Genomic DNA, 72089 nt, shown 5'->3' on the forward strand with positions numbered 1-72089 from the left:
AAATCCCTGAAGTGGATGGGTCATAATCTTTAAAATGTGTTTCTTCTCACTTTTTCTTATTCTCTAGGTAGTAATAGAAAGAATATGGGTTTGGGAATTCGCCAGTCAGTCTTTCAAAGTCTCATATCACCAGTGGACACAATACCTACTTATCAGGGGTTTATGACATTAAATGGGATAAAATATACAAAATGCCTCGCTATACTCAGTTCTCAATAGATGTTTCCTTTCCCACTCCCTTCACCCAGTATCTACTTACTCTTCCTTTCTTCTCTTTTTATCCTGCTTTCTTTTTGAATCAAGAGTCAACTTCATATACACTCATCCAAAGGAGAGCTGCCAAAATAAAATGAAAATTGGAGCAGATGGCCAAGTTGCTTTGACATTCATCCTCAAACCCTACTTTTACTTATGGAAAGTAAGACTCAGGTTAAAGCAGCAAATGGTGCCATTTAAGACTACCTTAATTCTTTGGCTTCCCTTGAGTTGAGGAGACCAGGTTTTACTCCCCAACCTGTCCAGCCTGAATTACTTGTAAGAGTGACCAGTTTCTTCTATTGCCAAAAGTAGTAAGATCTCAGAAGTTTGGTGGCTCAGAGAGGGGAAGTCAATGTGTAGCTGATTTAATCTGATAGGATACTTAAATCTCAGTGCCTGCAGAGAAACTTTATTTTGTTGAAATATGAGTGTATTTGGCTCACAACACATTTTTATGTATTTAATATAGCTTAGTGTAGTGAAAAAGAGAAAAAAAAAAACATTATGTTGGGATCTTTTCAAAGAAACCAATTCTTAAAATGTGTTCCCCATTTTATGACAGGAAATGGGAGAGCAGTACATAAACTTTTGTAAGGAAGGGAGACTTCTGGAAAAATTAGGTTCCTGGAGATCTTTACATGTGGATGAAATAGGATTGTAAATAAAACCAGCAAACTGCAGGCAGACAAGGTGATTTGTGGCCCAGGTTAGCAGAGCAGAACCCTGATTACACCTGCAAAATGTTATCAGTGAACTGAAACAGATTAAACAGACCATCTATCACTTAGTAGCAGTTTTCTGTGTTTATAATCTATTCCTACATGTTATTTATCCCTGATTTAATACTATAATAAATTCTTGTTTGGAGTTTTCAAAAGCATTGTTTTCTGTTTAAAGAAACAGTTGTTCAGGCTCAGGCGTGGGCCCTTGGTATCCCTGTTACATCCAGCTGAGTTTACCAACCCGTAACCCAGTATTTCCAAAGCCTGGCACTCTCTCTTACCTAGAAGCTCAGCTCAGGAAGGAGCTAAATCTCCAAAACGTGTAAGCGACTGCCCTGCTTCCTGAGGACTTGACTCCACCCCCGCTGGAATAAGCCAGTGGTGTAGAAAAGTGACACACACCTTCTATCAAAATGGATGACCTGGAGAACTGTATTCGGCAGCAACCCATCCGACTCAACTAAATGGGCCCAACCAAGAGAGCAGAAATCACTGAACAAACCTGGGTGGCTTGTTCACTGAGCTTGGGTGGGGTCTCACCATAGGTTTTGGACCAAGTATGCTCTAAGTTCTCTAAATGCTGGACAAGTGCAAACTCATCAGGCAGCTTATTTGCCATGTCTAATTCACAGCATAAACCAGACCAGGGGCAGGGAGCAGCTGCCACAGATACTTCACTCCGGAAATGACTTCAATTTCCTTCAGGTAGTGTTTGAGCTGGAGCAATGTAAAACCCACATTTCCTATACTATTGCAATAGTATCTTTATTTTTTGCACGTGCAATGAATAATTCTGCATTTTTTAAAGAACCAGCATGTTTCCAGACAAATCTATGATACACCTTACTACAAAGTCTGTGCAAGTAATTTTTAAAAAGCAAAGCATGTCAGGTATCTTGTTGGAGATCAACAGGCAGGAGTGGGGACCGTGACAAATTGCATAGCAGATTGGGTGGCATGTTCTTAGAATAAACAGGGTAGCTGCCACTCAGCTCCCACTTACTGTTGTCAGGTGGAAATTTAGGGGCTAAAGGGTAAGTGAAAATCTGGATTTTTGTCATTTTTCTTTTTCGTAAACACTACTTAGTTTAAATAAACAATGTATTCCTGAGGTTCCATAATTTGCAACCTAGAGTTTAGCCAACAATTCTGATATTGCAGAGACTCCTGATGTTGGGGAGCAATTGAGGTCCCAGACCAGTCACTGTCATGGTGACCAAAGGAGGACAGGTTATAAAAGGAAGATTATGAGTTCAGCTTGGGACCACGCGGTTTGGGAGAGGAAATTAGGGAGCTGTGGACATTTTCCTGGGAGCACACTAATCCTCAGGAGGAGGAGGAGGGGTGGAGGCTGAGAATTAATCGCCCAAGAAGTTGGAGGAAATCCAAAGGTGGGGATGATCACAAACACCAGGAGGGAAGAGAGGGTGGTCAGGTGAGTGAAATCCTACACGGAGATAAAATTCCTTGTTTGGTATCTTAGTTTGGGCTGCTGCAACAAAAATACCACAGTCTGGGCAGCTTAAACAATAGAAATGTATTTCTCACAGTTCTGGAGATTCGAAAGCCTGAGATGGAAGTGCCAACCAAGAGAACCTTCTTCCGGATTACATCTTCATGTGCCAGAGAGAAAGAGGAAGCGAACTGTCCCATGTTTCTGCTTCTAAGGGCACTAATTCCGTGAGGGCTCCTGCTGCCGCCCCCACCTGCTGGTGTTCACACCCTGCGCGATCCCTCTCACACCGTGCCAGGGCTGGTCTGCATGACCAACAGCATGTGATGAGAGCAGTGATGAGTCACACCTAAGTTTGGAGTATAGAAGATTGTGGCACCTGTCTTGGGTACACTCTCTCTTTGTCTCTGTCTCTGTCTCTGTCTACCTCTCTGCTCTTTTGCTCTAGGAGAAGCAAGCTTCCATGTTGTGAGAAGCCCCATGGAGAAGTTGCATGTGATGAGAACAGAAGCCTCTGAACAATGGCTAGGGAGAACCGAGGCCTCCATCAACCATCTGAGGGAACGTGGAAGTCTACTCCAGCCTCAGTTGAACCTTGAGATGACCATAGCTCCACTGGCAGCTTTACCACAAGCATGTGAGAAACCCTGAGCCAGAATCACCCAACTAAGCTGTTTCCAAATTCCTGATCCTAATAAAATGTGTGAGATAGCATTTGGGGTAATTTGTTACCCAGCATTAGATAACTAACACCCTGAGAGCCATTCAATGGAGCATTGGGGTGGAATCCAATACACAATAGGCTAAACAGTGATTTATATAAGAGGAAATGGAAAATGGAAATGCAGGTGAACTCTTTCAAGAACTTGACTATAAGGGATTGATGGGTGACTGACAAAAGTAGCACGGATTTGGCATTAGGAAAGAGTTTGCTTTTATTCTTTAATGGGAGAGGCTTAAAGCTAATAGAGTTTAATGATAAAGATCATGCAGGAATGCATCAAGGTCCTCATGGAGGCAGAGGAAAGGTAGACATGCCTTCATGGCATCAAGAGGACAGTGAGGATGTAGTTCAGATAACTGAAGCAGTTGGAGGGAAGGAGTCAAAAATCCTAGTGGCTCCTGCATGTGTGACTCTGCCTCTTGCTGGTTCTAAGCCACTGCTGTGCCGTCTATAAGGTACCTAGTCTTTCCAGGTTCCAAGCACGTTCATGTGCTCTCAACTCTCCATCCAAGAAGAAAATTAGGGGCCTAGAACACCAAACTGTAAGAAAGGAAGAAGTTCACAACATGAAGTTTCAGTTTTGCTTTAGGCATATTTTTCATATGATCAGAGCTAGAAGTGTCTGACAGTGTAGGAGACACGTGGTTTTTGGGGTGGTTGGATACTGAAGGTAGAGGGACCCTCTTTGGACTACAGCAAAGTCATTTAATAAAAGGAATGGGCCCATGGTTCCAATCCCATCTGTTCAGATTTTATGATAATTCTCTCCCGGCCTGAACTTCCCTCTTCTGTGCCTTGTGCACTGTTTTCCTACACTTGGGATGCTCTGTGCCCTGCTCTGTGCCCAGGCCGTGCCTAATTACTTGTTACCAGTTCAAAGGCTTCATGGTTTCTGAGCGCTGGCCCCTGGTTTTGACATCTCTTCCTTTGATTCCTGTAGCATTTTCTTTAAGCCTGGCAATTTTTGTTTTGAGGTGTGTATTAGCTATTTGTGTACTTGTAATATTGCCCCTGTTCCTCTGTCATGCCTCTGATTTGGTGACTATGCCACATTCACCTCAATACTCTTAAGTAGAGCACCCAGCACGTAACAACCTGGTTACAATTATCACACAATACACATAACATAGCACCTGGCACATAGTAGGTTCTCCTTTATGGTTTGCCTTCTCTTTTGACTGGGTGTAAGGATGAATGTCTGGATGGATAAATGGATGTGTGGACTGACTGACAAAGGAAGGAACTCTGGCAATTTTGTCAGTCCTTGGAGCACCTCCATAAGCAGAGTGCTGTATCCCTTAGGAAAATCTTACTTCATTTGCATATCTGTGGGGAACACTAGAGAATGTTGTGCTGAAGATGATTTCAATTCTGACACCTAGCTGTCATTCACTGGGAACTGGTTTAAGGTCATCCTGATAATAAGCACCCAAGATCTCTGCAGTTCCAATTCTTGGTTTCAGAGCCCCCTCTGCCTACACGTTTTCCACTTCGGACCTGCCAAAATGAGGGCAAGTCCCCCAAATCAACTACTGCAGACGAGGCAAGGATCTGTCAGTGTCCAGAGAAGGCTTTCCCACTCATCATAGAAGTTGTTTTCATAGCTGCTCTGAGAGATCAGCTAGACAAGTGTTATTTCCATTACACAATAAAGCTTTGCTTAAATTCCATCCTGCCAAAATAGGTATATTCATTATGTTAGCAGTCTTTCTCTTTTCTCAGGGACACAGTCACATGTGTTTGTGGTGTGATTCTTATTTGAGCTGAGTTCCTCTTCTGGCTTTGAAGTGAGGAAGAAAGCAGGAGGTATATGGAAAGTCTGAGACAGAAAGGAAGGGAATGAGAATCTGCACTAAAGTGCATGAGCCTACAGTTTATAGAATGTCAGCTGTGCCAGACACTTGGTGTGTATGTCACTGTGAAGCTCATAACGACCCTGAAGGGCAAATACTGTGACCCTTATTTCACAGACATGAGCACTTAATGCCATGGCTCAAGGGTACACAGCTTAAAAGCAGCCCAGCTACGATCTGAACCTGGGTGGTCTTTCTCCGAAGCTTTAAGCATGCGCCACTACCTCAGGCTACTCTATTTCCAGCTCATGGTGTAAACACAACCCCCTTCCCTGCACATTTCTTTGATTGCAGTATCTTCGCCAAGTCTTTGAAATTTAGTCTTTTAAAAATCCGTCTCACACAGTAGAGTCTCACTATTTATGCGAACAATTTTTTAACATAGAGAAAACTATAGAGAAAAAAATCGCACGTGATATATCTATGTACTTTATGGCTTTAACAAATTCTAGCAATTTGCCATTTTTGCTTCTAATCTTTTTTTAAAAAAAATAAAATGTTAATAGTACAGTTAAAGACTCTGATATAACTCTTCCTAAACTCATTTTCCTCCTTCCATTCCCAGAGGCAATAATTATTCCAAAATTGGTTTGTATCATTCCTGTGTTTTTATACTTCTACTGCATATGTATATTCATAAACAACATTTGTTATTTTTCTGTGGAGTTTTTAAAACATTAAATGAATGATATCACACTCAATGTAATATTCTACTACCTGTATTTTTTTGCCTAAAATACTCTGCATAATATTCCATAACCTGTTTCTGAGCTTTCTCCTTGCTTACATAGGTGGCTCTAATTTATTTATTTTAACTCTATATAGAACTTCACTGCATGGACACAAGTTATTAATAGTCCTGTTGATCAACATAGAGGTTGTTTCTAAATTTGTGATTGCAGAAAAATGTGACCACAAGCATTCTTGTACATGTCTTCTTGAGTAGATGTGTGAGAGTTTCTCTAGACAAGCACTGTCTAGTAGAAATAAAATGCTAGCCATATATGTAATTTAAAATTTTCCAGTAGCCACATTTTAACAAATTAAAAGTAACAGGTTAAATTTTAATCCTAATACTATGCTGTATTTAACCAACATATCCAAAGTATTATCATTCCAGTAAGTAATCAGTATAAAATTGTGAATCAGATACTGTATATTCTTTTTCTTATACTAAGTCTTTACAATCTGATGTTTACGTTTAAATTACATCTCAGTTTTTCAAGTGCTCAAATAGCTACATGTGGCTAGAGGCTACTGTAACAGAATGCAGCTACAGGCTATGTGCCTAAAGGTAGAATTGTTGAATTGTAACATAAGCAAAGTGACTGTATGAAAGTTTCCATTTCTGTGCATCCTTGCCAACAATTCAGTATTGACAGATATTTTAATTTTGTAAGTTTGATGGGTGCAAAATATCTCATTTTTTGTTTTTCCCCGACCAGTCATGAAGCTGAGCCTCTCATCATACAGTAATTGTCTGTTCAGGTTTCCTCTTCCATGAATTGCCTCTTCAAAATCTTTGCCATTGGGGGATTACTGGTTTGTGAAGGTTGTGCACATAGTCTCGATTACTGTTCCTGATTGGATGTGTTTATTGCAAATACATTCTTTAAGGCAATGGCTTGTCTTTTTAACCACCTCTATTGTACATTTTTTTCTGCAGAAGTTTTTTTAAAGTTGTTATCAATTGTTTTCTTTTTTGCACTTTTTTAGTCATTTTTAAAGAAATTCTTTCCTGTATCACAGTCATAAATATATTTTTCTATAATTTCTCCTAAAAACTAACTTTCACACATTTAGACCTTTAATCTAACTGTAATTTTTTTTTTGTATGAAATGAGTTCAAAATCCAATTTTTTTCCCAAGTGGACAATTAGTCAACTGTCCCAGAAATGACTGTTAGTGATCTTTTCCCCATTTATAAGATCTGCCATTTCTGATTATATATATATAAAATATCATCATCATCATTATGAATTTATTTGTTTCAGGGTCCACATTCTATTCCAGTAGCCTAACTGTTTCTCCCCAACTCAATTGCATACTTTCCTTAATATCTGTATCTTCAAAATAAGTTTTATTTCTGCTTAGGAAAGGCTACTAAATTTGTTCTCCCTTAAAACTGTCTTTGCCCACATTGGCTTTTTCTTACTTGTTTCCTATAAATTTTAGAATCATCCCATAAAGTTCCATGAAATACCCTGTTGGGATTTTTACCAGAAATACACCAAATTTATGAAGTGGTACACGGACACTTGATAAGTTCCTATTTTTCACTCGTCTCATCTAGGAACACAGTATAGCTCTCTGTTGATTCAGGTATAATTTGTCCTTCAGTATGTTTTCTAATGTTCTCTATAAAGGGGCTAGTACATCTTTCATTTTTAATGAGATTTATCCTTAAATACCTTTCAGGTTTTGTTACTACTATGAATGGCATTTTATTCTATTAAATATTGATTATTTCTAGTATAAAGGAAAACTATTAATTTCTGTTAATAATTCTTTTAACCAAAACATTTCCTTAATTCTCTTTTTATTTCTACTCATTGTATTCAAATTCATTGGAATTCTATGAAAACAAAAATATACCTTTAAATAAAGATGGTTTTGTGTTTTCCATTTCAATTCCCATACCTTATTTTTTTCCCTATCTCCTGTTAATGGCTATGACCTCTAATGCTATTTTGCATTGTAAAGGTAAGCACGCTTCTCTTCTTCCTGAGGTTTAGCTCTTAAATGTGATCCTCTCTGTAGCATTTGAAGGGCATTGTTTGTAAAATCGAGAGGAGTTTCTTTTTTTCTTAGTTTGTTAAGAGTTTCTTTTTAATCATTAACAACAAGTGTTGATTCTCAAATGCTTTTTATGCACCTATTTGAATCATCATATAGCATTTCCTTTTATCTGTTATGTGAAGAATAACACTAATATCCTTTTGGATGTTGAGCCATCCTTATATCTGTGGAATTAATCCCTCTTATTGTGATATATAATATATACATTGCTAGTTTATGGACCGTGGCTATCACAAGCAATGTACCTTTTTAATCACTTTGGGTCTCTGTTTTATTATCTGTACCTACTCCTGGCTTATAAGATCACTCTGGTGTTTCCTCTTGTTTGGAAGCCCCTTATTCTGTCTCCTGACCTCCTGGGAAGTTTGAACCCCAAGTATGAAGGCAAATAGATTGACCTAGGTGACCTCTGAACAGGACGTTAGCAAGGAAACCCCTTCCTCCTTTAGTCTTTGATGAGCTTTTCCTTGACTTTACTTCTCTTAGCCTTCCCTCACCTGGGAGGATGAGAACAGGGAGTGGCCCAGGACAAAGTGATCAAAAGACCCCCTTACCTGCTTTTGATGTCAGCATTAATCCATTCTGAAGCTGAGTGGTCAGCCAGCTCACCACACATCTGAGGGAAAACCTGCAATAACACATTGTTTTTGCCTGAGGTTTTTCCTCTGTATAGCTCCCTGGAGAGCCTGTGCTGGCCACGGTAGCTAATCTTGGGGGTTCCTGGGAGCTGGCAAAAGGTCAGCTCAGTTGAACAAACAACTGATGTAAGAATTAATTCTCATTGCCCAGACTTGTGTTCACTTTTACAACAATACAGGAACCACGAAGACAAAAACAGCATGACAAGCATCTGACTGCAATCCAGTCTTCTTTCTCAAAGCCCTTTCTCTCTCTTGCACATCCTGAGAGACACCAGCATAGGCAGCCTCTTCCCACTGGAAAGGCCCTGAACCAGCCCTTCTAGAGGAGGATCAATTAGCAAACCAGCATTAGATTGTTCTCCTGTATTCCAGGCTGCAGCAGTGTAAGGTGCTCATTAATAAAATAGACACAGTTACATTTAATATGCATTCATAAAATAGACAGAGTCAACGGAAAGACTCAGAGAATCAATTATTTGTCATATTGATTATGATCTTTTTACACAAATTGTGGGCTCTGTTTCTGATAATGAAGACTAACTTAACAGAAAGAAACTAAGAAGGATTACATCACATTTCCGTCCATCAGATCTCTCAGTTCCAGAGCACTTCGCTCTCCATCTAAGCTTCAAATGTTTGTTTCCTAGAGAAAACCTGCAGTAAGCCATGAAGAATCCTTTAAACATTCATTCCCTCCTGGTTGCAACAGATGAGGCAGGCAAATTACTGGGTACAGAGATAAGCTTGAGGGGCGGGAGACCCAACATTGCTTAAAGGTTCTCTTTGAAGGAGGATATGAAACAACCAATAGTTTACAGAATACAGACAATGTCTTAACAGAACACACACCACCCTACACACTATTCCATCAGGTATATCCTTGGTCAGATGTCTACATTTCCAAGCAGGAAAAGTCCTGCTACTTATGCTGGTGGGAAGTAGATTGGGACCTGGGCTACCATAGGCATTAGATCTACCCCTGGGGAGCTGAGGGCTGTCTGCAGGAAAGTGTTCATGAACTTGCAAATCCTTGGAAGGAACTCCTTCAAACCCCACAAACACAACAAATTTACAACTACATGTGGAATAATTCCCTCAGAAAAACAGCCTGAATACTGGATGAACAGAGCCTCCACAACCAAGGGTGAAAGCTCAGCATCTGTATGGATAGGAGAGGGGGAAATAAGGTCTTGCCAAGGAAAACCCCACATCCCAGCCACAGCAATCCACAACCAGAAGGGATCACAAAGGTATTAATATTTTCCCTGAGAAGCAACAGACTACATTATCAGGCACTTCAGCCCCTAGATCAGACACAGGAGAGATAAGCCCCCAAAACACCTGGCTTTGAAAATCAATGGGGAGTACACCCAGGAAAACTAGAGTTGCAGGGAAAAAAACCTCTTAAAGGGTTTGCACAAAGACTCCCTCAACCCAAAAACCATTGCAAAGACACTAGATTGAAAAATGCATGAACCATAAGTAAATAGGGCCTACTTACTAATCTTGAAGCATCTGCCAAAGAGGCAGGAACCACTTAGGACATTCCCAGGGACTGGGTCACTAGTGAGAGCCATTTATGTGATCTCAGGCTACCCTGATAACACCAGCACTGGCAGGCACCATTTGGAATACTCTATCTAACCTGCTAGCACCAGTGGGCATGCCTTATCAAGAGCCCTGCCCACACCTGCTTGTGGCCAGACCTCACAGTCAACTGAGCAATAGCCTTGCCCACCAACGTCCCACAGCAGCCATGGACTCACCACAACAGAAGGGCACACACAGCCCACACAGAGGACACCCCTTAGCAGCTGGCTTTGGTGGTCAGGCAGGATTGTACTGCTAAGCCTCACAGGACATCTAAATAAAGTCACTCCTTCAAGACAGGGAAAAAATAGTTGATTTACCTAATACATAGAAACAAACAGAGAGTTAAGCAAAAGGAGGAGACAAAGGAATATGGTCCAATCAAAAGAACAAGATAAAAAACCTAAGAAAAAGGACTAAATGAAACGGAGGTAAGCAATCTGCATGATAAAGGGTTCATTTAATGGTCTTGAAGATACTCACCAAACTCAGGAGAAGAATGGGTGAACACAGTGAGAACTTCAAACAAGATATAGAAAATATGAGAAAGTACCAAACAGAAGTTATAACTGAACTGAAAAATGCAGGAGAGGAGTTCAACAGCAGAGCAGACGAGGTAGAAGAAAGAATCAGCAAGCTGGAGGACAAAGTAACAGAATTCACCCAGAAAGAGCATCAGAATGAAAAAAGAATTTTAGAAATTGAAGATACTTTAATGGGCCTTCAGGACAACATCAAGCAGAATAAATAACGTTCACTTTATAGGGGTCCCAGGAGTTGAGAGAGAGGAAGGACCAGAGAAAATACTTAAAGAAATAGTGGCTGAAAACTTCCCCACTCTGGGGAAGGAAACAGACATCCGGGTCCAGGAAGCACACAGAGTTCTAAATAAGATGAACCCAAGAGACACACCCCAAGACACGTTATAATTAAAATGAGAGAGAGAGAATCCTAAAAGCAGCAAGAGAAAAACAACTTATTACATACAAGGGCAACTTCGTAAAGCTATCAGCAGATTTTTCAGCAGAAATTTACAAACCAAAAGGGAGTGGCATGACACACTCAAAGTGCTGAAAGGAAAAAGCTTGCAACTAAGAATCCTCTACATGCAAGTTGTACAGGATCACTGAGAAATTCATGAACTACACATCAGCAAAGGGAGTAAGTCTGACCTCCCTCTAGAGGTCAGGGGAACTTGAAAGAAGGGAGTGAGACCTGAGCAGGATTCTGAAGAAAAAGTTGAACTAGCTGAGGAAAATAAATGGAGTGGGGGAGATATTCTTGGTTTGCGTGGAAGAGGAACAAAAGTTTGAAGAGGTAATTGAGTGCAGAATGTTAACATGACAAGAAGGAAGTTGAGTATAGAAAAAATACACAAGGGGTTCGTAAGATACGAGCCAAGCCATAGAAGATCTTGTAAGCAGATAAATTTGACTTCATGAAATACAGAGCCTTATTGGAAAATCTATCAATTCAGCTGCTATCAGCCACAGGATTGAGTGATGCAAGTGAGGGGAATGAGATACTTGACTCCAAGTGCAAAATTTAAGGAGACACAAAAAACTTAGGAATCAAGATAAATAATATTCTAATGCAGCATTTTAAAGACAAATCAATGTTTTTTAAAAAGTCCATGATGAATAAAATGCTGAGGTTTTAAACAAAGGCAGAATCCATAACAGTGGCATGCCAAGCCATTTTAAAACCTGAGACAAAAGCAAAAATAAGTAATACCTTATCCTCTTTTTGGAAACTCAGAACATGTATTAGCATATTAAAGGCTTTGAAAAATCCTACAGAAAAGAATCCTATTCAACTTTGTTTAATCCTAGAGATTCCAAATGTATTTACTCACACAATCTTTTTGCAAACAACATCTCTTATCACTGTAGAATATTTTTCAGGACAGGCCAATATAACTTTTTAAAAAACTGATAATGAAACCAAGGCATTGAGAGTCAGCAAGATCTTTCATGTTAACTAGGAGTAAATCAGTGAAAAATGTAGTAAATGTATGAGTTCTTTTCTTCATTAATAAGTGTGGTACAATGGAAAATTTAAAACCTTTCTTTATTTTACAGACTTTAAGTCACTATTATTACTAATTCATCAAGAACTGTCTATGAATATGACTGTATAAATTGTAAGGGACTGGGTTAAACCTATGCTGACTTCAAGGTAAAATATTATCTTTGGTTTCTGCTATTTTGATTACTGTATTGGGAAATGTACACCCAATAACCTGATCTTGCTGTATATAAGAGGTAGTAAAATCTGGACAAAATACAAAAACAATTACCTGAGACTCTAGAGATGGAAAAAAAGCAGGCAATTTTTGGAGGAGAGTTGAAATCTGCTGCAAGGAACACAATGGGAAACAATAACTTCCTCTTTTTTTGTGGCTTTCTTCTGAAGGCAGTAACTTGAAGGTGGATCAATAGAAAGTATATAATCTAAACAACAGGGAAAAAATCAACACAGCATCATGGATACAGGAAACAGCTTCCAAAAGGTCTGACATATGAGTAAATGCAGTTAAAGACAAAGAGGAGAAAGGAAAAGGAGCAGAAAAAATATTTTAAGAAATAATGGCCAAAACCTTCCAAAATTAGGTAAATGACTTAAATTTACAAATTCTGTACCTTCATGAAACCCAAACAGGATAAATTTGAAGAGAACCATACCTACTCACATCACGTTCAAACAGTTGAAAAACCAAAGATAAAAAGAAAACCCTGAAATATGATTTCTGAAAATGACACATAACATTCAACAATTATTTGAATGATCATGATTTCTCATCAGAAACCACAAAGTCCAGCACACAGTGGTAAAAACTGTTCACTAAGAATTTTGTATCTCACAAAAAATATTTTTTAAGAATGAAGGTGAAATGAAGATATTTTCAAATAATGGGAAACTAGGGGGATTCATTGCTACCAAACTTGCACTGCAAGAAATGTTAGTGAGTTCTTTAGGCTGAAAGAAAATGATACCACAAGAAAATTCAAGTTAAGAGTAAGTATAGAGATATATGTACAAGACTATTTTTTCTCTTAATTTCTTTATTATACACAGATTGTTGTTTAAAGACAAAATTTTAACATTGCCTTATAGAGTTTACTATGTAGGTAAATGTAACACATATGACAACTACAAAATAAGCATGGTGGGGCATAAATGAATGGATCTACACAATTGCAAGGAATGTATATATATTTATATATGAAATGATATAAAATTAATTCAAAGTTACTAAGTCTAAGATTAATTCTAAGACCATGAAAAGCTATGGATGGATATGTAATTCTTAAAACATTAACTAAAAATATGACACAAAGAAGTATAGCTAAAAATTCAATACATAACATTAAAATGGAATTCTAAAATACATATAAATAATGTAAAAGAAGGCAGAAAATGGATAATAGAGGAACACTGAACAGAAGGAACAAACCAAATAAATAATAAATTGGTAGACTCAAATCCAATCATATTAATAACTTCATTAAATGCTAGTGGACTAAACGTAACAAAAAGTATCAGACTTGATTCTTTAAAGGCAAAACTAAACCTATGTTGCCTACAAGAGATGTATTTTAAATATAAAGACACAAAGATTGAAAGCAAATACATGGAAAAGATATACCACATAAACAGTCAAGATAAGAAGCTGGAATGATATATCAATATTAGATAAAACAGACTCTCTGATAAAAAGCATTGTCAATGAGAAAGAGAAGCATTTCATAATGTTATTGTTATCTATTAATCTTTTATCTCAATTGAGAAGATATAGCAATAAAAAAAAATATGGACACCACATCCCTAAGTGTCTCAAAATAAGTGCAACAGAAATTGATAGACTTAGAAATAAACAATCTCATAATCATAACAGAAGAATTTAACAACCTTCTATCAGTAATTTATGGAATAACGAAACCAAAAAAAGTTAAAAATAGAATCTGCTATTGATTGTCTTCACTTAAATTGTACTTAAAAAACACAATAGCCAACAATGGCAGAATACACATTGTTTTCAAGTGCACATGGATCGTTTACAAATGTAGACCATATGTTATGTCACAAAGCAGTTTTTAAAAATATAGAAGGATTCAATCCATACAAAGTATGTTATCTTATCCCATTGGAAGCAAATTAGAAACCAGTAACTTAAAAATATCTGAAAAACTTTGAAATATTTGATAACTAAATAAAGCACTTCTAAGTAGTCCAAAGGTCAAAGAATAAAACATAAAGGAAATAAAATATTTGAACTGAATGATAATGAATATACAACATACCAAAATTTGTGGGATGAAGCTAATGCAATGCTTCCAAGGAAATTTATAGCATTAAGTACTTAGGAAATAAGAAATCTAAGGTTCTACTTTTTAAAATTCGAAAAAGTAAATTAGAGTTCAAAATTTATAAAACAATGTCATTACATTAACATCCAAAAATGGACTACTTTGATGTAAACCCTACAAAATATGTACAGGATCTGTATACAGAAAAACACTGATACAAAACACTGACAAAAGAAATCAAGTAAGACCTACATAAATATGCATGGATTGGAAGACTCAGTCTTATTAATATGTCAGTTCTCTCCAGATTTAGCTGTAGTTACAATGCAATACAAATAAAAATATCAAAAAAAAGGTTTTTTATAGATAATAATAAGCTGATTCTAAAATTTATATGGGAAGGCAAAGGAATTACAATAGCCAGAACAATTGCGAAAAAGAAAAAATTGGAGTATCCCACTATTCGATATCAAAACTTATAAATCTACAGTTATCAAGACAGTGCAGTATTGATAAAAAGACATACACAAATCAGTGAAACAGAATAGAGAGTGTAGAAATAGATCCCACAAATATAGTCAACAGGTTTTTGGCAAAAGTGCAAAACAAATCAATGGAAAAGAGACTTTTCAACAAATGGTGCTGGAGCAACTAGATATTACTTTATGTTCGTACAAAAATCTGTACACAAATGTTTATATCATTTTAATTTATAACTGTCAAAAACTAGCCATGACCCAAATATCCATCAACATGTGAAAGAATAAATAAATGTGATATTCTTTGGTAAATTTAATGCAGTATTATTTGGGCATTAAATGGGAATGAACTACTAGTCCACACAAACACATGGATAATGCTCTGGACTGTTACGTTATGCTGAGTGAAGAATCCACACATAATCCAGTACACAGTGTATGATTCCATTTAGGTAACATGCAAACTAACCTACAGTGAGAAAAAGCAGATCAGTGGTTGTCTGTGACTGGGGGTGGAGGGAAGAATGGACTGCAAAAGGCGTAAGGAACTTTTTGAGGATGAGGAAATATTCTATATCATGATTGGAGTGGTACCTTCATGGGTGTATGTAACTGTCAAATTCATATACACACTTGAAATGGATATAGTTGTAAATAAATTATTTATCAAGTTGACAAAGAAAAGACATCTCTAATATCATTTTGCTTTCTTGTAATGTTCTTCTTTCTCCTAAAAATGCATGAAGAAAACATTTTTTGTCTAATAAAGTGATCTTCATAATCAAGTCACTGATGTATCATCTTTCTAGAGCTTCTTCTCCTCTATCAGTTTCTCCATCTTTCTTCTTTCACTAACTCCCTTCAATACAAGTTGTGCAAGTGCTTTGGTGCACTAACCTCAATTCTGTAGTCAGACGTTTCATAGCTGTTGCCCAGAATTTGGTGTTTCAGGAGATAGTTATCCCTGGAATTGAGCTAAACTTTTTGAGTCTTGCATTTTTCCATCCCTTATATCCAGGTGTTACTGGCTCAGACTCGGAGCCCAGTGCAACTAAATTATTGATGCTTTGAGAGATCCTAGGCAGGGCTAGATTGATTTCGATGAACCAACTGGAACTGCAGGCCAGTCTTGCCCAAGAAAACCTGTCAACCAGGAATTTTGTCTTCAATGCCTAGCACTTAAGAGTCATGAACTGAGAAGTGGGCTTAGAGAATGCTCATCTAAACCATGGCTTCCATTTAACCTGACCTTCCTCAAGTCATCTACCAGACTCTTCTTGGAACACTCCAGTGATGGGGAACTCAGAGCCAGTTCTTTGTCTTCCTTATAGTTAATCATCTCTCTCTCCTTTGAAGTTTACCCTTTATTTCATTTCTGGCCTCTCTCCCCAGTCCATGGGGTGCCCATAATTCTCATCCCAACCCCCAATTGCCCACGGGCCCTGCTGCACATCTAGACAGTCCCCACCAGAGGGCACTCCAAGCACCACTCAAGTCTCTCCCCTCTGAGGGCTCTTCCTCTGTGTCCATTTCTTTGCCCTGCCGCAGGCAGACCCTGTGACAAGGGGTCAGCCAGACAAACTAATTCCTGCCAAGAGATATTTAACTAAGTGTCAATTTCAGGTCACTTGGTGCTTTAACCCAACTAAAAGAAGGAAAATACCTAGGAGTAGAATTGCTGGGTTATGCAGTAACCTATGTTTAACATTTTCAGGAACATTTCAGAAACTGCCACTCTTTTCCCAAGATGCTGCACCATTTCACATTCCACCAGCAATGTATATGTGTTTTGATTTCTTCACATCCTCATCAATCTTCATTACTGCCCGTCATTTTGATTACAGCCACTCTGCTGGGTGTGAAATGGCATCTAATCGTGGTTTGGTTTTTTTTCTGAACATTTTTTTATTGAGTTATAGTCATTTTACAATGTTATGTCAAATCTAATCGTGGTTTTTGATTTGCATTTCCCAAATGATTAATAATATTGAGCATCTTTTTATGTCCTTATTGGACATTTGTGTATCTTTTTTAAAGAAATAACTATTCCTTTGTCCATTTTAATTGGGTTATTTATCTTTTTATTATTGAGTTGTAAGATGTCTTTATGTATTCTGGATATAAGTCCCTTATCAGATGTGTGATACCCAGTCCATGGGTTGCCTTCTTACTTTTTTGGTAGTGTCCCTTGAGGAACAAAAGTTTTTAATTTTGATAAAGTCCAACTTGCCAGTTTTCACTTTTATTGCTTATGCTTTTGTGTCATATCTAAGAAATCATTGCCTAATCCAACATCATAAAGATTTATTCCTATATTTTCTTCTGTGGGATTTGTAGTTTTAGCTCTTACATTTAGCTTTATGATTCACTTTGAGTTAATTTGTGTTTATTGTGCAAGACAGGGACTCAAATCCATTCTCCTGCATGTGGATATCCAGTTATCTCAATACAGATTTGCTTAAAGAATAAAAAATTTGATATGACATGTCTTCAGCGATTACCAGGCACCTGGTTTTTTCCTACAGTTCTTATAGGCTAAAGGAAAATAATGAATCTATTAAAGTGGTGCAGGGAAGAACAAATCTGCTTTTACCTAATGTATTTTTATAGCTTTCAGAATGGAGGAGAGATGCGTTAGAACTGTTGACAATGTGTGACGATGTGTTTCAGCTACACAAGGCTCTGCTAATAACTCTGCTATTAGCTGCGCTGAGAAGACCAGATAAGGACTAGGACTTGATGGAACCCCCAGAGGCCAAATGACTACTGTACAGAAGGCTACAGGGCTGGTTTTCATCTTTTACATTTTTCTATCCCAGATTTTCAATAAAATGTGTTGGGAGTTTTGTCCATATTTAAAATTCATCTGTAGTTTCATAACGGACATAATGAGGGTCTAGTTCATGTGACTGCCTCTGTGAAGCTTTCCCAGACTCCTTGCAGATACCATCTCACAATTTTCTATTTTCTCCTTCTGGTTTTGTTGTTTGTTTTGCTTTGCTTTTTCATTTCTTCTGCTTTCCCTGCATTATTTTGGGATTGAGTAGTTTTTTTTGATTGCTTTTTTTTCCCACTACTAGTTTATTATTTATATATCTCTCTTTTTACATTGTTGTCCTGAAGTTTATACAACACACCTCTAAACTTAACACAGTTTACAGTCAAATGTATACTCTATATCGTATATTGTAAGAATCTTATAGGAGTTAACAAAATAAGTTAATGCGTTAATGAATTAATTAACAAAATTTAATTGATTTTATGGTACTTGCTTTCTATTCGGTGTTGGGAATAATGCACCCCAACAGGACCCTCTTCTTTGGGGCCTCTAGAGTGAGGAAAACAGAGCCGGTGAGGAGGGAAACCCCGCCGGATGCTTGTTGCTCTGGCTGCTCTCCTCGCCCTTTGGCCTCACTCAACTTGGATGCTGTCATAGGCTTCTCAGAACAATTTCTTCACCTCTTTCTCACAAGTGTCACTGCTGCGCAGAACTTAAACCTCTCTTTATGAGGTGAGCGGACAGAAATACAATTAAATTATTTATTGTAAGGCACAGCCATATGGCTTTTGTTTAGAGAAACTCTGCTTCTTCCCTTATTGAAAAAAAAAAAAAAAGAGCTCCACGAAGAGCGTAGTCTCTCTCTCAGAGGATAAGGAAGGGAGCTGGCTTATATAGACCTGGACACCAGGGAAAGGGGAGAAGTCCCCTCTGTCAGGGAGAGGCCTCCTCTCTCAAGGCCCTTTGCCTCACTCTGCTGCCAACCTTTCCCTACCCTCGCCCCATTCCTCCCATATAACTCCTCACCTGCCTCACCTTCTCTCTCTGTTCCCCTCCTCCTCTCTCTGTTCCCCTCCTCCTCCCAGCCAGCCTACCAGGTGGGAGAGGATATTGCATATCCTTACCAAGACTCTGACTACACTGAGCAAAGCCAAACTCTGCACCAAGGTGGTCAGGACAAGAGGAAGTAACACAGCTTAGTACATACTTTAACCTTCCCCCAAAACATACTTCACTCATCCGAATTCCAAGCTGTGGTTAGAGGGAAGAAATGAGATGCAACACAAATAGCACAGAAACTTTGAAGATCACAGCCCAGTGGACTGATAGAAAGAGTGAGTCTCTTATTTAGAAATCAAATCCACTCAATGGCTGTTAAATCATCCAAGCACCCACATTACCATCGGGCAACCTGCCTCTTTCTTTTATCATGAGATAGTATACATGCTGCAAAACAATCAGCAGCCTCCTTTAGAAGGTTTTGCTCTACGTTTATTGTCACCTTGCTTATGTGCTATGCCTGGACCTCAGCCCACAGCCTATTAAAGAATTGAAAGGCCAAGCAAGAAAGGAAATAACTCTTCCTGAGTCCGTAAGTCCCTTCCTTCACATCCAAGAGCTTTCTCCCTTCCTTCTTGGTGAAATGGCCATGAAGTTACCATAGAAAGTCAAGACAGCTATTACAAAACTACAGGGAGGCAAAACCATAGGCTTATTCATTAGTTTTTGGAAGAGTTTAAACCATTTAAATCATTATTTGATTGCAAATTTCTTACTTGAGCTCCTCTCTCCTTCTGAATACAGCAGAACCAATGTTGCCCTTTATGAAGATGTTAGGGATGAGGGGAAGTTGTGATGTGAAAACACAAACATCATCTCTGCTACATCTTCATTTTATCAAATAGGTTCATGATAAGGGCATCAGTCAGTTCCCCATCCCAGCCGCCACCCCACAGGGAGGGAAGCTGGTTCCACCCAACGCACAGGACAATCAGTGAGTATCTGAATTGTGGCACAGCACTTAAGCGCTGGCTATTTTCATCCTGCATGAGTTCTTCAGAAATCCAGTGGCAGCCCATTAAAGGGCAAGAATCATGTCTAATTCAACAATATTCTACCACCCCTTACCATTTTTCATATAAACACTCAATAAATGATTGTTGAGTGAATGAGTGTGTTCAGGCCTTAAATTCACACCTACCTTGTACGCTCTGCTGGGTCTCTCTTATAAAAGCTTGCTGTGCTTTAAGAAGAGAAGAAGACTTCTGATCCTTAGAGTCAAGGTAAGACGGCTGCTCTGACCAGCTATGCGACACCTTGGAAGGCATGTTAACACTGGGTCTCAGTGTCTCCATCTATAATATGAAGCAGTGGGACTAGCTGATGACTTAAATGTGCTTTGGCTCTTTAATTCTGAAAACAAACAAAGCATTACAAAACCTCCTACAAGGGCAGTGGGAAAACATTTCCTCCATGAAAGTTTTGGCAGGAGTCAGGCATAGTATCTGGTTAGCTAAGCCAGTCATATTTTAGCACCTCGTTTCAAAAACCACTCCACAGAAACCTAAATTAACCATATTTTTGTTGCACTCTAGTCTTAGGAGAAGAGAGAAATATGTCTGGGAACAAGCAAGACTTCAGACCTTTATTGTACTCCATCTGCAAACACATTGTAGCCCTAAAAGAGAAACTGGGTTGAAAACTGTACACTGCAGTCATCGAGAGAATATTTAAGATTACATGAAGCTTATTCTACACTATATTAAATTAAGAAGGTCCATGTTCATGTTAACTTGAAAGGACGATAAAGTTCCTTACATTTCCAAACGTGTAAGTTACTTTAGTAAATCAGGGTTGGCCTAAAAAAAATTCTGGAGAGAACCCTCTAGTGGCAAAAACATGCAATTGCTAAGAGCAGTTTCGTTGAGATTTCACACACCAGGCGAATAAATAGTTGCTACCCTTTATTGAGCACTTACTACATTTCAAGGACCAACCCGATGTTTCATATGGAAATAAGATAAAGGATTTCATAAAGGCAGTTTTCAATGTCATGGAGAGAATGGGAAATCTTTTATTTCGCAGAACCCACACTACCCCTTAAACTTTATTTCACTGAATGTGTTTTCCCCACTCTCCTGTGTGCTCCTGAACACTGGGGGTGGCATCCAGCCTTAGCATGTTCTCCTGCATCTTTACTGCACCTGCCTGGAGATCTGAGCTGTGGTTGACAAGCTCTATAAGTTATATTTCTCTTTTATTTTCAGCTCAGAGTCTTGAATGTCAAATTGGCAAAATGAAAAGAAGAGAAAAAGGAAGCAACACCAGCAAAAAAAAACAGAAAAAAGGGTGAACAAACACAGATTAACACCTTATGAAAATCTTCATGAGTTTCGGGATCTTTTAATTAAAAAAGGTTACTTAACATACATGATTCGAGAGGCATTTAATAAACAGTAAAACACGCATTTATATGATGACAATTTGTATTCTTCAGTAATCTACATACTCTTCAGATCTTCTGAGTGCCTTGTGTGTTTTATCTAGTAAATTTCAGTTCTTAGCACCGCATCTGACAAAACTGGTTCTCACTTCTCGAAGGGGTCTGCTACATATTACCAACAGTTGCCACAAACCTAGACCTGAGGAGGCAAATATCACCATTATGTTCTGAAGACGAATGTTCAGCCCCTTCCTTAGAGAGCCCAGCCTCAGCACCCACGTGATGGTGACCCCTCCACAGAGGTCACAAATTCTAATATGTACCAGCTGATCATCCCAGTTCTTAGCAGGCTCTTCTGGCCAAGATGTTTTAAAGGAAGCTAAAAAATGTAGAAATCTAATTTTTAAAGTTTGGAAATTTTGAATATATAAAAAAAAGAAAGAAAACCAAACTATGAGTGAAACACTGATGGAGCCAAAAGACAGGTTTTCTTCCCAGAGATGTCCCTCCAGTTACAGTTTTCAGGCTCTGTCCCCAGGACTTTAGAGGAATGATGTTCAAGGTACCCCAAGACATGCCTTCTTGATTAGATCCTGAGGACTGTGATGCAGAAAGTCCAGAAGAGAAGAGTTGCTGGGTGCTTCTGTGATGCTTCATTTTCACTGCACATGTCTCCGCAAGGCAAGTGGCATATGCTCTTACTCGGTAATTTTCCTCATCTAACACTTTCATTATTTGAATATTTCCACCAGTTTCCAAGAATATGAGAGCTTACAGTGTGTTGTGAAACACTAATCCTCTCTGTAGTCAACCAGAGTCATGTACTCTTCTTTGTGTTCATTAAAACCTGACCTTCAAAAAAAACCCACCCGAGTTTTCTGGGTTAGGCTATGATATCTCTAAAAGAAACCATGGACTCTTCAGGAAGACAGAGGTACTGGGACAATGCACAACTTTGAAATCGGGTCAATGCCTCGTTGCATTTCAGCACTGTGAAGAGAGGGTTCCTCTATTAAAAGTCTACTTAATCATTTCACATCTTTCATAATTAACTAAGGAAAAGGAAGATGTGACTGGGTTATCATTTGGGAGAAGATTTGCTCTGGGTCTGTGCAGCTTCAGAATTTCAATCTCTGCTGATTTGTACAGGGCTCAAATGTATACGTTTAACAAATTCTACAGGCACTATCCTCAACTCAAAACCTTCTTGACAACAGGGGTATTTTACATTGACAAAGAAAAGATACAAAGCCACGTGTACTCGGGTCATTCAAAGAAAAAGACATACAGGGAAGTTCGCACTTTCTAGGAGGAACAGCTAAGCAGCAGGTGTCTGTACGTGGTAAAGGGTCTTGCTGAAGCTTCAGTAGGAGATTAGGATAGAGATCCCCGGGAAGGGAGGGAGGAAACACTAAAGAGACCAAGGCAGACCCTTAGGCTGGCTGCCAGAACATGAGAGACCTACTATTACATACACACAGCGGGAAGTTACATGTTCAGCAGCTTGATGGTTTTCGACAGGATTGTTGAACAGCCTGGTCCCTTTTCCATTTGGTTTCTTTAAAAGATGAATGGAATGAGAGCTTTCCGAGACTTGGGGTAGTCCTCAAACATCTTGAGGTAGAACCTAAAAGACAAGAAAGGAATAATTATAAATATAACCAAACTGTGGTCAACGACTGAGGTTTCATCTGTCTGAAATCCCTGACATAAATCAGCCCCCAGTTATTCAGAGCCTGACTTTTCCAGATGGCCATCTGTAATCTTCCTCTGTCCTGTCTCCAATCTGTTTTAAGTGCTGAAGTGTCTTGTGTTGAGAAATAAAAAGTAACAGCCAGAGGACAGCAGTGATGGCTGTACAACATGGTGCATGTACTTGATGCCAATGAATGGTAAATTTATTGTCTTAAAATGGTAAATTTTATGTCGTGTATATTTCGCCCAGTAAAACAAATGTCACAGCCAGAAAGAAGTACCCAATGGATTCAGTTGAGAAATACAAGGAACAAGAGACCCAAAAGAGCATGGGCAAGGTTAACCCTAGACAACTAGTCATGTTCCCAGGAAAATAGCCCTTCATGAGGCCTGAGAATGCCAAGAAAATGTTACCTTCTTATGGGTTAAATTGTATCCCCCTAAAAATATATGCTGAAGTCCTAACCCCTCAGTATATGAGAATGTGACCTTATTTTGAAAATAGGGTCATTGCAGATATAATTTATTAAGTTAAGATGAGGTCATACTGGAGCAACCTGGGCCTTTAAGCCACTATGACTGGCATTCTCATGAGAAGGGGAAGAAGCGACACAGAGACAGACACACAGGGGAGAAGACAGAGGCAGGGATTAGAGTGACGCAGCTATAAGCCGTGAACACCATGGATTACTGCCACTGCCAGAAGCTAGGAAGAGGCAAGGGAGGATTCCTCCCTTGAGCCTTCAGAGAGCATGGCTCTGCCCACATCCTGATTTCAGACTTCTGCCTCCAGAACTATGAGAGAATAAATTTCTGTTCTTTTAAGCCACTCATTTTGTGGTCATCTGTTTCAGCAGCCCCAGGAGACTAATACATCTCGTAAAAAGGCTTTCTCTTTAAGTGACCAGGCTTTTCTCTGAACTAACACTCTGCACAAGTACCTTAGTTTGAACTGGGGTACAAATAGTAATAATACATCACAGGAGGTGGCTGGCTTTCCGTGCTGTGATTTGAAGTCTGCAGAGCTGCCTCTCACAAACCCCAGTTAGCCCTATTAAAAAAAAAGAGGCCCTCTTGTCTTCCCTCTGAAGCTGCCTGACATAACAGGACAGGACCTCAGTTTGGATTTTGCTGTTGCACCAGCTGGAATCCTCTGGTGAAAATGCTGTCCCTCCCCTGACCAGGGCCCCTTCAAATGCTGGCAATGCCCTGTCCTCTCCCTCACCACTCTGAGTCTGGTGGGCCACAGGCCCTACCTGAAAGGGAGACAACTGTTACACTGACTCTCTTACAGGCTGGGGACCCTCTGGCCCCCTTCCCCACCAAGCCCAGGAGAGCTGCTGTTTGATTCACTTCCGACAGCTCCCTGCATAAATTGCACTCAAGGAAAAGAATTCATTCTCAGCTTAACCTTCAAAACTATGAAATTAATCATTAGTTGAACATTAGTCGAGCATAATAGCAACTTAGTATGTAACCTTTTTAGTTAACTTTTAGTTAGCTCTTCTGTCCCCACCCCATCCCAGATGCAGGGGATGGGAAGGAAGTGGGGGTTAGTAAAGCTTCAGGCTGTACCTGCAGGGGAGTCTAAATCCCTGCAATTCCCAGAATTCACCAGTAAATGGCACAGTCCTGAGATTGCACGACACGAGTACCCAACTGTTGATCCTACCTTCCTAGAAAGCCAGCAATGCCCCTGATTAGAATTTATGGAGGATCTGGGTAGGGGAAGGAGAAGAGTTCCAAAATAAGCCCTGGTATTATACAGATCCTGGGAAGATAATCCTGGAGTTTCCAGGGCTCTGTGATGACCTGAACTGTAAGCACCAAAGTTAGAATCAAAACAGCAGCCACACTAGACACAGGGCTAGTGCTTTTTCCCAGTGGTTCTCAACCCTGGCTGCACCTGAGAATTACCTCTGAAGTTCTGGAAAGTGCCACCCATGGTCCCACCCATGGAACACACTTGGACAGGTGTGGTGGAGGTGAACTGAACTGAAGCATGGAAATGGAAGCTATGTCTTGTACCTCCTGACTCTTACCTACAGCCCACTGCCAAACAGTAGCCATTGCCAGGTAAGCCTGATAGGAGCACACAGAGCACAGGTGAACTAACTCACCTGGACACAAAGTGCTTCTCTCTGGGAAGCCTTCTTCAACAAGGCGGCACATGGCTTCCCAAGTCACCTTGAGTGCCCTGTGTATGTAGGTTTGATTTTGCTCATAGAAAAAAAAGTTACTGCTACTGCCACCCAGCTAAATTGAAAATTCAGTGAAAACCTAAGAAGTCAGAGTTTACTAGTCTGGACTATTGTATCAACCTTACCTTGTAAAAAATAAATCTCTTAGGTTTCTAAATCTGAGTCTGTGTGTTAATAAAAGCCTGTTCAGAGAAGAAAGCAACGTGGAGGCTGCCACCTTGATTGAAAAGTTTACCTATGGTGGTGAAAAGCTCGCTGCCCAAGGAAACAAAGTGAGAAGAATGCAAACGCAAGTCCTGGGAGGGACCAAGTGGCCAGGGCGTAGCCAATCCATTCAATGATCTCACCAAGGAAATTGGCTCCAGAAACATACGTGAACAAGCCACCTGCGTGCAGAAGAATGAACAAGTCAATCACCAGAACTGGATCACTGCCCTGTTAAAACCCCTCTGCTTTGTTCCAAAATACATGAGAGCATCCAGGCCTGATGTGGGGCTGGAGACTGCCTTCACAGCCATGGGAGTTTGGTGGAATCCTCCCGGGGAGAAGGGAAAACAAAGCCTCGGCAGCCGGTAGCCCTCAGAACATCCTAGAGTCATGAGGAGTGGCCCCAACTGCCGCATGGGCTCCATCCACTCTCTAACAACTGCTGGACCACTGGCTCTGAACAGGACAAGGATGAGCTGCAGGAGGTCTGCGGTTTGTTCCGTTCTATCAAGTAACATTTCCAACCGCCTCTCACCTTCTCACTCCTTCCCTGGACACCCACACTGCCCGTCAGACCACATCACTGTTCACAGTCACAAAAGTGAAACAACACACGCCGTGAAAATAATAAAAACCTGAACTGATGTGGGAAGTAACCAGACTCCCCTCTGGCCATTGCCCTCCCCTCACGCAAAGCAGTTCCCTCTGTTTAAGCTTCAGGTGCGGAGTGGGAGCTGCAGGCGTTTGCCCTCCTCGAGGCTCGGGAGTCTGTACTGATTTTAAAGGTTTCCTTTTCTCTCCACCACTATTTCTGATCTCAAAACTATGTCTAGAAACCAACACATTCTAATGACAGTGAATATTTCTACACTTAGAATTTCTGTCCCACACTAGACTGGGAAAGTTTTAACCAGAACAATTCTTTTTCTTTCCATATTATATAAAGAATATCTTGTTTTTAAACCATTCTCTAACCTAACTTAACAGCTGGAAACTAAGATTGGCAATCGAGCTTTTAAGAAGTTCCTCTGCTCTTCTCTATTTGTCTAGTTACTGAGTGAAGACTTAAAAAAATCAAAGCCCCTTAAAGTTATCTTCCTTAAGGGTGGCATTGCATCAGCAGTTCTTGACCTGCAATTCCCCAGATCCCAGAAGGAACCACTGGCCTATTGCGAAAGGTCTATAAACAGTCTATGAATATAGCAAACAGTATAGATCTCAACCTACAGTTATTTCTGCTTGTTATAGATACTGTTAGGGTGTTAGCAACATGCAAATTTATTTAAATGTGTTATTGAATCCAAAGTAGCTTTGTCATTGTTTTTGTAATCAGTAGATATTAATCTGTGTTAACCCCATGTCATAATTCATTTATTTTTAATGTAAATAAAGGATTATATTTACATCAAAAAAGGTGAAGAGTCACTGACCTACACTAAAACCCCCCTAAAAATACTGAAGGATGACTTGGACTAATTCACTCCCACCTGCTTATATTTGTCAACTTCACATCCTGGTTACTTAGGAATAGTTAGGATTTCAAATATTCTGCACCTTTATCTTTGAAAATGCATTTGTGAGATTTCCCATGCTAATTTTTGACTAGATAAATATGGCTCCTCTGAAGCTTTAAGAACATACAGATGGCAGGAAATGCACAAACACTACCCCTGGCGACACACTAGAAAGTCTAATGAGACTTGCTGAAGAGGACAGATCTGTCGGTCGTGCATGATTTACCTTTATTTGCTAACCCAGGAAGGATCAACACTCTGTACGTAGGATGGTTAATTTTTTGTGTCAACTTGACTGGGCCATTAGTGTGCCCAGACATTTGGTTAATCATTATTTCTGGGTGTGTCTGTGAAGCTTTTTCTGGGGAGATGATTTCTGAATCCAGACTGAGTAAAGCAGATTGTCCTCCCCAGTGTTGATGGGCATCCAGGCCACCAGAGGCCTGAACAGAACAACAGGCAGGGTAAGGGAGAGTCTGCTCTGTTTCTGAGCTGGGATATTGGTCCCCTGCACTCAGACTGGAACTTGCACAGTGAGCTCTCCTAGTTCTCAGGCTTTGGGACTCAAGCTAGAAATTACACCACCTACTCTCCGGGGTCTCCACCTTGCAGACGACTGATCATGGGATTTCTCAGCCTCCATAACCATGTGAGCCAATCCCTTATAATAAATACCTTCATCAATATCTACATCGATAGCTAAGCTACATCTATTCCTACTGGTTCTATGTTTCTGGAGAACCCTAATGAGGCACAGTAATCTCACCTACTCCAACGAAGTGGCAGCCTTCCTCCATCCTATCCCAAATCTCAGACTCCCCTCCCCTTAAAGGTACTGTGGTCATGAACCTTCCTGAGGTTCTTCTACTACTTGTACTACTCTTGATTTTTCAAGTTCAGATCAGAAATGCAAATGTATGGTGGAGTAGAATAGGATATGGAGGAGAGGTCGGGGGAAATTGGGATACGGGGTTGTTTGTGCCCTGTCTGTCCCCTCTCCACTTGTCACTCACAGCATAATTCCTGGTGTAGTCTCCCAAGGAAGAGTGGGAACCTGGAGGGCAGGGGGACATTACCTTGTGGGATCCTATAGGTGGTTTCTCCAGGCTTCCTGAGCCGGCGCAGGATATAGTCACTATGAATGTTGATTCCCATTCCCAAAATAAATAAGAAGACACCTTGGCAAAGAAGAGAGGGAAGAAGTTAAAAAGTTATTCTGATTTTGGCGTTTTTCTCCCAAGCTAAGTTTTTTTTCCTAAAAATAAAGGGAAAGGCATTTAACTTTGAATTCTAAGAATGATACAGAGGTGGGGGGAAAAAGGAGGGAGCAGGCAATTAACCCTGGCCCCAGGTTTGAATGGAGGGGCTGTGCTGTTTCATAGACCAAGACTAAAAATGCACAGCGGCAAGTGATGGCAGCAAGTGGGAGAGGGGCGAGGGAGGCACCACCATCACCCAATACTTACATAAATAAGTAAATAAAATAAACGAATAGACAGCAAGCCCTTCAGCTCATTCACAAATAATCAAACCATGGTCAGCAAACTCAACAGCCAATTACAACCCCTTCTTCTTTGCCACCTTCCACTATAGAGGCTGGAGGGCTGGAAGCTAGTTCTTGTGACCTAGTTCTGCAAAGAGGATGTAAAGAGAAGTCTTCTGGGGGCTTCCTTGGAAATATTTTGCTTTTCCAATAAAGGGGGCAGATGGAAACTGCTTCTACAGCCTCCCTCTTCCTTTGTTGCCAGATGCAATGTCTTGAGCCACAGGAACTGTCTTGCAAAACCATGAAGTGGCTATCATGAGGACTAGAGGTAAATATGCTGAGAACAGTGGAATGGAAAGAAAGTTCCTGGGACCTTAATGACACCAAAAAACAACTGAAGGAATGCAGACACCACCTACCTTTGGACATTCTTGTTATGTAAAAAATGTAAAATCGTAGTTATTTAAGTCACTTAGAGCTGGTTTTCTGTCACTTATTGCTGAGAGCATTACTGATTGACATATCCATTCTCATGGAAGTAACTGGAGAGCTTGGCACCTAGCAAACTGGTTTCCACTGCTGCTGGTTCATACATACACTCCCCTTCTCCATTTGCTGGTACAGAAAGGACCCTGGTCCGAGGTGAGGAGAGCTAGGATCAGGCATGCTTGGTCTTATATCCCAATGGGCCCAGAAACACTCACTGTTCCACAAGGATGCCCAACCCGATCTCTCAGCCAAGTGTATTTGTGCTGATCAAAATACTTCAGGCAAAAAGCAAGAACAACTGAATTAGAAACAGATCTACTCTCACCACATTTGCTGTTATATGAAACAACAATTTTCAATCTTGTCTAATCAAAAGATCATTAGCCTGGAAGAAAGGGAACCTGGGAGGGGACGTCAGTGGAGGGAGGGAAAGGGGTGGAGAGATAGCACATATAGCAGTGGAAAAGCAAGCACCTTAGCTTCAATGTCTGTGTGTCCTTGGACAATTCATTTAACCTCTCTCAGCCTCAGTTTTCTCCTCTGTAAAATACAGATTTTAACAGTACCTGCCTTACAAGGATGGTATGAGACTTCATTCACGTGTTGATTCTTTCATTCATTTATTCAAATAGTATTTATTGAGGTCTTACTATGTATACCAAGCACTGTACTAAACACCAAGGGTACAGTAGTGAGAAAAACAGCCAAGGTGTCTGTTCTCACAGAGCTGACATTTCAGTGGAGAAACACAGAAATGAATTAAAATAATGAAAAAATTAAAAATCACATAATATCACTACAAAGCAGAAAATCAAAGTAGGATAATGAGATAGTGGATTGGGGTGGGAAGGAAATACCTCTACTGTAGATGAGGTCAATAAGGAAAGCTTTTCTGAAGATTTGGCATCTTTCCTATGATTTGAATACTGAGAATACAAAGGTCTGAGGGAGAGCGTTCTGGTAGCAGGACTAACAGGTGCAAAGGTCCTGAGGCTAGTATAGGTTTAGAATGTCTAAAAAAACAAAGGTGTCACAGCTAATGCTTTAACTAGATGGGGGAAATTAAGGAGATGTGAACAGGATGATAACTTTAAAAAATCACATCAAACTTTATGGGCCATTGTGAGGAGTTTGGATTTTTAAGTGCAATAGTAAACAATCGGCAGGTTTTAAGCAGAGAAGAAGTAGGATCAGATGTCAGTTTATTATTACTACAAAAGAAGTATATATGTTTTGTGTAAGATGAAACACTAATTACCAAAAGTAAGAAAACCTGGACACTTAATTCCTACCACCCAAGAACCCACCATCAAACACCTAGTGCATTTCCTTCCAGATCTTCATCTTACGTGATATCTAGGCACATTCCAGTTTCCCAGAATTCCTCTTCTAGATGGTTCATGTAAACCAAAGTCTAATATAGGACCATACCTGACACCTGGTGATTACATCCTTTAAGGCCATTTTAATCTAAACTAGACTCCTTACTTTTTTTTTTCCAGGACACTGACTTCTTGAAAAGACCAGACAGTGGTCCTTCAGAATGTCCTCCCCTTTTTATATAAGACTGGCTTACTTCCACATGGTGGCATTTGACTTATTTTTTTATTCTCTATAATTCCTATAAACTGACAAAAATCATTTTCCTGTATGGCTATGTTACCAGTTTACTGTGAAGTTAGGTACATTTTTTGTTTGTTCTCAATGTTAAGGGACTTTCTTCCATTTAGATCTTTTTAGAGCGCATTGTAAAGTTCCATGATTCAAAGGACAAAACTATACTTAAAAAACAGTTCTGCCTACCATTCTTTTTATCCCAAACCCTAGAGATAACCTTTTTTAAATCAGTTTCTTTTCTATCAATCCAATATTTCCTTTTCCAATTTTATACATACACACAGCCATTGTCCTTCTATCCCATTTTTACATAAAAAGCAGCATACTATATACACCATGCACACTTTATTTTTATTTAACCACATGTTCTGGAGATGTCTCCACAGGAGCACAGAGATGTTCCTTGCTTTTGTTTTTCATTATCTGGTTGTTTCTGTGGCTCCAGAATACTCCATTGTATGCCTGTATTAGCATTCGCATAACTAGTCTTCTGGCTGTTCTTGTTTTCAAATGTTCACTCTGACTGTTGTGTGGAGTACGGGCTACTGAAGGCCAGGACCAGAGGTAGGAAGGCTAGTCTGAAGGTCACTGTGGCAGTCCAGGCAAGAGGTCATCGTGGCTCACACCAGGATACAGTTAGTACGGTCAGGGAGAACTGAGCCCCGTTGGCACCTATTTTGGAGCTAGAGGCAGCTGTACTAAGCTTATGTAGAGAATGAGGTGTGTGATGTAAAGAAAATTAAGGATAATCTCTGTCTTTTTAGTTTGAGCCAAAATAATGTACAAACACTTGAACCTTTACTTTAGTAAAGAACTTTAGTTCCTCCTGCAGATAATGAAAAAAATTCAATGATCAGTGTTTTCTACTTACTATTTTAGATAAGTGGTCAGGAAAAATCTTTCTGAGATGGTATGAATTAACAGAGACTTAAATAAAGTGAAGGACCAAGCTCCATCAAAATACAGGGCTAGGAATTCTAGGCAACAGGTTTAGACTGTACAAAAGCTCTGGGCAGGACAGGCTTTGACCGCTGCAGGTCCAGCAGAAAGGCCAATGAGGCTACAGCACAGGAGATGAGGTGAATGAACACAGGAAATTAAGTCAGGAAAGGGGGCAGGACCAAGAGCATTTGGGTTTCAAAGGCAGTGGTAAGGAATTTGTGTTTTATCCTGAGAGTAACAGAAACGTGTTGGAAGGTTTTGAGATGGGGAATGAAATGATGTTTTGCAAAGATCTCTGAGGCTGTATACAGAGAAAAGACAAAGGTGAGAGGAGGGCAGGATGGAATCCTTGGGAGGTTACTGCAGTAGGACAGGGAGAGGTGATAGTGATTTAGCCTGTGGGAAGGGATGTTTACTGGGGCGTGGGTGAGAAGTGGTCAGATTTACTTACCCAGGCTAAACCGTATGTCTGTGTACCACTCAGCAGGGTATTCAGCACAGTAAACCAGATAGTAGCTTTGGAGGAGTCCATTTCCCACGCAGAAGGCAAAGCCTCTGAAAAGGAATACAACTGGAAAAGGCCTCCCTCTAGTGAGCAGTGAGTAAACAAATGTCCTGGGATATATACAGGAGAAAGGTCAGGATCCATTGTTCAAAAAAAAAAAATCAAACAATGAGATGAAACAACAGGAAATCGCATCAAATCCATTTTTAAAAACTATTTCCCTTAAATGTATGCAGTGAAAAAACATTATTCCCTGGTCCTAGAACAATCATTTATGCTATTATTTGTCTTGTTTCATTAAAATGCATAGTAGCCACTATTACCACAGCCTTGAAAAGTAAATTTCATCCTTATAAATAAATTCAATCCTATAAACAGAGGATTGGATCAGCTTTATATAGATCTAGAAGTGAAATCCAGATTACAGTAGAAGAAAAGTAAAGCCTGGTTACCCCCACGCAGCACTGGAATGGCATTTGACAGCAGCCACTCAATCATATGGCTTTCCATATGTCTCTCTAATATGATTTAATTATGGACACTAACATTCCCTAGAAAGTGGAATGCAGAACTCTTTGAGAAAAGAGAGAGATTCCTCTAAACGTTAGGAACTATGAATCTAGAGGAATCTCGGAAGATGTTAAAAAATACAAATAACCTCAAAACAAAAATACACCCGATACAATGCCAAATACTAGACATCGAACTACATCCTATTTATAATTTTTCTTCTTTTTTGGAGTAATGTAACCATCATAGGGGAAAGTTCATAAACCTATGTGAATAGTTTAATGAATTACCATCAAATAAACACCTATAAAGTCACTAACCAAGTCAAGAAATGGAACATTGCCATCACCCCAGAAGTAACCACCATCCTGATTTTTGTAATAATCATTTCCTTTTGCCTCTTTACAACTTTCCCACATTTGTATGCATCCCTAAAAATATAGTTTATTTTGCTCATTTTTAATTCCATATAGAAGGAAACTCACCATTATGTTTCTGAAACTCAAGCATGTTGTGGATAGCTACAGTTCATTTACTTTCATTGTATATTATTGTCATGTATGAATATACCACATGTGTTTATCTATTTTACTTTGATGGATATTTGGGTTGCTTCCATAATATACCTACTCAAAGATTATTTTCTCATTATTTTAATGATTTTTTCATTTTATGTTTATATCTTTGATGTATCTGGAACTTACTTTGCGGTAAGAAGTTAGATAATAATCCAAGTTAATTTTTTTCCTAATGCTAGTAAAGTTACTAAACCTCTCTTTCTAACTGACATGCATTGCCATTGGTATTACACACTAAATTATCATTTATATTGGTTCCTCTTCTGGACTTCCGTTTCTGTTTCATTGATCTAACTACTACCAGTACTACACTATTTTAATAATTGTATTTTTAAAAGCTATCTTAATACTAGGTGGAGCTATTTTTATACCATTACTATTTTTAAGGATTTTCAAGGATTTATTTCTTCATGTGAACTTTAAAAGCAACTTGTGAAACACTCCCTCCCAAAAGTGAGAAATACAGTTGACCCTCAAACAATACAAGTTTGAACTGCTTAAGTCCACTTATACGTGGATTTTTAAAAATACTACAATACTACACTATACAGGGTTGGTTGAATTCACACATGCAGAACCTTGGATATGGAGGAATGGAGGTTGCTGAGGAACCATGATCCGGAGGGCTGACTGAGTTATGTGTGGATTTTCAGCTGCTTGAAGGACCGGTGCCCCTAACACGCACGTTGTTCAGGGTCAACTGTACTTTTAAATTTAAAAATTTATTAAAAGTGTGAAGTGGTAGAAGGAGGACCTCCAAGAGCACCACTCCATAAAAGAAAAAAAAAAAAGTCAGAAATCTGGATATTAACCAAAGGCTTGCAGCAACCTGGGGAGCATTTAGGCGAGAAAATGGCTGGCTCTCAGGAAGAGCAACAAGCTTTGTGGCATTTTAACTTACCCTAGTCTCATCTCCCACTTTCCATCTCTGCACAGGTTTGAAAAGTAATAACCTCCATTTCTGGGATTAGGGGGAAGCAAAACAGGATTGGAGCTCTTTCAAAATCTCATTCCCAAAGAAGTCACCTGTCTGGGTGGTTCCTGGAAGACTCCACTCAAAAGGCTTGTCTTTATTCCACCTCACTGAAAACCACCCAGTGGTAAAAGTTTCCGGAGATGGGAATGTGTTTTTGAATACTTTAGCAACACATTAACCAGAGGCAATGGATAACAGGTGGGGCAAATACTAGACTAATCAAAATTTCAAAAGGAAAGACTGAGGAATGAGATGCCCAGAGGGGCTTTGAAAATCTCATATATATTTCTGGGAATCTAGACAGCCATCCACATGCTCAAAAGATAACCTGGAAATATCCTAAGCTCTCACCTCTCATTGACCTTGAGGTCTGGGCAAGAAGCAAGTAAAGCTAAAGTAGAGTTGTAAACTGCATGGGTGGTTGTTAAAGGACTTCCCTAACACACACACAGAGGCCTTTGAAAGCAGCATGTATTACTTCCACCTTCATTCCTTTGGTGCCAGCCAACCGCAAGGGTGACTGGGAAACTGGGAAATACAACCTAGCTGTAGGCTTTGGAAAACCAAGTGTCTTGGAGAACAAATAAAATGATTCTAATTTGAAGGACTTTGCTGACTTTGCTACTGGAAAGTTGGAAGCAGTTTAAAATAAACGTTTCAGTGTAGAAAGCAATTTAAAAAAAAAAAAAAAGAAAAGGAAGGGGAGTAGAGTTGGCCAAGAGGCTGACCATCAGTGCTGTGGAGGGTTGCATGTGAATGTCACCTTCAGGTCCCAATATGGCCCAAGATTCAGTTACCCTGGGGTTTGGGACCACTTTACTTTCATTCCTTTCTATACCTCTAATGTACATTCTCATTCTTCCATGTTTATTCTGATACAGAGTCTGGTAAGTACTCTGTAAAGATAAAGTTTTCTATCACTGCTAGGTAAATATTCATTTGGGGGGACTCTTACTGGAAAGGGCTAACTGAAATTGCAAATCCAAATTAAACTAAAGAAACAACCTTTAAAATTATACATCTTGCATAGACCATCTCATATTTAACTAAATCTTCTTCAAATATAAATGCTATTGCTAAGATTATCAAGCCTATTGAAGACTTCTCACTATATGAAATTTTAGACTTCATTGTCAATCAAAATAAATTCAGATTCTATATCTAAATACAAGGCTTCCATATATATATTTACTTGTTACATACAGTAGTAACTCCTTGCTCAACCTCATCTCCCCCTTTATCCACTACCCCATTTTTCTGCTTTCCTTTACACTAAAACTCCTCCAAATAGTTGTCTATGCTTGCCATCGTTGTCTTCTCTTCCTTTTTTCCTCCCTCCTCCCCTTCCAACAAACTGATCTTAGCAAGACCACCAGAAACCTCCACGCTTCCAAATCCAAGAGCCAATTTTCAGCTCTATTCTTACTTGACAAGTTAATCACTCCATCCTTCTGGAAACACTGTCTCACTCAGCTTTCAGCCAGCACACCACTTTCTCTTGGTTCTCCTGCTTCACTGATTCTTCTAATTTTCCTTTGCTGGTTTCTCTTCAACCCCTTGACCTCTAAATATTGGTGTGCCCCAGGGCTCAGGACTCTTTTCTTCTTTATTTATGCCCACTGTAGATGTAATCGCATCTAGTCCTGTATCTTTTAATATCATCTATAGAATGACAACTCCCAAATTTTATGCCTCCAGGCAGGATGCCTGCAGTTCTTGAACTCAGGCTTATATAGCCAACTTCCTACTAGACATCTAGCTTAAAGGGTGTCTCAAATTTAATACATCCAAACCCAAAGCCCTGATTCCCCACACTTCCCCAAACCTGCACTTCCCTGAACCTGTGCCATCTCAATAAATGGCAAATTCATTCTTCCACTTGCTTGGACTGAGGACATTAAACCACCACTGACTTCTCCTATTCTCTCTCTCCCTTTTCTGCCTTTCTTTCTCTCTCTTTCTCTCTCTCCCATACAGTACACAAAATCTATTAGTAAATCCTGTCAGCTCTACCTTCAAAAATGTTTCCAGAATCTGGTCACACACATCTCACCATCTCTATAAAACAGGAAAATGACAAGAAAATCTCCAAAACCTGGCAACTTAGCAACACAATTCCAAATAATTTATGGTTCACAGAGGAAGCCTCAAGGGAAATAAAAAACTATACTGAACTCAATGAAAATGAAAAATATAATGTATCAAAATTTGCAGGACACAGCTAAATCAGTGCTCTGGGAAAAATGTGTAGCACTAAACACATACAACAGAAAATAGAAAAGGTCTCAAAACCTCCACCTTAAGACTCTAAGGGAAAAAAGAGGATAATAAACCCAAAGGTGGCAGAAGGCAATAAAAAAGAGGAAAAATCAACAAAATTCAAAATAGTAAAACAGTAAGAAAATGAATAAAACAAAAAACTATTCTTTGAAAAGATGAATAAAATATACCTTTAATAAGAATAATTAAGAAAAAGAGAAAATATAATTGGGAAAGAAACGGGATTACATTACAGAACATACAAACATCAAAAAGATACTAAAGAAATACTATGAACAACTCTACATACATAAATTTGACAGTTTAGATGAAATGGACTAAATCCTTGAAAAACACAAGCTATCACAACTCAACCTAATGAAATAAATCATTTGATTAGCCCTATAACTATTAAGGAGACTTAACTCATAATTTTAAAACTTCTCGAAAAAGAAATCTCCAGGTCCAAATAGTTTTACTGGAGAATTCTACCAGTTTAAAGAAAAATTAACACTAATTCTTCAAAATCTCTTTATTTTATAAAGCTAATTATTACTCTGATACAGAAACCAGCAAAATGCAGTACAAAGATTAAAAAAAAACAAGCCACTAAAGCCCATGAATATAGATACAAAAATCTTTAACAAACTATTAACAAACATGATTCAGCAATATGTAAAAAGAATCACACAGCATGACCGGGTATAGGTTTATTCCAGGGATGCAAGATTGGTTCAATACTTTAAAATCAATCAATGCAATTCAACATTTTAACAGAATAAAAAGACAAATATTCTGATCATATCAATCATTGTAAAAAAATTTGATGAAATCCAATACCTTTTAATGATTTTTTAAAAACCCAGAGAAAGCAGGAATAAAAAAAAAAACTTTCTGAACTTGATAAAGCATACCTACAGCTAACATACTTAATGGTCAATGACTGAATGTTTTCACTCAAAGATCATGAACGAAACAAGATGTCTGTTCTCACCACTCTGATTTAACAGAGTGTTGGAAATTAGTAGTCACTGCAATAAGGTGAGAAAAAAATTAAAAGCATACAGATCAGAAAGGAAGAAATAAAACTGTTCCTGTTTGAAAATGACATGATCGTCTCTAGAAAATCCTAAAGAATATACAAAAAATAAAAACCAAAACTCCTAAAAAGTGAATTCAGCGAGTTTTCAGGATACAATATATACAATTACATGTCCAAATGCTATTAATAAACATAACATTACTGAAATTAAAAATACAAAGTAACATTTCCTATAGTTCAAAACATAAAATACTTAGGTGTAAATCTAACCAAATACATATAGGATTTGTATGTGAAAACTACAAAGCATTAATGAGAGAAATTAAAGATGATTTAAATAAATAAGGATATACTATGTTCATGGATTAAAAGTCTTGACATAGTAACGATGCCAATTATCCCCAAATTGATAATAAAACTCCTATTAAATTCTAGATTTAATAAGGTTTTTAGGATTTTTTATAAACATAGACAACATAATTATAAAATTTATATGGAAAGGTAAAGGAACTTTGACAGCTAAAATACTCTAAAAAGAATAAAGTGGGAGGAATTAGCACACCAGATTTCAAGACTTACTGTATAGTACAGTGATTGAGACTGTGTGGTGTAAGTGGAGGACAGACACATCGATCAATGGAACAGAAAACCCGGAAAAAGACCCACACAAGTAGGCCCCACTGGTTTTTAACATAAAAATGGAAAAGCAATTAAATAGAGGAAAATAGCCTTTCAACCAGGACATAATTCTCAGGATCTAGGGCTAAGCAAAGAGGTCTTAAACTTGATACCAAAAGCACCATCAATAAAAGAAAAAATTTTTTTAAAAAAAGAAAAGAAATTCATAAACTGCATTTTACCAAAATTTTTAAAATTTTCCTTTTCATAAGACTCCATTAAGAGAATTAAAGTACAAGCTATACATTGGAGAAAATATCTGCAAACCACTTATTTTCAAAGAACTAGAATTCAGAATAAAGAACTCTCAAAACTCAACATAAAAAACAAAAAATTAAATCAGAAAGTGGGCAAAGACATAAACAGACACATTACCTATGATTTATTATATACACATGGCAAATATGCACATGAAAAGATGTTCAACATCATTAACCTTTGGGAAATCTACATTAAAGCGACAATGAGGTTTATTGCACACCTGTAAGAATGACTAAAATAAAAACTGACAACACCAAATAGTGGAAAATACATGAAGAAATTGCATCACATACAATGCTGTTGGGAATGTACAGGTGGGAATGAATTGAATGCATTCACTTTTCATGACATGCCAAAGCACTTTATTTAAATCCAATACTTTTTAAAATTACAAAATATTGAGAAATCATTCATTTCCTTAGATATCTCAGGGAAATAGCATTGGATTATGCTCATTTTGTTTTGTTTTAAATTAGAGCTGTTATTTTTTTTATTGTAGTTTCTGTTACTTAGCTTAGTTTAGATGACTTGTCAGTAATTACTTTGGCTTAACAATCACTATTTTTTAAAGCTTGTAAGGAAAAACACTGAAGATGAATATATCTGCATATCTATCCCATATCTATCTATCCATCAATCATCTCTCCATCCATAGACATAAATAAGATAATTTTTACTCTCATGTGATAATTTTACTGTGTTTATTCAGTTTACTTAACAGCTATAATTTCTGACATATAATTGGAGAACATACTTCAAAAAGCTAATTTTTTTGCTTCATAAAAACGTTTGCTTCACAATTTCAAAAAAAAAAAAAAAAAAGCCACTCTGGAAAACAGTAGGGCAGTTATTCTTCAAAATCTAAACATGAACCTGCCATATTACCTAGGAATTGCATTCCTGGGCATTTAACCCAGAGAAATAAAAATTTACGTTTTTCAAAAACGTGGATATGAATGTTTATAGCAACTTTATTCATAATAGTCAAAGACTGGAAACAACTCAGATGTCCTTCAATGGGTGATTAAATACACTGAGGTATATCCATACCATAGAATACTATTCAGCAAGAAAAAGAGATGAACTAGTGATACATGTAACAAGATGCATGAATCTCCAGATAATTACACTGAATGAAAAAAACTAATTCCAAAAGGTTACATACTGTATCCTGCCATTTATATAACATTTTTGAAATCACAAAGGTATAGAAATGAAGAAGAGATTACTCATTGCCAGGGATTAAGGTGGGGCTGAGAACAGGAGGAGCTTGAGTGTGACAATGTTAAGGATCTCCTGGTGGATGGAAATGTTCTATCTCTTGCCTTTACCAAAGTATCAATATCCTGGTTGTGATACTGTAGTATAGAATTGCGAGAGGTTACCTTTGGAGAAAACTGGGTAAAGATTATACAGAATCTCTATGCGTTATTTCTAATAATTACACATGAATCTATAATTATCTCAAAATAAAAGTTTAATTAACAATTACACATTGTCCACATGTATATATGTCCTGAACAATGGTGGCTGACTTGGAGAATCTATTTTAGCTGTAACAGCTATGTTTGTGTACATGTGCAGAAAGATTCTTTCTGTCTGGCTTAGGAGAGAGTGCCTAAATTCTCTAGATCAGTAGTAGATATGGCTCAGTATCAAAATCACTACACCTACTAAATTAAACTCTCTTGAGGATTTATGAAAGCTCTTCAGATGATTTTGACACCACCAGTCTGGCATACATACACAGATCTAAGTGGTAGATACAAGAGATGCTCAGTTGTGTGAATGCTAACCCAGAAGCTGACATAATTCTTGGGGTAAAAATACTCAATAAATAAATGAGAAAGTTAAAAAGCATGCAAAAAATAAGTAGTGGATTACTCTAAATTTTATTCATCATCTTTCTACTTCATCGTTTCTATTTAATTAACTGTGGCAAAGTTAAAATGGTTGATATGCTACTTCCTAAATATATAACTATATTAGTTACTTATTGCTGCATAATAAACAATTCCAAAACTTAGTGGTTAAAAACACCAACAAACATATTTTTACTCATAGTTTCTATGTGTCAGAAATTCAAGAGTGGCTTGGCTGGGCAGTTCTGGAACAGGGTCCCTTATGAAACTGCATTAAAGGTGTTGACCAGGACTTCAATTATCTGAAGTCTTCCAAGATGGCTCACTCATATGGCTGAAGAGTTGGTACTAGCTGTGGGCAAGAGACCTCATCTCAGCATGTGAGCCTTCTCCACATTGACTTCAACCAAGGGTGGCTTAGGTATCCTCATGACATAGTGGCAGTTTCCCCCAGGACAAATGATTCAAGAGGAAGTACCAACAGAAGTTATCTTTTTTGTGACTTAGTCTCAAAAGTCACACACCATCACTTTGCCACACTGTATTTGCTAGAAGCAAGTCACAAATTCTGGGCCCCATTGAAAGAGAGGGGAATCGGGTACCATCTTTTCAAGAGGAAGTCAAGTCAAAAAATTTGTGGACATATTTTTTAACTACCACAATGACCTTGGCAACTTAACTCCTCTGAACTTCAGTTCCCCACTGATAAAAGGAGTGTAATAATGGTACCAACTTCAGAAGGTTGTTGAAAGAATTAAATAGCATAATTGAATGTAGAACTTATTAGAACTTAATGACTAAGTGTTCCTTTCTTTCCCCAAGCAAGGAAGTAGTATATCATTAGAATTTCTCTGTATAAAGCTGAGGGCTTGCCTAAGACCAATGGTGAAAATGGTCTTTGTGCCCTATGGTCTGCTCGTATCATATCCTCTGTGGGACCTACTTCCACTGCTTCTCTCTTCCCCCTAGGTTCTCAGGATCCCAGACATGCATGACACAGACATGCATGACACAGACATGCATGGTCACACCCCAAAAGGTTTATTTTTCTTAGAAATCTTCCAGTCTTCAAATCATTTCTTTTCAGTTCTTTTATTAAAACTGACAACTCTCTTGGTCCAATTCCTCAGGATGCTCTACTCCTGTTATCTTCTAAGTGATACCTAAAACCTATAGGCAATGATCTTTCAGAAATGGAGTTATCACCTGTTGTGAGTACATTTGCAACTGACTTTAGAGGACTAGGAAAGAGACTCAAGTTACACCAAAATATAAGATTGAAGATAAACACTATCCCCTGAAAGAATGCTGGGCCTGTCCCTAATTCATGCTTCACATAAATACTTAAACCAAATAGTAATCGGATGGCACTCAAACCACCTAACATCAGCTCCACTGTGAAAATGAGAATTGTGAACATGGAGTTGTGAACATGGAGAATAGAGAACATTTCATAACTAGAGAAACCTGGAAAGAGGAGAACTCTAAATAGTTTTTTCAATGTGAAGTCCCCTGTGGCAATGGGTAACCCCATGGAGCATGAAGGCCCTGCATGAACGACAGGAGAAGTACTGAGAAAAGCATCCTAAAATAGATGTGCAAGGACATAGAGATCGTTTTTCTCAAGGTCTTAATGGTTGTCTTGCATATAGCAACAAAAGTCATCGCACAAGGGACTTCTTTGGCTCATCCCCTGCAAGACAGTCAATGAAGAGTAGTCAACGATGCAAGATTCCATGTTACATTTCCGTGGGATTTATTTGCATTTTTTACCTGGCTCTCTGTAGACATATTGCTTTAAACCAAAGAAAACACTTGAATGGTAGGAATTTCAGATATGTTTAAGGGCCACAGAAAACTTGCAGGGGCAAATGGTTCTTTGGTACCAATCAGATTGTGTTAGGTAGGCTTATTCTGTTCATGGACTCTGGTGCTCTGTGGTCCTGATAAGAAGACATCTATCATGTGTGTGTGTGACAGAGAGAGAGAGAGAGAGAGAGAGAGAGAGAGAGAGAGAGGGAGAGAGAGAGAGAGAGAGAGGGAGAGAGAGGGAGAGAGAGGGAGAGAGAGGGAGGGAGAGGGAGAGGGAGAGAGGGAGAGAGAGGGAGGGAGAGAGAGGGAGAGGGAGAGAGGGAGAGAGAGAGAGAGACTTCTGGGCCAGTGAAGAACATAAAGCTCATAGAAGTGTGGTAATTTTCCTAATGCCACACAGCTAAAAGGGGGCAGCAGAGATGGTATTTAAATGAGGATCTTCTGCTACAAAACAACTGACTCATTTCCAATTAGAAAGGATAACAGAGATCAAAATATACAATTGGAAAAAAAAATCCCACATGCCCTTCCAAAGAATCCATGTTTGAATTTCATTATTTTAGTCTGAGGATCTTTCTGCATCTCTGGTAGTCATTTGTTGTATTTGTCACCCAGTATCATTCTTCCTTCTTATGGTAACTACCCTGGTTCTCCACCAGTAACCCCCCCCTCTTCCTATCTTAGTCCATGAAAAGGTTCAACCTCTCCAGGCTCCTCAATCAGAACAAGTTTAACCCTGTTACACTGATTGTTTCAGAGATGGGCGTATGACCCAACAAACCCTAGTAAGGTTTTGCTTATGTTTTTTCTAGAACTGTTCTCTTCCACATGCCTTGGATCTGAGAGGATATATGCTCTTAGATGCTACAGTTGTCTTGCTACCACCAAAGGATACCCTTTCTGAAAACAGAGCCAGTAAAAGAAGCAGAGCCAAGAGCTGGAGAGAGACACAAGGTCCTGATGGTATCTTTGGAACCACTACATCAAACTGGACCTGAAGTCAGAATTTTCCAGCCATGAGAGTTAATAAATTCAGGTTTTATTTAAATCTGCTTCAGTTGATTTTTCTGTCACTTGGAAATGAAAAAAGTCCTGATTAATGCACCATCATACTGTTCTCTTTTGAAATAAGCATCAAATTTTTCCAAGTTTAAAGCCAGAATTGGTGAAGGTTTTGAGTTGCATTTAATCATAAAATAGAGTTTTCCCAAAATTATTTTCTTGGAGCAGAACTCACCAAGAGGTCTTTCCTTGTTGGATCCTCTGTGTATGCCAAAGGGCACTGAGCCAACCAGTCCTCTGAGCCCATGGCCCACTTCTCTGAGTTCTTCTCAAGAAATAACAAACACTGTCAATAAACAGTCACTTGTCTGTATACTTAGATGATACCTGTCATTGTAAATAATGGTTTTGGACATATTAGAGAGTGGGAAGTACAGGCCAAATGCAAAGGTGACTAAACACAGAGTAAGTGGTGCATCCCATCCAAGCTTACATTTTATTATGGATCTTGTATTGTGGTTTGAATGGTGCCCCCACTCCAAGATATGTTTATTCCCTAATCCCCAGAACTTTCAAATATTACTATATTATAGCAAAAGAGTGAATATTCTTGTAAGATAAAAGATGAGATTAAATTAAGGATCTTGAGAGGACGAGGTAATCCTGGATAATCTGGGTAGACCCTAAATGAAATCACATGTATCCTTATACAAGAAAGGAGCAGAAGAAGAAAAGACATACAGAGAAAAAGGTAATATGAAGACACAGCATAGACATGCAACCACAAGCCAAGGAATGTAGACAGCTACCAGAAGCTGGACAAGGTGAGGAACAGATTTTCCTTTAGAGCTTCCAGAGGGAACAGAGCCCTGCTGACATCTTGATTTCAGACTCTGGCCTCCAGAATGATGAGAGAAAAAACATCTGTTGTTTTAAGCCACCCAGTTTGTGGTAATTTATTATAGCAGCTACAGGGAACTAATACACCTTGTTAGAGTAATATTAGGCCATTGAAATTAATTTCAGTTCAGTTATCCAGTAAAAGAACTGCCAGGAAAGGACCATATACAGTTAATATTTATATAGTGCTTACTATGCTCCAGGCAATGTTCTAAGCACTTTGCACATATTAACTTATTTAATCTTTATAGTAACCCTAGGAGACAGGTATTAGTATAATTATCCCCACTGTACAGATAAGGAAACTGAGGCACAGCGACATTAAATTAGCCCAAATTGACACAGCTATGAAATATCACAGCTGGGACTCAAGCCCAGGTGGAGCTATTTCCAGAGTTTATGCTCTTGAGCACTTTGCTCCATTGTAGTCATTGTGAAAAATAACAATAAAAAGTCAGCTGCATGTGCATTGTCTACATCAGAGGCTCCCAATTCTGGATGCATATTCAAATCACCTTAGGGGCTTCAGGGATGCTAAAGGGGAAGAGGTATACTGAAGAAAAATTAATCAGAATGTTAGGCATAGGATCCTGAGCATCTGCAGCACTTAGAGACACCCTGGATGACTCTAATGTGCAGCCAGGGTGAAAACCACTGAGATCATAACCTCCAATGGCAAACTGAACTAACTTTTTCAAGCTGACATTGACCAGATGTTTTGGTCTCTCCAAAGGCTATGCCCACACAGAGAAATTAGACTGCCACATCAAGTATTTTTTAAAAGGGGGCTCAATTCAATAAAACCACATTTTTTTCCTGCAATAGAGTGGTTGATCATTTTCTACTAAGGGCTGTACCATGGGAAAAATTCAATGCAAAGTTTTCCCCAAAGGTCCCTGGGACTTCCTTCCATCTTTCTCTGATGCCCTGGAAGTGAGAACAGACAAGTCCCATTGACAACCCCTTGCAGATGTCATCTGGTGCGAATTATCTGGTGGTCATAATCCAGTAGATATATTAAAATTGTGAAGAACACTGACATGATTAGCTCATGAAGACCTAAAATACAGTATACCATTTTAAAGTTTCCTGTTTATATACATATTTTTTATCTTCATATTTGTGTCCTGCTAGTATTGGGAGACCCTGGAACTGCTCACTTACTCAATTTTCCTCTGTCTTCCTGCCTCTACATCAAAGTAGAAGTTCAGTCTGAGCACCCAATGAATTACCAAGGTTTTAAGAAATTTTGAGGATTCCTCTGAGTGACAGAAAGAGTAATCATCACTGAGGTACAACCTCCTACAAGAGACAGGCTACAGACCACTGACCTCATTTATTTGTGGGGTTTATTTGCTTATTTATTTATTTACTTATATCCTAGAAGATCAAAATCTTAGTAAACAAATAGAGCCAGATCAACCTATTTGCCTGATTAATAAGATAAATTTGAGTAACTAGTTTACCTTTTCTTTTTTGTTAAGTTGATTGATTTGGGGTGGGTTTTTGCCTTGTATAGATACACTTGCTCAGCCACTCATATTAAATGGTCATGACCAAATTTATAAGTTGTAAGTGGCAACAAGCGGTGGTTTTCAGCTTGAAGTACAAAGTTGAGCAAGGTGACCAAGGTAAGCTAAGGACAAGGCATGTTCAACTGTTGGATACAAATGTGTCATTTCTCTAAGCTGCAGTTTTGTCTCTTCTATTTCTCATTGTTTGCAAAAACAAAGTTGTGATTTTCTAATTCTTGCTGTTTGGCTTTATACTGCAGCCCCATTTTACAGGGTTCTGATGTCATTTGGAAACAAGCAACTCTTCACAGCTATCTAAGGCCTAGATATTGCCATCAAACTGAAGACTTCTAAGGAGTTTCCACTTTCATTTAAATATTGTCCTGGGACTCAGCAGCCCTGAACAAAGGTGCATCCACCTCAGTGCATCTCCCTCCCACATTTCCATTCCATTGTTCACTTTGACAAGAAAAGAAAAGGCGTTTTCTGAGGTCTCTGTGGCAGAATTTACTACGTGAAAGTTTCAGGCCTGTCATTTGTAAGCATTGGCTGGTATTTCCCACACTCTATTCCCTATGCTGCAGCCTTAGGGCCACCTTGCCAGCCAAAGCTACATGGAGACAAGAGGACACATGGAGAGAAAGCCACCATTCTCCCATCTTGCTTAACTCTCCACAAGTTTAGAAACTTGTAACACAGGACCCAAAGGTCACTGCACATTAAGCTTGAGAATGGAAAAAGCAATAAAACAAAGAAGATTCTTACACACAATGTATGTCTCCTCAAAATTCATATGTTGCGATCTAATTCCCATTATGATGGTTTTTGGAGATGTGGCCTTTTGAAGGTAATTAAGTCATGAGGATAGAACATTCATGAATGGGATTAGTGTCCTTATACGGAGAGGCCAGAGAGCTAGCTCATTCTCTCCTCACCATGTGAGGATACAACAAGAAGTCAGCCATCTGTAACCCAGAAGAGGGACATCACCAGAAATAGACCTTGCTGGCACCATGATCTCAGACTTCCAGACTCGAGAACTGTGAGAAGTAAAATTCTGTTGTTGATACACCATCCAGTTTATGGTGTTTTGTTATAGACTGAGCTGTCTAAGAGACATTCCAGACAAACTGGTGGAAAGTTTAGAAACACAAACCAATGGACTTAGGCATAACACTGAGTACAGAGACTACCAACGTCAAGTCAACCAGTATTGTAGATAATCAATCAGCAAAGATAAAAGCTAAAGCCCATTGGAGGGATGTCTGCTTCCAGTCAAGATGGAGAAACAGGAACTGGATTTACCCTCCATGCTGGAAAATGAAAATATAAACAAGACAAATTACATGAAATATTGGACGTAAGCAATAAAAGACAAGAATCACTTATAGACAAGAAAAAAATGATGTGAGCCTTATAAATAACCCAGTTTACTGCTTTGAGAAAATTTCTCTTCCCAGGAAAGGGGATTCCAGACAGAAGCTAGAGTTAAGAAGCTAGAGTTTCCTGAGTTAAGGAAACAGAACTGAAATTCCAGGAATCAACACATCTAGAATTCTTAGGTCAGAGTACTGAAGTGGAGGGAGATGCAGAGTCCTGCAGAGGGTCCTTCTCAAGTATTCAGTAGAATATTAATTAATGCAGTTGTATGAGAAAAGGACTACTCAAAAAGATTAAAAGGACCAGTGCCCAGTGCTCATACATGGTCAGGAACTGAGCCCTTTCCCACCAGCCAGATAGAAAAATTCATACTACATGGGACATTGAGTAGAGTACTCAGAAAGGCTTAGCTCAGGAGGGGATTAATTTGCCCCTGCACTAGCACTCTTCTACGAGCACCTAACAAATCAGATCAAGAGCTAAAAGGGTCAAATTATTTCCAAGTAACTTCACTGCACCCCAGAACAAAGCTCAAGAATATTTATAGGAATACAAAAATATCCAACAGCCAGCAAGGTACAATGTCTGACAATCCAATCAAAGATCACCAGTCATGCAAAGAAGCAGGAAAACACTGCTTATAATGAGAATAATAATCAATCAAAACTGACACAGAAATTATATAAATGTTAGAATTAGCAGACAATGACATTAAAACAGCTATTATGACTGTATTTCATATGTACATAAAATTAAGTAGAGACATGGAAGATAGAAAAAAAAGACCAAAATCAAACTTCTAGAGATGAAAACTACAATGTCTGAGATGAAAATACCCCAGGATAGGATTAACAATAGATAAAACATCACAAAAGAAAAGATTATAAACTTGAAGACACAGCAATAGAAACTATCCAAAAGAAACACACTGAAAAAAAAAAATAAAAACAAGAAAGAAGTGTCAGTGATCTGCAAGACAATTTCACATACATGTGGGTCTCAAAGATATATAATTGAAGACCCTGAATAATAGGAGAGAGAAGGGGGGAAATTAAGAATAATGTACAAAAGTTGTCCAAATTTAATTAAAACTTTAAACCCACAGATCCAAGAAGTTTAAAGAACCCCAGCATAAGAAACATGAAGAAATCTGCACCAAGGAATATACTGATCAAATTGCTCAAAACCAGTCATAAGGAGAAAATATTAAAAGCAGCCAGATAAAAAGAGTTATGTACAGAGGAACAAAGACAAGAAGGGCAGCAGCTTTCTTTCTGAAAACAATGCAAGCGAGATGACAGTGGAGCAACATCTTTAAAGTACTAAAAGAAAATAGCTGTCAATCTAGAATACTATATTTAGAATTCTATATCCTCAGAAACAAAGGAGACATAAAGACATTTTCAGATATTCAAAATATGAAAAAACTGTCCTAAAAATTGACATTCTTCAGGCAAAAGAAAAAATAATACCAATAGAAATAAAGATCAACCCCCATCCAAAGTAAAGAGCATCAGAAATGGCAAATACACACTTTTTTATAATTTCAATCTCTTTAAAAGATAGTTGACTGTTCAAACAAAAATAACATCAATATGTTGAAGCTTCTTAGAGCATGTGTATAAATAAAACAAATAACAATAGCATAAAGGAGAAATGGAATTACATTATTTCATATCTGTACACTATACATGAAGTGGTATATTATCACTTGAAAGTAAACAGTGATAAATTTAAGGTACATGCTTTAAAGTTTTAATCAAACTAACAAAAGTTATTGTTAATAATAAAAAACATAAAATGGAATAAAATAGCACTATATCCAAAAGATGGACGATAAAGAGGAAATGGGAACAAATAAGAGAGACAAATAGGAACAAATAGCAACTTGATAGATTTAAATCAAACTACATAAATAATACCATTAGATATAAGCATTCTAACACTCCCAGTTAAAAAGCAGAGATTGTCAGTATTGACAAAAAGCAAGACTCAACCATATGCTACATTCAAGAAACATACACTGAATTTAAACACAGAGATAGATGGAAAGTAAAATGGTGAAAAAATTATACCATGTCAACCCTTATAAAAAGAAAGCCATAGTGACTATATTAATATTATACAAAAGTAGATTCCAGAACAAAGAATATTACCAGGAATAAACGTAATGATAATAAAGGAATAATGATAAAAGAGTCGATTCATCAAGGACATAACAATTCTAAATGTTTACACATCAGAGTTTATGCATCTTTTTATCTGTTATGTAACAGAGCTTCAAAATACATGAAGCAAAAACTGACAGAACTGTAAGGAAAAATAGGCAAGTCCACAATTTTAATCAGACATATTGATACTCCTCTCTCAACAATTACAGAAAAAGTAGACAAAATCAGCAAGACACAGAAGATTTGAAAAGCACTATCAACCAAATTAGCCTACGGACATTTTCAGAACACTCCTTTCAGCAGAATATACATTCTTTTCAAGGTTACAGAGAACACTTACCAAGATAGACCAAATTCTGGGCCATAAAACAGGTTTTAATTCAACAAGTAAAAGGATTTAAATCATACAAAGTATGTTCTCTGTCCATAATGGAATTAAATTAGAAATTAATAACAAAATATCTGGAAAATTCCTAAACATTTGGAAACCAAACAGCACCCTTCCAAATAGCCCATGGATCAAAGAAGACATCACAAGAGAAATAGCAATATTTTGAAATGAATTAAAAATAAAAACAACATATTAGAATTTGTGAGATGCCATAAGCAGTATTTTGTGTGAAACTTATAGCAATCAATGCCAAATCAGAAAAAGGAGGTCAATCTATAACCTCAGTTTCTGCCTTAAGAAACTAGAAAAAGGAGAGTAAATTAAACCCAACCCAAAGAGGAAGAGGAAGTAATAAATATCAAGTCAGAAAACAAATAGGAAACAGCGAAATCAATAGAGAAATCCAATGAAACTAAAATCTAGTTCCTTGAAAAGATCAATGAAGTTCATAAAACTCTAGCTAGACAGATTAGGGGAAGAAATAAGAAGACATAAATTACCATTACCAAAAGTAAGACAGGAACATCCCCACGGATTCTACAGATGTTAAAAAGATGTTTGCATATTGATACTTTACCAGGTAACATGGTTGCATTTTCAGGGGTCTTCAACATCATAACTCAAAGGATCAATATGAAAGACAATTTCAGAAGTTAATGATGTCATAGTGGATTAGTGGAGGAAATCTTACACATTAATGGTGACTTTTCCTTTAAAGCAACCCCTACTTGTAGAAATGTCTTGATCTCTGTTGGTATTTAATTGCATGGTCAGTTTGCAAGGTAACTTTTTAAATCTTGTAACATCAGTATTATTTGTTCTATTAGTGGGAGTTATACCGTTAAACACTTTGTAAATACTACATAAAATCTGCAACCCCAAAGTATTAGCTATTCATATCACTTTATATTCTAATCATTATCAGTATTAATTCATATATGTTGATGTGGACTTTTTGAGAACAATTTATTGTGTACTATTTTTTCACTAAGTGACTTTATATCTTTATTTCTGTCACAGATATAGTCCAAGAGACTAATACTTTTGAAGTATATATAATATTGAATCATATTTATTACATCAGCCCTTAGTAATGGAGCATTTAAGTAACTTTCAGTGTTCTACAGTTGCAAATAGTAACACTATAAATTTGTGTTAATCAATTTCTTTCTTTTGGACTACTTCCCTTGGGTGTTTCCCCCAAATTAAATTCCTGGGGGAAAAAAAGTGAATAGTTTTTCAGCTATTGTTAAACATTGTCAGATTAGCTTCACAGAAAGTTTGAATAATTCTGTGACACAGGGCCACACATACATACAATTTTTTCATAGGCCTACTTATAGTTTTTTTTTTTTTAGCTTTATTGAGGTATAATTAACAATCAACTGTGCATATTTAAAGTGTGCAATTTGATAAATTTTATGATATCAAAATAGTGAACATGTAAATCTCCTCCTAAAGTTTGCTCATATCCTCCATAATCCCATCCTGTCCCTCCCTTTGTCCCCAGAAAAGAACTGATGTACTTCATGTACCATATGTTAGTTTGAATTTCATAGAATTTTATATAAATGGAATCATAAAGTACGTACTCTTTTTTGCTTGGCTCCTTTACCCAGAATAATTATTTTAAGTTTTATCCACTGTTGGTAGCTCACATCAATAGTTCATTCATTTTTTTTGCTAAGTAGTATTCTACTATGTTTATACCACAGTTTGTTTACACATTCACTTGCTGATGAACATCTGAGCTGTTTCTAGTTTTTGGCTACCACAAATAAGGCTGCTAAAACCATTTGTATACAAATCTTTGTATGGACATGTGCTTTTATTTTGCTTGGAAAAATAGCTAGCAATGGAATGGGTAGGTCACACGGTAGATTTATGTTTAACTTTTTAAGAGACTGTCAAAACATTTTCCAAAGTGGTTGCCATTTTACATTCCCTTCAACAATGTATAAGAGTGCTAGTTCTTCCACATCCTCACCAGAACTTAGTCTGGTCAGTCTTTGTAATTTTAGCCACTCTAGTGGATGCACACTGGTATCCCATTGTAGTTTAATCAGCATTTCCCTAATGACTAATGGTGTTGAGCATGTTTTCACATTCTATTTTCTTTAGCAAAGTATCTGTTTATATCATGAGGTACAGGAGCAATTTCATTAGAGAAAGAAAAGTACTTTCAACAAATGATATTGGAACAACTGGATACCCATATGCAAAAAAAAAAAAAGAACTTTGATTCACATTTCTAACCCTATGTAAAAATTAACTCAAAATGGATCATAAACATAAATGTTAAACCCCAAACTATAAATTTTCTGTAAGAAAATATAAGAAAAAACCCATGTGACCTAAGATTAGGCAAAGATTTTTTAGATCTATTTGAATGAAAACAAATAGAAAAATTAGACTTCATCAAAATTTAAAAACCTCTGCTTTTCAAAAGACACAGTTAAGAGAATGAAAAAGACAAGCCACACAGACTGGGAAAAATATTTGCAAATCATGTATCTGGTAAAGAACTTGAATTCAGAATATTTACAGAACTTTCAAAATTCAATAATAAGAAAACAAAAAACTCAATACTCTAGTATTTAGATCTATTTATCAGATAGGTAACTTGGGCAAGTAAAGAACATTCACTGAGAAACTGATGTGAGACCAAGTACTGCCGTTAAAAGAGAACAGAGAGGCAAGAGAGAGAGTCTATACACAGAAAAGGATCTGGAGATTTTTCATGGTCAAGTAGGAAAAATGTCAAAGGAAAATTGCCTTATTCTCTTCACAGTAACTTTTAGATTAGCCTTGACAATATGAAGCAAGTATAATGGAAGAATTTTGAAAATGGCCCAGACCTGATTAAAAGTTTGGATGGTAGGACCAGATATTATGTTACAGAGACAAAAGATATTTGGTATTAAAAAGAGGAAAGGTATTCTAAGACATAGTACATATGTTGCACAGGGCAATTTTAAGTCATAGATCACCAAACAGGCCTTCTTCCCTGACTGAACACCTCATTCTCACCCACAAATCTGGGAATAGACCATCCTTTGAGGACCAGCTCAAGCGCTTGCCCATCACTCCCACTTGTTCCCTCCAATCACTGAAATCAGACAGAGTGCAATCACTTGTGAAATTGCATTAATAATAACAGCAATTGTCTCCAGGACAAAATGAGATAGCTGATGTAAAATACGTAACATAATTATTCCTGGAACACCCGGAGCCCAATAAATATTGGTCTCCCCTTCCCTTATTCTCCTTCCATAACCAAATGGAAGGCAAATTGCACTATTGGCCCCAGTTCAGAGGGTTTTAAAATTTAGAGCTCCTAGGATGAACTGAGCCTCCTTAAAGGCTGCTGGGTTGAGCGCAGCAACTTTTTAAATAACTTGAGTCCAGACTTTGATATCCCCTTTGCCATTTGTGGCAAGGAGTCAGAAAGCAGAATGGGAAGTGTCCCAGGTTCAGAACCAAGTTGCCAGGCTCTGGCAAAAATCAACAGGTAGACAACTTTCACAGTCTTATCTAATAACAGAAAACATTTATGTTCCCCCTCCTGCTTGCTGAAGGCCCTTCATTTGAGCCTTTCCACTCTCCTTCACTCATCCCTCCTCAGGAAAGGAGACGTGAACTACCTGATTGGTAAATTTGAAAGCAGGACCTCTCGAGGGGTGTGTGCAGCTCAGCCCTTCTCTCATTCTGCTGTCTTTTCCCAACAGGCACCAGAGGGAAAGGCCTGCAGTATTCAGCCATCACTGTTGCTGAGTACTTTTTGAGGGACAGTGTTAGGATCCAAAATGTCAGTCCTGTGCTCCAAACTAGCTTTACCACTAATAAGGGTGGTAATTTTTCTCTAGTGGCCTAATTCCTGGGTCTGTGTCTCAGCTGGTTATGAATCTGGATGGGGAAGAAGGGTGCCATTTATTGGGCTCCCTCAAAACCCACCCACTCATCTGCTCAAACACAGACAGGCACCAGAGACCTTAGCATGTTCAGAGTCATGACCGTGGCCCCTCTTAGGTCCACATGTCCCTTAATTAGCATTTTCCCGCCTGTCCTGGGCCTCACACTGACATTGCCACCACCAAACTTTCACACCAGTGTCAAGCACACTATGGTGGGGTTTTCTGCCTGCCTCCTGGAGGGCAAGCACCAGCTAGTGAATTGCTTTTGTGTGCTCCCAAGGGACCCAGCACAGTTCTGAGCATGTGGAACTCTGATAAAGACCTAGGTTCAGGGACTCTGCCCCTTCCTCCCTTGTGACCTCATACACATCACTTCACCAATTTGGATTACTGTTTCCTTATCTTGTTTGTGCTTTTTAAGTGACATTAAGTTAGATTTAAAATGAGAAAGAAGTTAGTTCTTTCTTCAATGTGGTAAAAGTGGTCAAGATGTCTAATGCTTGTTTACATTGTTGGCAAACATGGCTGTATACTTTTCAGATGTGTTCATGATGTCATCCTATCTAGAATGTAAACTCCAAGACTCCTACTATTTCCTATAAAGTTTCAAATAAAAGGACTTGGAACTCAGGAATTCTTAGAAAATTAGGTTTACTACTGAATTCCTATTTAAATGTAGCAGAATTCTTCTAGAATATGCTCACTGCTTTGCTATAGGATTTAACAAAATTTTATAATAGAATTACCAGGGTGCTGAATTGAAAGATAATGCAGTTCATGGTTTTCTTAAGGAGGGGGCTAGCAAACTATGACCCACAGGCAAATACACCCAATGGCCTATTTTTATAAATAAAGTTTTATTGGAACATTACCACACTCATTGGTCTACATATTGTCTGTGGCTGTTTTCATGCTACAAAGAGGAGTATGTTAAGTATAGTTAAGTAACTATGACAGAGACTGTATGACTACAGAGTCTAAAATAGTTACTATCTTGCTTTTTTTACTGTTTGCTGACCCCCATTTTAAAGAATCCTTCAGTTAATCTTAATTGACCCAAATTATGCCTCATGAATGTCCTTAACACATGATTAAGTGACCACAAGAATTCAGTTTATTCTGCCTGGGCCTTTCTTCTCAATGTATAAGGGGCAGAGTTTTGTCTAGATGGTTTCCAATGTCTGCATTAATCATCATTCTGATTCTCAGCCAATGAGCAATTTCCTTCATGAGGTTTATTTATTTCTGATTATCTGAGACATCTACAACTCTTAAGAGATTGGGGAAGCCTTGGCAGGACACATCAGGAGACACAAGTTCCAGTCCTGTCTTTGCCCCTAACTAACTAAACCTTCTGGTGCTTTGCTTCTGTAAAATGAGGAGTCTGGACAGATGAGGATGAAATTTCCTTAAAACAGAGAATTATGATCCAGTGTGTGAAGTGCCTCGTGGAAGGCCACAATGGCTGCTATGAAAGCCCAAGGTATGATACCACACCTAGATTTACAAAGGAGAAAGGACTCAGAGAAGGCTTCTTGGAGGAAGTGATGCCTGATCTGAGTCTTGAAGAATGGGGAAGACTTTATGCTGCTGGAGAACAAACTGAGCATCAAGCAAAAAGGCCCCTTATTGAAACCATCATTTTATTTGGTTGAATAGGAAATGTCACCATTTTCAATATCTAAATGCCAGAAGAATTCTCTCTAAATTCAGACTCTAATGTGTGCATTACACTCTGCTTATGGATGTGCATCATGGAAGTTCACACTGTCAGCAACTTGTTACAATATAGTCACCTTTTTTGAAAAGAGATTTTTTTCTTTTTCATCCAAATATGAAGGTCACACACCCAGGTTTTGGAAAAAAAATCAGTTGCCATAGGAATAGGCGGTGTGATGACTGTTGCATAAGAAAGACACCAAGGCTTCTTGAGAAAATGATAAATCAGAGAGTGTCGGCAAAGGATGATTCCAGAGCTAGTCAAAGTCAATGAGAGGCGAGATAACTGACTTCAAACAACTTTAGCTGTGGGATTAAGCAGCATGCTTACACAGCATTCATCTCTATGTAGCTAAACCACCCAAATATCCACAACAATAGATTCTGAAAGGAAGAGAATGATCTGAGTTGACCTAACCATGCAATCTCAGCAATGATTCCTAAGTAATGGCAAGTTCTCTGATAATTCTGACTGCCTATACTGATGTCAGAAGTAGAGTTTATTCATGCAGTCAACAAATACCAACTATGTACCAGAACTTTTCTAGATACCAAGGACACAGCCATGAACAAATGAGACAAAAATCCTTGTGGAACTCACATTCTAGCATATCACCCTCATATGCAGAAAATTGCAGAGTTTTCCCTTCTATCCAATGGGATATCTTGCTTTTCTGAACAGTCCCCAAAGGACATTGTTCAAAAGAGTCTTGGTCACAGCTGAGCCAGCGCTCTCCTGAACACTTGTCCCTCAATCTTATACTCTGTGTCATGGCTATGCACAGGACAGGGAATACAGCCAAGGCAGCCTGATGCTTTTTCCTTGTCGAGCCCTCACTATCCAGCCAAATGACTCATAAAACCTCAAAGCAAAATTGCTCATAACCTTTGTACTACTTGTGGGAATACTGATAAGAGCATAGTCCTGACTTCTGAAAAGAATTTAGGTGCAAAATGTGCCCTAAAAAGAGGCAAATTTAAATGTCCAATTTAATATAAATTATATTAAAAATTAATTTAAATTATTATAAAATTATAAATTAATGGATAGGTAAATTACTGTCTTCACATGAAATGAAATAACAAGCAGCCATTAAGATGATACTTACAAAGATTCTATGCTAATGTGGGAAAATATTTATTATAAAAGGTAATCAAGCAGAACTATAAATATTCAGTAGAGCAAGTATGTATAAAAATGTACTAAGAAAAATGAAAGCCTTAATGAAAATGTTCTAAAACATTAGCAATCCATATACTTAGGTGTTGAAATTATGAGAATTTTTCTACTTTTGTACTTTCCATTTTTTATTTAGTAAACATTTGCTTTTTATAATTTAAAAAAATTAATTTAAGCCTAAATACAGTTTTTAAAAGGCAAGAATGAGGCAACAAGAAGAAATATAAAACAGCTTATCATGGTAGCTAAGAGCCTGAGATCCGGATTCAAACTCCCTGGGTCTGAACCCTGGCTCCTAGTCACTGTGTGACCTTGGGCAAGTTATTTAACCTTTTCTTGCACCAGTTTCCCACCTGCAAAATTGGAATGATAATTAATGGTGCCTACCTAAATGGACTGGTATGAGGATTAGTAAATAACTCACATAGTGTTTAGTAAAGAGTGCAATACCTTGTAAGCACTCAAAATGAAAACAAATTCAATAGTCCAATGGCCTCAAAGAAAGAGTTTACGCAAGAGGAATGATGGACAAACATCACATCTTTATGCCTCAGGAACAATGCACTCACCCAGAGTTGTGTTCTCAGTGGGGAATTTTCCCTCAGGAAGAATCAATTCCTAAATCCTTTACACATAGTTTAAATTTTCCCCTGAAGAAGATGGAAAGTATGTTGATATTCATTTTATGAGTAATTACTTTCTCGGTTTTTTAATGTACTGATCATAATTTATTGAGGCAAAGTACCTTTTGGCTTTAAAAACAAGTCTAAAACTTATGTTAATAGGCTTGTTAGAAAACACTAACATTACTGTAAGATGAAATGAACTCATAAAATATTGTTTATGGTGCTATCAGACAATAGTTAACTAGAAGATAAAAGTAATTGTCAGATAAAATCACATTTTTCTGTCAAATGTCTTTTCCAAAAATAGTGTAATCAAAAGCTGGCCTCTTATCGCCTATATCCAACATCTTTCTTTCGGTGCAAATTGAACCACCTAAATCTGGGTAAAATGGTTAGTAAATACCTGCAGAAAGGACATTTATTTATGAAATTTTAGTTCTTATTGCTTGCCAATAATTCTCTTACTAAAAGAGTGATAATTCAGTTAAAATTGCATAAATATTAAATCTCGACTGATAAAAAAGATCCAGAGGACAAGAAAGGATTATAAGGAAAGACAGTTTAAAACTTGTTTCTCTACACTTCCTTTTCCCAAAATGAGGCATCACTTTTCCCTTACCAGAGAGGATCATGCCTTTCAGCTTCCAGATGAATTCTTTACCTAATTTCTAATATAGATTTCCTTGATTGTTTTTGACCCTATAAATTCCCTACTCAAAATTAGGCTGTGATTCTGTTCCAGTTATTGACTTGGTTTGGCAACTTTTCTCTCTCCATGGATTCAGAGTATCTGTCTGCTTAACAAAGTGAAAAGGTCTTGAACCATGGAGTTTCACAGGCTTAGATTTGAATCTGGCTGGGTACTAGCTGTATCATCTTCTGAGTCACTTAACCTTACACAGCCTCAGTTTCTTTGCCTATAAAGTGGGCACAATAAATACGCATCTCACAAGTTACAATGGGGCTACATGGGACAACAGATGCTAAATGACTGGGTATGATAGGCAACTGAATCATGTGCTCTTTCCTTCCTCTATGAGTCTTTTTGAGCATTCTCCAAATCCTGAAAGCCCTTTGTTTTTTTCTCAGAACTGAGGGCAGAGTTTTCCTAAGCTTGGGGGTTTTATTCAACACATCTGGGCTCTGGGTTAACTTCAACCCATTCACACCTATGTGCCACGGAAACTTAAAAGGAGTTGGTGGTGAGCGCAGTCCCTTTCCGGTGGGCCTTGAGAAGTGAGGCTTTTGCTCAGGCCAGTGGGTTCCCCTACGTTCTCTTTCCCACCTTGAAGCCTGCGATCTGGCTCTGCCCATCTCCCTGCCAAAATAAATTGATCCAATCCCTCTGTGCCGAGTTCCCTTTGGGAGATGCCAATACTTAGACTCCCTCAAGATCCCAGAACCAGCCCGCCCACAACCCTGGGGGGGGGGGGGAGTAAAAAAGTGAAGGAAGAAAGAGAAAGGGTGATGAGCGAGACACCACAAGTGACGCGGGACCGAGGGGAGTTGGAGAGGGAACCGTCTGGGCCAACAGCTCTGCCTCAACCGTCTGAGCTTTCCAGCTCGTCTCCCACCCGGCTCTACCTCTTTCACCCTGAGCCGTCAGAGGATTTAAAGTGGACCCAAGACGCGCACGGGCTGTGGAGAGTGAAGGCGGTGTCTGCCCACGATCGCCTCTCCACTTGCCCGTGCTCCTCCCGCAGTCCCCGCCCCGCCAGGTGCTTCCCGCGCGGCACTCTGCGCTCCTTGCAGCCGCCCGTGCGAGCCCCTCTGCGAGCCTCTGTGCGCGCTGGAGCTGCGCTCTTGGATACCGGGAGCCTGGCAGTGCGCCTCCCTTGGCACCCGCAGGGGAAAACACTACCTGTGGAAGTAATGTGCGCAGAAGAGGCCCAGAAGCACAGTCGCAGGCGGGCCGAAAAGAGAGCGCGGCTGCCCAGCGAGGATCCCCGCGGGTACCACGAAGGAGGGCAGCTCCTGCAGGAACCAGGCGGCGCGGGCGGGCAGCCGGATAGCCGCGGGCATCAGGGTCTCCGAGTGCTTCCCGTAACCAGAGGGCTCTGCGAGGTACAGGACCAGCAACCCCAGGGCAGCCAAAGCGGCGCTGCCTGCCAGCACTGGGCTCTGCTGGCATAGAACAGGCATCGCGCCGTGTTCCCAGCCTGAGGCCACCGCCCGCGCAGAGAAGAGCGCGGCCCCCACGGCCCCTTTATGGAGAGCTAGACGCCACCCCGTGTCCGCCCCTTCGGCCTTGGCTCCCGCCCCTCCATCTTGCCTCCCATCTCAGCACAGCCAGCCCGCCCTGGCTCGACCCAGCACCGATGCCCCTTTCGCAGGGCTGGCACTTAGCAAAAACAGCCAGGGAGGAGAGTGGACGAAGGCTTTGGTGGAGCCCTTCCATTATCCCATATTCGTGCCTTCGCCTGCACTCCCGCCCTCTCCGTCACCTGCCACTGTTCTCCTCCTTTAACTGCCCTTCGTAGATATATTTTTTTTCACCCATCAACCTCTGATGCTGCAACTTCTGAGACTAGGAAATAGAAAACCACAGGGACGATTTAGCCAGGGTTGTTATCCTGCCCTAACACACACTCTGTGTGGTCGCCACGCAGCCCCCACCCTCAGACCATCCCAAGCCAGGATTTCCCCACCCCATCTGGTTCCCTACACTCCTGCACTCCCTGCTGGCTTCCACCCAACCCTGCAACCTTCCTTTGATCCTGGGCTCAGCATCCAGGCACTTCTCACTTCCGCCAGGCCTTCTGATTTGGGACGCCCTGCTTCTTGGCCACTTTTAGCTTCAGTGCCCTCTCCGCACCATCTCGCCCCCAAGCAGGTACCAGCCTCTCCCGGGCCCTAGTTCCTCCGGGACCTCTGTGCATCCCTGGGTCGCCCCTGCATCTGTTAAAGAGGTGCACAGTGATCCTGTCGATCCACCCTAGCCTCTCCTCTTTCCTGGGAGCCCTGGAGCTGACCCAGACTCAGGCTAATGTCTAAGACTTTTGCTGCAGGATGCCCTTTCCCATCTCCCAGAGCAGTTGAGTCGTGTTCCATGAGGGCGCCACTGGAAGTGCAGTTGCACTCAGAACACCTAGATGCGGTTCTTTCTCTCTCCCTTCTACTTGCCGCCTTTCTCTCATTCTTCACTCCCTGGTTCATTATCTATTTCCTCTTCCCTTCTCTGATTCAGTATTCAGACTTTCTTGACTGCCTTCTTCTTTTGTTTTGTACCCCTCTTTTCTTTTCTCTTCCTTCTTTCTTTGACCTGGCTTCCTCCTCTCAGATTGGCCTCTTGCCACCTACTGTTTACTTCACTCTTCATCTATCTTTTTGTACCAACTCTCTCAATTGCTTTATCCCTATTAATTTTCTCCTCTTGTCCCTACTTCAGGCTCCACCCTAGTCTTTCCCTTTCTCCCTCTTCTTCCTTTCAAAGGCACTTTCTACAACCTTCACCCTTAGCTCCCACTCACTGCCTTTCAGGAGACTCACTCAGCATGCCTCTGTCTACCCCTGCCCTGCCCTACCAGCTGTTCCAATGAAAGGTATGCACTGTTTCATCTGTCCACTTTGCAGGGTGTTTCCTGATTCCTGGAACACGGTGATGTATGGTGATACATTAGTGTGACAGTGCACCCTATGCTTACTGAAGAGGTATTTATCACCTCCCTGTTAGGTTAAAAATTAAACTGTAATCATGCTTCAGTTTTCAACTGATCACCATGCAGGAACCACCCATACCACTGAAGCACTCTCCATGGTAACCAGGTGTAAGCTCTCAGCTCCCTAGAGCTGTGTTTGCACTGGCTTTACAAATCCAGTCTGAGATTCTTCACTGACTACCCGCTAGTTGAGGACACCCAAATCTAGATCTCCAGCAAAGACAGGAACTTCTGATCTGCATTTCCTCCCTGCTGGACAACTCCACCTGGATGTCATGCTTTAGTGGTAGGAATCATGTTTTTAGAGTGAAGACCACCTTCCTAACAAAATGCTAAATCAATCCCCCCAAAAGATCAAGATGATTCACAAGTAAGTTAACAAACCTCAACCCTCTTTAAAGGAAGGCAATTACATACAGACAAGTAACAATGTAGCCTTCACAATATTCAGCATCCCTCAAGTTATTAGAAATGTTGCACTGACTTCTAACACCAACTACTCAAGTTGAGCCAAACTTCACAGGTTTAGGACACAATCCTCCACAAGACTGCCCTCACTTCAGACACAATTTCAGGGGTCTCCAAGCCACACACACTTCTGAACAGCTCACTACAAATCTGGGGGTTCCCACTAACTCTTCAGGTTTAATAATTCAATAGAACAACTCACAGAACTCAGGAAAGCACTATATTTATGATGACAGCTTTACCATATTAAAAAAAAAAAGATATAAATCAGAACCAGCCAAAAGAAGACATGCGTAAGATTGGGTCAAGGCAGGGAGGGTCCCAAATATGAAGTTTTCTTGTCCTCTCCCCATGAAATCAGGATCTACCACCTTCTCAGCACATCAGTATGTGACAATATGCAGTGTCTTGCCTACCAGAAAAGCTCATCCAAGCTTCAGAGTCCATATTTTTTTAAAGGTTTCATTATGTAAGTGCAATTGATTGAATCATTGTCCATGTGACTGAACTCAGTATCTGGCTCCCCTCTGCTCCCCAGAGGTCAAGTTAATATCACGTGGCTCAAAAACATAACCCTCTAATCATATGGCTGGTCATTCTGACATAGCTAGCCCTCATCCTGAGTCATCAACTTAGTATAAACTAAGAATATAACAACACTGTTTTATGAAGTTTTAATGTAATGATGTATCAGGTATGACAATTATAACATAAAGGATGAAGAGAAATGAGTTTATAAGATTACAAAATTTCTATCTTTTAAGTGAAACATATAACTAGAGTTATAGAACTATATAACCACATAGTCGTACAACTATATGACTATATAGTTATAGAAGGATAACCACACTGTGAAAGTTATAAATGTAATTATGGTCCATAGGGCAACCCTATAAAAAATGTAATAACTACTATGTATAGGGATGGATGTTACTGTTGTGATCATTTCACAGTATATACAAGTATCAAATCACTATGTCGTACACCTGAAAATAATACAGTATTTCAATTACACCTCAATTTAAAAAAAACTATAAATTCAACAGGAGAATTAAAATAAAATCTAAAAAAAACAAATAATCCAAGAGGAAGGGGGCAGGAAAGGAATAACAAGAACAAAACACAAAAGAGTTAAATGGTAAGAACAGCTTGGAAAGAAAGAAGTAAAACTATATTCACAAATGACATGATCTTATATATAAAAATGATAAGGAATTTAAAAAAAACAAAAACAAACAAAACATAAATACAAAACAGAAACAGACTCATAGACATAGAATACAAACTTGTGGTTGCCAAGGGGGCAAGGGTTGGGAAGGGATAGACTCGGATTTCAAATTGTAGACTAGATAAACAAGATTATACTGTATAGCACAGGGAAATATATATAAGATCATATGTTAGCTCACAGAGAAAAAATGTGACAATGAATATATATATGTTCATGTATAACTGAAAAATTCAGCTCTACTGGAACTTGACACAACACTGTAAAATTAGTATAAATCAATAAAAAATGTTTAAAAAATGCTAAGGAATCTTCTAAAACTATTAGAACAAATAAGTGACTTCAGTAAGGTTGCAGGATACATGATCAATATACGAAAGTCACTTTTATTTCTATAAACTAGCATGAAAATCTGAAATGAAATTACAAAAACAATCCAGTTGTAATCAAAAAGAGCAAAATACTAGGGAAAAATTTAACAAATGAAGAACAAGGCTTATACACTGAAAACTACAAACAATGTTGAAAGAAATTAAAGAACTTTTAAATAAATGGAAAGATATCCCATATTCATGGATTGGAAGACTTAATATTATTTAGATGTTATGTTCCCTGCTATAGATTGAATTGTGTTCCCACAAAATTCACATGTTGAAACCCGAACCCCAGTGTGACTATATCGGAAGCTAGGGTCTTTAGAAGGTAGTAAGGTTAAATGAAGTCATGTCTAATCAGGTATAGAACTGTGGCCTTTTGAGAGGAGGAAGATCTCTCAATCTCTCTTCCTCCCTCTGTCTCTCTCCTCTCCCTCTCCCCACTGACCCCCCAACCCCCACCACGTTCAGACACTGTGAGAAGGCAGCCATCTACAACCCAAGGAGAGATTTCTTGCCACATACCAATCCTGCCAGTACCTTGATCTTTGGCTTCTTGTCTCCATAATTGTGAAAATAAATTCCTATTGTTTAAGACACCAAATCAATGGTATTTTGTTATGGCAGCCAGAGCAGAATAAGACACCTTCAAAATGATCTGTGTATTCAACTCAAAATCTTAATTGACTTTTCAGAAATGGTAAAGTTAAGCCTAAAATTCACATGGAAATGCAAGGCATCCAGAAGAGACAAAACAATCTCTAAAATAAAGAAAAAGAAATTGAAGGACTGGTATTTCTCAATTTCAAAGAAATGATACTACAAAGAAACAACAATCAAGACAGTGTAGAACTAGCATAAGAATAACATATAGATCAATGGAATAGAATTGAGAGTCCAATTATAAATTCATACACATATGGTCAGTTGATTTTCAAGAAGAGCACCAAGATCATTCAACAGGGAAAGAGCAGCCTGTTCAACTAGTCTTGGTACAAATGGATATCCACATGCAAAAGAATGAAACTGGACCCTTACTTCACAACATACACAAAAATTAACTCAAAATTGATCAAACACATAAATATGAGAGTTAAAACTACAAACCTCAAGAAGTGTAAATCTTCATGATCTTAAATTAGGGAATGGTTTCTTAGATATGACACAAAGCACAAGTGATGAAAGAAAAATAGATAAACTGACTTCATTAAGACTAAAAACTTCCCTGTAAGTAATACCATCAAGAAAGGGAAAAGATCAGTCACTATGCTGTGCATTAGATTTCCAGAACTTAGTTATCTACTAGTAGCACATTTGTACCCTCTAACACTATCTACACGATTCCCCCATACCCCAGCCCCTGGTAACCACTATTCTACTCTCCTTTTCTATGAATTCAGCTTGTTACATTTCACATATAAGTAATATCATAAAATATTTTTCTTTCTCTATGTGGGTTATCTTACTTAGCTTAATATTCTCAGGGTCCATCCATGTTGTCGCAGTTGGTAGCACTTTCTTTTTTCTTGCGGCAGGATGATATCCCATTGTATATGTATACCACATCTTCTTAACCATTCATTCATTGATGGATGCTTAGGTTGTTTTCCTATCTTGGCTATTGTGAAGTAATGCTGCAGTCAACATAAGAGTGCAGACATCTTTTGGATACCCAGTTTTCACATTCTTTGGATATATATACCCAAAAGTGGGATTGCTGGATCTCATGGTAGTTCTACTTTTAATTTTTTGTGGAACCTCCATACTGTTTTCCATGGTGACTGAACTAATTTACATTCCCATCAACAGTGTAAAGGGCTTCCCTTATCTCTACATCTTTGCCAACACTTATTACCTCTTCTCTTCTTGATGACAGCCATTCTAACAGGTGTGAGGTAGTATCTCATTGTGGTTTTGATTTCCATTTCTCTGATAATTAGTGATGTTGAGCATCTTTTCATGTACCTATTAGCCATTTGAATTTCCTCTTTAGAAAAATGTCTGCTCAGTTCCTCTGCCCATTCTTTAATTGGGTTGTTTGTTTTTGTTGTTGTTGTTAAGTTGTATGAGTTCTTTATATATTTTGGATATTAACCTCTTATCTAATATATATATGGTTTGCAAATATTTTCTCTGTTTCATATGTTGCCTTCATTTTGTTGATTATTTCTTTTGCTGTGTGGAAGCTTTTTTGTCTGATGTAATCCAACTTGTTTATATTTGCTTTTGTTGCTTGTGCTTTTGGTGACATGTCAAAAAATAATAATAATAACTGCCAAGACTGATGTCAAGAAGCTTCTTCCCCATGTTTTCTTTTTGGAATTTTATGGTATCAGGCTTTATGTTAAAGTCTTCAATCCACTGCAAGTTAATTTTTGTGAGTAGTATAAGATAGGGGTTCAATTTTATTTTTCTGAATATCCAGTTTTTTCCAACACCATTTATTAAAGAGACTATCCTTTCCTCATTGAGTGCTCTGGCTCCCTTGGCAAATATTAGTTGATTGTATATGCAGGGTGTTATTTCTGGGCTCTTTCTTCAGTTCCATTGGTCTACTTGTCTATTTTAATGCCAGTAACATACTGTTTGAATTACTGCAGATTTGTAGTATAGTTTGATTTTCAACAAAAGTTACCAATGCTACCCAATGGAGGAAAAACATGGTGCTGGAACAACTGGATTTCTCTTTGGAAAAAATGTACTTCAGTTCTTCCTTTACATCATATACAAAATCAACTTAAAATAGGTCATAGATCTTAATGTATGAATTAAAACTTTTAAATTCCAGAAGAAAACACTGCATAGAATCTTTGTGACATTGGGTTAGGTACAGATTTCTTAAGACACTCCAAAGAACAAAGTATAAAAGAAAAATAATAAATATCAACTTCATAAAGATTAAAAACTTTGGCTTTTTCCAAAGACACAGAGAGACTAAATGGTAAGCCATATATTTGGAAAACATTTTTGCCACACATATATTCAATAAAGGAATTGTATCCAGAATACGTAAATAAGTTTCACAATTCAATAATTAAATGACATAAAACCCAATTAACATGGGCAAAATATTTTAATAGACATTTCACAAAGAAGATCTACAAATAATGAATAAGCACATGAAAATATGTTCACCACACTGGCCATCAGAAAAATATAAGTTAAAGCACAATATGGTAATACTACATACCCACAAAAGTGTTAAAAATTTAAGAGTGAAAATTCTCAGTGTTGACAAGGATGTGTAACAACTTGAAATCTCATACACTGAGATGTAAAATGGTACAACCACTTTGGAAAACAGTACACAGTACCTTATAGCGTTAAATACACATTTACCATGTGTCCCAGTAATTCCTCTCACTTAAGTATTTACCCAAGAAGAAAGGAAACTTATGTCCATACAAAACATGTATCTGAAAATTCAAAGCAACATTATTCATAAAGGCCCAAAACTGGAAGCAATCCAAATGTTCACCAACAGATGAATGTGCAAAAAAAAAAAAAAAAAAAAAGTAGTCTAATTATACCATGGACCATTACTCAGCAATAGAAAGGAAAAGAAATACATGCAATAACATGGATGACTCTCAAAAACATCATGCTAATTAAGTCAAACACAAAATATTAGGTAATATATATCAGTAGCATACACACATCCAGTTGTGACAACCAAAAACATATCCAGTCATTGCCAAATGTTCCCTGGGGAGGCAAAATTGCCACCAGTGAGAATCTCTAGTTTAGACACAGTTGAGTGTCTTGTACTTAATATATATATAAATAATACTGTTATTATAAGCTTGCTCTATTTAAGGAAATATTATAATCTAATTATTCTATTCTCTTTGGTAAAAAGTAAGTTATACCAATTTATTTGCTGATGGATGAATGGATGGATAAATGATTGATACATAGATTCACAAATACATAGATAGATTTTACCAACTCTTGTGCAAACCAGAAAAGCAAGCTGTGATAAAGCAGCAGTGTATAAATTATAAACAGAGAGGCAGAATTTACTAAGAATACTGATCAGTTAAAGAAATAAAAAACATACTGTCAAGCAAAATTAGGTCCCTCAAAGGAGAATCGTTATAAAATCTGAGTTTTAAATTTTTTTCTTCTGAATTTAGCAGTAAATCAGTTTTCTTTTTTCAGTGCCCAAGTCCCTTACAATAATAACAACCGCCTCTTTTTTAATCAAATTAGAAATTCCTAAAAAAAATTAATCTGTAATTATTCATGTTAGTAGCTTCACCAATGAAAGTTCTAGAGTTAGTTTCTGTTGTATGTATCCAAAGGTGCCTAAATAACAGTGTATTATTATATTGAAAGCAACTGTTCATGAGTTTCCCTCAAAACCACATCTTATTCACCTTTCAAACCTCCAAATTTAAAATAATTTCTGGCCCATAAAACATACTGTATAGATATTTCCTGGACAGAGAACTGTAGTATGGATTCAACTTTGTTCTCCCCGGGTCTTCCCTGCTACTTCCTTTCTCACCAATCTTTAGAAACATTACCCGTGCCATTCATTAATTAATTTCCATTTTTGAACACTCCAGGCTAGGAAAAACAATTTTTTTCTCTCCCTAAATTTTTATTTCAATCCATAAAATAGGACCTTTGAGGAAGAGAGCTTCTTTCCTCTCCCTTCACTCATTCTCCCTACAGAGGAGGTGCATACAGTGGCCGACGTGGGGGATGATATATCTGATGGGCGGATTTGGAGAAGGATAAATGCATATGCAGCAGTCTCCCTTCTCTTGCTGTCAGAACAGCCCTCCTTGTGATGCAAGCAGTCTTCTCTTTTCTAAATGTTGCTTATAGAAACAAGCTCTGGCACTGTAGTTGAAAGAGGAGAAGCCCTGAGTTATTTGAGCTCCTCCACCTCAGTGTGAGTAAGCCAATTCAATTCAAGAGAAAAGTATTAGGAAGCATAATAGGGACTACAGGTCAAAGCTGTGTTCTCCAAAGTAACTTTATCAATGAAACTGATATGGGGGTGGCTGTTATTGTTGCTACTGGATTTTTATGAGAGAGGGATTTAAAAAAGTGGGCTCCACCAATAGACAAATGATACAAATATCAAAATTTTTAGATTCAGGGGCTCTTATTCATATAACACCAAAACTCATCTCATCTGCTTGGAAATTCATTCTTCAAAACTCAGCTCAAATTTACCTCTCCTTTGAAGCTTTCCTGGAAAGAATTAACTTCTCCCTGTTCCACATGTTCATAGGACTTTCTATACGTCTGTACTGTATCACTTGCCACAACTGTTACAAGTTTCTGTTCACGTGATCATTTCCTCTATTAGAATGTGAAATCCTTAAGAGCAGCATAGCATAACTATTAAGATAATAGGCTTGCAGTCAAACATTGGCTCTTTCCCTTACTATTAATAGTTTTACTACCATAAGCATCTGAGAATCTTTCTGAGACTGATTTTCTATGTCAGTAAAATGGGTATGTTAATACTATAATGGGCAGTAGTTTTAAAGATATAAGTGACAGAAACCTACCTCAAACTAGATTAAGTAAGAATATATATATAATTACACATGTATGTATGCATACATATATATAATTACACATGTACATATGTATGTACATATGCATTCATAGTGGGAAACGCAAAAGGTGGCTTCAAGGCAAGGCTGGATCTAGGGGTTCAGCAATTATCATTACTCTCCCATTCATCATCTATTAACCCTACTGTCTTCTTCTTTGTTCTCAGGGAGAGCATTCTAGCAGCTCCAGATTTAGACAGACCTTAGTTCTTGCAATCTAAGAAGTAGATTCCTCCATTAAGAGATCATTCTCCTAAAAGAACTCAACCCCTGATTGGGTCATATTCCTGGAAGAAGCACTGTCCAAAGGTACATCATGTTCCCTTAATGAGGCTCATTATATGCCCATCCTATGGCCAGGAAGCTTTCACTGACAATCCCACAAGACCTAAAATTCACATGGGGTGTGTGTATGTGCATGCACATGCAGGGGTGGAAGTTAGTCACAGCACAGTGCAAAAAATAGCAAATACTCAAACTGTTTCAAGAAGAAAGGTCTATTATGCAGGGGATTACAAAATCATTGGAAGGGGCTGGAATAGTTAAGGTCAAGACACTGCTGCTGGGCTTCAAAATCACCTTCACAGTCATACCACTGTAACTGAGATGTAGAGGTCTAGAAACTGCTGTCAGTTTCTTGAAGTGTCCCGTGGAGCTGGTGAACATACTGTGGAAAGCAGGTTCTCGCAGCTATGAAGGCTCATTTTTGCAGAACCCTCCCATACCCATCACCAGGACAGGTAGGCCGGCCTCTATCTCCCTTTCACATTCTAAGCATCATGGGAGTGCCTCTCACTGGCAGGACCTAAATCATGTCCAGAACACTAACTGCAAGGGAGTGTTATTCAGGGTAGTCCCAGGACAACAAGGAGGTCATAAGAGGGAAAGATTTGGTTGATGACTACCAACAAACAGTACTGAACACTGACAACCAAAACTAACAGATCAGATAACTGGTTTTAAGTATCTATTTTAATAAACACTTTGCAGTTTTACACTTGACCAACAGACATATATGAATTATAACTGCCAGTTTTTTCCAGGTGGAGTTCTAACTTTTTAATGTATTTGCAGGTTGGGGAAAGAGTTCACTTTTTAGTTCCCATGATTATTGTTATATAATAGCTAAATTGTTACAAACAAAAATATCAGAACATCTGTCCCCTAACAACTTGAATTCATTTCTCAAAAACCTGCTAAGTGAAAAGAAGTTAAATGAGCAAACATTCCACTAATTTTAATGAAAAGGAAAACAATATGAATTTCAAAACAAAATACCCAATCAATTTCACAAAAAAGTGTCAATTAATACTGAAATAATTTCATATATATAATTTATAGCAATTTTAATGAATAAAATTTATATTTAAAATGTAATTTAAAGGAGGTTTATTGTACTCACTAAAGAAAAGAAAGAAAAACTGATAATAGGTGGCAGTGGTGTAGGAGGGCTCCAAGAGACAAATTCTTCAGAAGGCACAGTTTTCTTTCTGCACATTTTGTTTATGAATATTTCAACATTTGGTGGATTGTGGCTATCTTACATTCATAATGCACTTAACAATAAAAAGGAATACATAATTGGAACAAAATAAAAGCTAAATGTAAGAACATTTTTAAACATATGGAATCATGCACATATACATCAGACTAAATAACCATGCTACTTCTTCACCCCACTTACTTAGCGTATGTACATAAAGCAAAATGTTTGGGGCTTATCCAAACACATTGTGCAGTTCAATTCTGTTCTATGTGCTATTTTCTGATTAGAAACTGGTCTGTCAAGTAAACTGATGAATCTTTGCCTAAAATCATAATGTTGAAATATTACTTCTTTATGAAATTTACTTAATGTGTTTCATGGTAAAAATATATATCAAAAAATGTCCAAAAAGTGACATAATTTTTCAACTATTGTGTCCCAAAGGTCCTTAACTGAACAGTTCTTATGTAAGGTAAGTCTACACTTGAAAAAAGCATGTAATTTCAGTAAATTTACCTGCACTGAGAGGACTGTAGGCTCCCAGAAACACATTAAGAATTAAATGAATTAAAGTATGCAAAGTGTTTAGAACTAGGCTTGAAACATAAGAGATTTATTAGTATTAAGTAATAGTCTCAAATTTTAAATGAAACACTGTTCTTAAATGTGTGATATTCCACTTCCAGTTTAAAATCAAATTAAAAACAATATTGGTGAAACTTATTTAAGCTAGACTGATGCTGGACCAGGACAATAGAAAACAACACTGCAGCCAACACCAATCTAGCAAATACTGAATAATAAGCAATAGCAGTTTACTAACGAGTAAAGGGCAAGAGTGTACAAAGAGATACTCTCTGTGATACAGTCATATGGGAAAGTCCAAAAGCTGAGATTGGACCAGGAATATTGAAATAAATTTCCTTACATTCTAACCTTGTTCAAAACAGGATAATACAGAGAAAGGTGAAAATAGTGATGCACTGAAGAAAGCCAAATCTCAATTTCTGATTAGATGAACTCAACACCACACACACCAACAGTCAAGCAGAGGAAGATACAGTCTCATTTTCAGACAAAAATACTATTTACCTCAGTTTCCACTGTTCTATACATAATGTTAAAGATTGATTCAAAAGTATGAGACATAAAAAACCAATATACAAACAACCCATGACAAGAGAAAGAGCACTCAACAGAAACAGACCCAGAGATGATTCAGATATTGGAAGGAATTGGCAAGGAGTTTAACAGCTATAGTTGATATATTACAGTCTGTAGTAGAAAAGGTGAACAAAATGCATGAATAGGGAAAGTTCAGAAGAAAGTTGGAAATTACAGGAAAGAGTTAAATGAATTGTGATAGCTCACAGCGAAAAAAATGTGACAATGAATATCTGTATGTTCATGTATAACTGAAAAATTGTGCTCTACACTGGAATTTGACACAACATTGTAAAATGACTATAACTCAATAAAAAAAATGTAAAAAAAAAACCAATAGTTAAATGGAAATGCTAGAAATAAAATACATGAAAATAGAAATGAAGAATTGTTTTGACGGGCTTGTTAAGACTGGATAGTTCCAAGAAAGAATCATGGAGGGGAGGGCTCAAGACAGCAACATAGGAAGATTATAAACTCACTGACTCCCATGGACAAAACTAACTTACAACTACACATGGAATAATTCCCTTGGAAAGGGACCTGAAAACTGAATGAACAGAACCTCCACAACAAAATATAAAAGGACAGAACTGAGACAGGTAGGAGAGGCAGAGGGATGGTCTCACCAAGGAAAGATCTTACCCAGCTGTGGTGATTCATAATCAAAAGGGATCACACAGGTATGGATCTTTTCCTTGAGGACCAAGGGATTCAAGCTCCACATCAAGCACCCAAACATCTAGATCATGCATAGGAGAGACAAGCCCCCAAAACACCTGGCTTTGAAAACCAAGATGGAATACACCTAGGAAAATTAGAAAACTTTTAGGAAATGGTAAAATATCACTCTTATAGGGCTCATATGCAAACTCACTCAACCCCAAAACCAGCAAAAAAATAACAGATTAAAAAGCACATGGTGGGAGGGTATAGCTCAGTGGTAAAATGCATGCTTAGCACACATGAAGTCCTGGGTACAATCCCCAGTACCTCCATTATAAACAAAATAAATAAATAAACCTAATTACTTCCCTGGCCTCCCCCGCCAAAATTTTTTTAAGTGCATGGACTATAGATGAAGAACACCCACTTACTAATCCTGAAGCATCAGCTGGAGAGGTAGAAACCAGCTGAAATGATCCTTCAGAACTAAGACACTGGTGGAAACCATTTTTGCTATCTCAGGCTACCTTGCTAACCATAGAACAGTCATGTGCCATTTTGAATTTCTCCCTAAAATGTGTTGGTACAAGTGCGTGCACCTTGGTGAGAGCCCTGCCCACTTCTGTGCCTTGGCTGGATGTTACAGTATTTCAATTGACAGGCTCACAAGCACATACAGCAGTCAAGGGAAGTCAGTCTGGGAGCCAGCCCCACCCACCAACATAATGCAGGAGCCAAAACAGAACTCTGCAGCTGGTCCAGGGGAGAGCTCCACCCACCAGTATACCATAGCAGCTGTGACTAGATTCCCATAGCCATCTTGGGATCAGCCCCACCCACCAATGCACCACACCAGCAGCCCCAATACAACAGTACATGTAGGGTATACTCCTTGAGCACCTGGCTCTGGATTGCACCTCTGAGTCCCACAATATATCTCTTAAATAAGAACACTCCTTTAAGACTAAGAGAGAAATTAATATA

The 72089-nt window shown here is 38.4% G+C and overlaps 1 protein-coding gene across 4 annotated transcripts; it reads right to left on the minus strand.

Annotated features, from left to right (window-relative positions):
* Positions 1–20982: 20982 nt before the first annotated feature.
* SRD5A2 (steroid 5 alpha-reductase 2) lies at positions 20983–60172 on the minus strand. Of its 4 annotated transcripts, none has more exons than XR_004326221.1 (6): positions 58343–60172; positions 31653–31816; positions 27744–27845; positions 25182–25332; positions 22543–22677; positions 20983–21249 (listed from the first exon to the last, which is right to left on the minus strand). XR_004326221.1 is itself a non-coding variant. In XM_032497307.1 (5 exons), exons 1-5 carry the CDS (start codon positions 58621–58623, stop codon positions 22611–22613), a joined length of 705 nt encoding a protein of 234 aa, XP_032353198.1. In that variant the 5' UTR covers positions 58624–60172; the 3' UTR covers positions 20983–22610. The 4 variants fall into 4 exon arrangements, 2 of the variants coding, with proteins under 2 accessions (XP_032353198.1, XP_006183230.1); XR_004326220.1 differs by having other exon boundaries at positions 22526–22677; positions 58343–60170; XM_032497307.1 differs by having other exon boundaries at positions 20983–22677; positions 31653–31756.
* Between the last annotated feature and the right edge of the window lie 11917 nt (positions 60173–72089).

The sequence above is a fragment of the Camelus ferus genome, chromosome 15 (genome assembly GCF_009834535.1).
Source record: "Camelus ferus isolate YT-003-E chromosome 15, BCGSAC_Cfer_1.0, whole genome shotgun sequence".
NCBI classification, from domain to species: domain Eukaryota; kingdom Metazoa; phylum Chordata; class Mammalia; order Artiodactyla; family Camelidae; genus Camelus; species Camelus ferus.

Excerpts from the sequence above, each read along its gene's own strand:
- SRD5A2 (XM_006183168.3), bottom strand. The coding sequence starts at position 58,623 with ATGCCTGTTCTATGCCAGCAGAGCCCAGTGCTGGCAGGCAGCGCCGCT. Across the intron at positions 27,846-31,652 it reads AGACATACGGTTTAGCCTGG|GTGTCTTCTTATTTATTTTG; the intron begins GTAAGTAAATCT and ends TTCTTTGCCAAG. Across the intron at positions 22,678-25,181 it reads CGAGCTTTTCACCACCATAG|GTTCTACCTCAAGATGTTTG; the intron begins GTAAACTTTTCA and ends CTTGTCTTTTAG.